We start from the raw sequence: 70,940 nt of genomic DNA on the forward strand, positions 1-70,940 counted from the left end.
CCTCTGTCACCCCAGCCAGCCGAAAGCATCAGCAGCTCTGCTCAGAGCAGCCCCAGGATGACGCCCTGTTGACCAAGAGCTACAATGAGACTGAGCGCATGCATGAGAATTACTGCACAACCCCCAGCTGCAATGCTAGTGAGATCTGAATGTGACACATTTTACCCTTAGAGCAAGGCTTGGCTTAAGAAGAGGTCCCCAGAGAACCAGGTTTGATTTGGGAGATGAGATTTTTGTAGATAAACAGGAAGCACCTCACCACCTTACCATCAAACGTGCTAGCATAGAAAAGCAAAGCACAGGAGCCTGTGGTAGGTTCTTTTTTTTTAAGCAAATACATCGAGAGTCTGTCTTTTGATGGAGGGAAGCAAGAGGTGCTGACTTAAACTATCTACCATTTAAGGTGCAAATAATTCATTCAGGTCAAATACAGAATCATTCAGTTTTCAGTCTTTTAAACGAAATTTAAAAATTGTTATTTCCACCCATGCAATTAAACTAGCCAGTAGATAAGGACTGTGTACCATTTCAGTCAAGAATTTTCATGTTCATCTTAATCACCTAGTGCACGTCTCAGTAACACGATGGTTACATTTGAGACATTACACCTAGCATCAGTTGTGTTAAGGCTCAGTGGATGGCCTTCGAATTTTCTGGAGTAGCATCCTACTGAAGGGGCAGGACACCAGTGGAAGTGGTGCAGTCTCACAACTTGTTGCATGTGCTCGGTGTGTGACTGAAAGGAGCCAATACCCATGTTAAATTATCCACATGATCACTATAACCCGTTGAAGAAAGCAAACAGGAATGGGATACATTCTGTGGGGGATGTACAGCACCTGTGCAGCCTCCCTAAGATGTAGTCCAAGGGCCTCCAGACTATACTACATAATTTTCTACTTCTTGACTTCCCTTTTCTATTTTTGCACCAAATACACGGTGCAGGTATAGTCACACAGGAAGCCCAAAGAACACAAAGCTGCGCTGCTCTGTTACACCCACACACAGGCATGGAAGGAAGATAGCGATGTCTGTGGAGCTGAAGGACTGTAAGTGCATGTTACTGCTCTTCATCATGATCCAGTGACCTTTTCCTGCAGGGGAGGAACATGCAGCTGCACTGCCTGGTTACTCCCTCCCGAGCAAGGCCACACAGCACGTAAGTCTCTTACAAGCTTAGATGGAACAAAGGGGTTCTTAGACTGTAAAACACACCAACCCTTCTATTTTCACTTTCTCCAGTTATTCCCTCAAAGAATCTTGCTTCGAAGAAAAAAAATATATATATATATAAAACAGTGTGAGGTTTATTCATTTGCCTACTCTTGGGCTCCAAAGATCTATCAGATGGGACTGCTTCTGGCAAACAACAAGCTTTGCCATACTGCTAGATCAAGCGACAGCTTACCAAGCCTTGCTTCTCCAATTACCTGTTTTGCAATATTTCTCCCCCACACCTCCACAATATTCTGCCCCCCATTTTGTATAATAAGGTGCACAAGCAGTGAGGAGTGTGCAGAAGGAAGTGCTACAGCTAAAACTACTTGAAAAATGAAGTTTGCATCTCTGTGTAAAAGGCATAATCTTGCATCTGGGATCTTCCCAAAATCCACCTCTACGTTCCCTAGGTCTCCCTGTAAACCATAGTTTCAGGGGAAACAGGGCACACAAGCGCAGGGCTGAGTCCTGGCACCAGGCCACACCACCAGGCTGGGTGCACAAGCAGGCTGACGGGAGAGGCAAGCATCCATTTCCACGCCTGGCCTGTTCCCCAGCCTGCTCCCTACAGTGGGTTCCCCATCCTGTGGCCTCCACAGATCTGTTTCCCTACCCTGTTTCAGATCAACAAACACCAGCCCAGGCAAATAGGAACCACAGACAGTGGCCAGGGATGAGAGACAGGAGCAGATCTCAGGGGAAAACAGAGCAGGAAAAGCGTATCTGAAGGGGTGCGCAGAAAAGGACCGCTAAGGAGGACCACCAGCACCTAGCGGACAGCAGAGTTTTCTGCAGAGCTTGAGATGTAAGCAACTGCATGTCCCTCAGTACAGGCAAAGATTTGTGGTGAAGAACCCTCATTTTTGAGTGAGTTTTAAGTGGTGACTAGTATTAAAAAAAAAAAACACAAAACAACAACAACAAAAAAAACTACACCAGAGGCAGGCCTGCTTATGTGCAGTTCCTGCTCACCTAATGAAAATGAAATGCCTAGGAACCAAGTAAGCCCAGAGGCTGGATGGTTTCCATCCACACAGGCCAGTGGTATGTCATCCGTGTGAATCAACTGCACTCGTACCCTTTCAGTTTCACACAAGTGATCTTACTGTGTCCTCTACACTCCTAACCACTGTAGTTTACTACCTAGCCTGAACCCCAGCTTCAAAGTCCTATTCCGCTTTCTCCCTTCCCAATGTACACACACATCTCCAGGGATCCACAAATAGAATACTGCTGCCATAGTTACTGTAACACAGATAAAGAAATGGAAAATCAATATTGGAAACATCATTAAGAGACTGACCTTTCAACTATTATGAATCTTGGCCCTGTGAGACAGAGGACTTCATGTTATAACGAACTTGTATAGTTATACATGTTTTGTGTCATTGATTTTAGTCTGTGTTGAGAGAAGACGCTTGGTCAACTGAAGTTTGGTGTATAGAATATGCTTGGCATGAGATGTCAGCCAGCTGAGAACCTGAGAGTAATCATTTTGCATCAACTCAAGAGTAACACTTCGCTGCCTTAAGCTAGAGCTTGGCAGCTAGGTTTTCATGCAAGTGACCTTTATTCACAGGTAAACAAACTCTCTTTTAAGATGAGATTTTCTAGATGAGCTAGTTCATATGCATTATTTACTACATGTCTCTGCGTGCAGTGTTTCTGGGACTCCACTCAACACAAGTGCTGTGCCATTTGCTGCAGCTCAGCCACCACAACCGCTGAGACAAAAACCTTCCCTCTGATAGTGAATCACATGCTCAGCTTTCACTCTGCACCTTTGGAAGGGGGAAGAGTAGTCAGAGGCAGGCACATTCAACAAATACATTACAAAAAGGAACTTTATGATACTGTAGTTTGAAACTGACAGTAACTAACAAATAAACTCTCCCATATATCCCAGCAAGAAATTGCGGTTGAGTGCACTGACGCCCAACACTTCCTAAAAATCAAGCTGCCTTGCCTAATAAAGCCCTCTTAAACAGCCATCTATCTATGTCTTTCCATCTGAAATTGTGGCTAATGATATTTTCTGTAGACTACTTAACCCCCCCCGCTGGGGCAGTATCAGTAGGAAGACACACCTACTGCGTACATAGCATTTCTACACATAGCCAGATGCACCAACATGTATCTGGTAACTGAGACCTGCAACCGTGACCACATTTCATCAGGTCTCAGCACTGTTCACAAAGAACCAGATCTCTACCTAACACAAAGGGACTCAGCATGACCAGAATCTATGGAGTTACTTCACCTGGCACTAGATGGTGAGTAGATGTATAAGTTTTACAGACAGCTATTCTTCAAACAGGGCCCAAGATAATTCATAAAGTCACTACTCAGATTTCTGGGTGCAGTCTCAGAGGTTTAATCTATTACGTTTGCTTTTTCTCAAGTAACCTATTCTAAAACAATTTCTACCTCGGTAAGAGAGATGTGTTTGTTGACTTTGTGTGTACTGAGAAATTCACCTACTTTCTACTATTTCTGGATTATGGGAAGGATGGTGAAGCAGAGGTGGCTTCTGCTATTTTTTTCCCCTTTTTCAAGCTGTTAATACTCAGAAATATACTACCTAAAGATCATATTAGGGGGGATTTAGCCTCACTTTGCTCACTTTGCTGTATTTTCACAAATTCTGCAGAGACACCCAGATTTTTTTGGAAATGTCGTCTCATTTAGATTTAATAAAATAAAAATAAAAATAAAAAATAAATAACTACTCCCTTTGTCCATGCCCTAGTCATTGACAACCGTGGTTTTCTGGAAGCAGTAACTTCAGTAGACCCCTATTTTCTCAAGAAATTTGCATTTAAAAGCTAACTACAGCGGCAGCCTCTGACACAGTAGGAGAGTAAGAGGCAAAAGCTCACCTTACGTAATTTGTGGTTACAGTATCACTATCAGCTCCCCAGCCGGGGACCTCACAGTTGCACACAGTGGTTGGTTATCTCACTCAGGGGCCGAAAAACCCAGTGATCTACCGGCTTCTTCTTCTCTGCCTGTCTGGCAACAGACTTTAAGTAGTCTCACATGTAAGCACGCGATGGGAAGCAACATGTGCTTTGATTTTAGACACCACTTTCCTCGATGAAACAAAGGTTGAGTAGAAACAGCTTTCAGTGCCCACGCAAGGTTCTCATCTTCCAGGGTAGTGTATCTTCTTTCTTGGAGGGGCTTCAGAGCTCTAAGCCTATGAAAGAGAAACAAAAGACAAGACAGAGACAAGACAAAACTGTGAAAGTACTCTGGCTGATCTCAAATTAAGGGAGAGGGTGCCAAGAAGCAAACTCAGAATGGAAGTGAACAAAAGCAGAGCAAAAACTCACCCCTGAAATCCTGAGGACATCACATTTCTTTGCAAAAATCTCCCAGTGGTGCAGCGCTTGCTGAAGTGCAGATTTCCACTGAGCTGTACAAGCTGATAAATTCACAGGGAAAGATTTTAACCATTTCAGGTGGCTTCATTTTTTCCTCTTCTGAAGAGTTTTGTAGCATTGGTCTGTTGGCAAGAGGACACCTGGTATCAGAATTAGCACTGCAGCATCTTTCACTAGCAGAGAAGACCCTGGGAACTTTTTTCCTAGTAAGAAAGAGAAGAAACATAGGTCAACCCTGAAGTAGCCTTTGGAACACATTTCTCAACATGCTGTACAAAAATGCACCCATTTCTTATAAAGGAAATGTGTTAACTGCTTGGAAATCAGACAATTTCTGGCTCAGTTCCAATAATGAAACAGAACTGCCTTCTTGAGAGCCATACACTCCCATGTTTGGCTCTAACACTAAATATGGTGAGTGTACTCTTGACAAAGCCACGCAGAGCTATACTTACGATCACAGATCTCACTTGGATAGGGCCCTCTGGCCATCCTATGGGTCCAGCCTGCACTTCATCTGGAGTGAACTTTACAAGTACACGCTGGGTGCTTTTCAGCCCTCTCCCTTTCCTGTCTATAAAATTAAAGAAATGACTTTTGCGGAGTAAAAGCGAAGAGAAAGATGGCTGGGAAGGACAACATGAGCCGAGACAAGATCACAATACTGAAAGCTGTTGTAAGCCGTTATCTGTGAGAAGAGGCCGACGCCCAGCTCCACACACCTTCCTTTCAGGTAGTTGCAGAGAGCGATGAGGTCTCCCCTGAGCCTCCTCTTTTCCAGACTAAACAACCCCAGTTCCCTCAGCCACTCCTCACAGGACTTGTGTGCCAGGCCCTTCACCAGCTTCATAGACCTTCTCTGGAAGGGCCTTGATCTCCAGCGCCTCGATGTCTATTCCAGCGTTTTATAATGACTACAAATAGAAGCTTTTCCTATCATTTAGCCTAAATATCCTTCCATGAACCTAGAACCATTACTTTCTATTCTATTTCAAGTGGAAATGGAGAACATTTTCTCCTATCCTCTTTACAGGTGTGCATTTGTATATTTGAAGACATCACACCTCACACTAGACTGAATGACCTCAAATCTTTCAACAGACCCACCAACAGTCTTGCTTTCATTCCCTCTACTCTCTCAAATTGGTCGATATCTTTCTTGAGGCACAATGCCTGAAAAAGCAGTCACTAACTTGTAAGATCCTATTTTTTCTGAATCAGCAACACAGTTCTCAAATTATTCCTTATTTGAGAAAATAATAATAATAACAACAACAACAAAGTTTTGCCCTGTGCTAGATAAAAGATTGTGAATTCATTGATTTGGAAACAGCATTCTTGCTCCAGAAAATAGACGGGTTAGCAAGATTTGACCGACCATAGCATTATAAAATCAGTTATAAGGTCATAATATTAAGGGAAGTATGGGCTCTTTACACATATAAAAAATAATTTTCAAATTATACACATTGATTTTGGCAGGAGTTGTGACAATCCTGAGCCTTGACATGCCTGCTAATACCTACTGCAGAGACTGGAAAAAGGAGCCAGCACCATACCTTCTTTCTTCCCCTGAAGAGGTGACGTTTTACCTTGAAAATCAGATAAACACATACTGATTAGGCCAAATATTTAACTGAGCTCTTTCAGTGGTGAGTCTGCACGCAAATATAGTAGTGATAGGAAAACGAGTAACAGTTTTAAACTAAAAAAGGGTAGATTTAGATTAGACATTAGGAAGAAATTCTTTACTCCAAGAGTGGTGAGGCACTGGAACAGGTTGTGTAATCCACATCCTCTCCATCTCCCTGGAGCGTGCACTAACCACCTCTGGCTTGAACACCTAGGTGCTGACCTCACTCAGCGGCTGACACCCTGTCCCCAGGAAGGCACCTGATGCCTGGGGCAGCCAGGACGTGTCCTACCACCCAGGGAGCCCCCTGCCCACTGCCCCTGAGGCAGGCAGGGAAAATCACCTGCCTTTCCACACCTCTGCTGCTAGGTATGTAGTGATTTTCCTGGGGTAGAGGGCAGGTGGAAGAGGATATAAATAATAAAGACACATCAATCTCCTGTTTTTACTTTATCTCATTACCACAAAGGGTAAGGTGGAAAGTCCCAGACTTTTAAAGCACACTATTGTCTTTCATTTTCTATATGGATGGAAATTTTGGATGAATGAGTCAAAGCACTCTACTTCCTCTAGGAACTGTTCTTACAGTGCAGTACTAAAAATCCTGATAATCTGGCAAGGCTTGCAATCTCTCCTGAAGATTGGAGCTGGTCAGGATCGCTTTCTGTATATAAAGTATCTGGTGAGTAGGCAGCACTCAGTGGCATAGTGCCACTGCCTGGGTAAAGTTCACCATCCTAACCTAATAGTTATTTCCAGACAGTTAAGTGAAGGTAAAGACTCACCAAATAAATAAATAAATAAATAAAATTGGAAGCTTAGTTGTTTAGCAAGTGCCAAAGGTGAGATGTTGAAGTGCTTTCCAGTCTAGACGAGGCTGGAATCAGCAAGAAAAACCTGTGCTACCCGGCCACGTTCTGGAAAAGAGAGGTCAGACCCGAGGATGCAGGAGCGTTGTGTCCACTTGGCTAAGAGAGGGCAGAGTGCGTGTCGCGCCTCGCTTGTCTTTCCCCCAGAGCATGCTGCATCCTGCCTCTCTTCTGATCTTTTCAATTTTTTTTTAATGTTAGCTGTTGGGCAGAAGACAAGTTTTGCTAACCACTAGATGGCAGAAAGCAGCAGGGATTGAGCACGGGCACAGCTGTGTCCAGCAGGACCCCCAGCTACCCGAGGCCACTGTGCCCCCGCTGCCAGCCAAAGCTGCACAGCAGTTCTCCTCTGTGCTCCTAAATTCAACAGGTGCTGCGCTACACCCAGCAAACCTCAAGGAGGAAATAATTTTTTTTTTTTGGGGGGGGGGGACAGATATTTTGCGGGTTCTTTGGTTTTGCTTTGTATTCTCACAGTGTTCAAAGATGTGCCACCTATTTTGAGATGGCACTGAAGTGTGGCATGGTGGCTGCGTGCGAGCAGTCTGATCTTTTTAGGGGAGAGCAGGTGCCTTTCTGCGGTTCTTTGGAAGACAGGACAGTGTGCCACCAGACAAAAGTGGCTTTCATTGACTAAGAACAAGACAAAACTTATGTTCCTTAAATTATATCCTCAATTGCTCACCCTTTTGTGCCTCATTCTCCTAAAATGCTATATGTCCAAAGAGAAAATCCCACAAAAATGTTAAAATTTCAGAGTTAGGCACGTTTACTCCACACAATTTTTAATAGTATTTGAATTTTGGCTGAGGAGAACACTAATTTTCTCAACCAAAGAACACCAAGTGCAGTGAGTGATGACAAATCCATTTTACAATATGGATTCACTTTCAAGTCTTTTCTCAAAGTTTATGCTTTTTAAAAACCCTGGTGTTAGTGAAAGACCTTGACATCTAAAAATTTATATTGCAAACAGAAAAAGAGCAAGACTCTTCTTATCAATACCCCCACCATCTCCTACCTCTCTTGACCCAGATGAGCCCCCTACAAAGATGAAAGTTGTCCCATCTCTGCCCTGAGCCCTGCCTGCGCCTGGCTACATGAAGCCAAGGCAAGGAGTTGCACATCTTTCATTTCGGTGACTCTCTGAATGCCAGATCTCCCAGTCCCTACCCTGTTAACAGGCTGCCTTAACTGCAGGGCTTGCTTCTACTTGGCTGTCCCAAATTAACTGCTAAAATAATGGACTTTCTGTGGATTTTCTTACAAGAATGTGTCAAGAATACTGACTGCACTTCTGTCCAGGGCATTCTCTGCTCCCTTCTAGCTTCATATCTGACAAACACAAGGTTTCAAAACATGTTCATTTTTCTTCCGTTTCTTTTTCCTTAAGAAAGTAACTAACTAAAACAAAATAAAACCTTATCTGCCACACAGGACATAATCAAACAACTCCAAACAGACCTTGTCATCTTCCCACTGGACCCAGACTCTGGTGTGTGATTCATCCCACCTGTTGCAGACACCTGAAGTAGAAAATTGCATCTGTGTTAACTATCAACAGGCCCCCTTAAGACTCATGGAAGGAAAATGAATCATATAACAATTCATGCATGTTACCGTTAGGTGGGCATTGAATCATACCATAAAAAGTCTGATTCACCCCCCAGCTGTGAAGAAAGCCTTCTCACCCACAGTGGGACCCAGCGACTTGGCTATGAGCTTCATCAAGGAGAACACAACCTCCTTCATCCTGCTGTTCTATGCTTATTTTCCATCATCCACAAGCCTCCTTTCTAACTGTAGTAAAGTGCTCCACCTGGATAAACTCAGGCAGGTTTAAAAAGGATATCTGCTCACCTGATCTATATGTTGGGTCTGAGCTTGATGCATTGAGTCTAGATCCAGAACTGAAGATCCTCAATTAACGTTAATTTGTGGACATCCTGTTACAACAATAGATAAAAAACTGAGCAGGAAACAAAGGTACCATGAGCTGCTGCATAAAGTACTTGTCTCAGCCTGTCAGAAACAAAGGAGTGAAAGAAACCGCTCTATAGCATTGTTCCAAAGAGTTCAGAGGCAGCAGTGAGCGTGACAGACAACACGAGGAAGGTGCCAATGTGAGAGCTGGAGCACATCCCTTGGTAACATAGAACAGTCACCTTCTTCACCCTGAACATGAATGTGGCAGCAAAGAGAAGTCAAAGATGTGTATGAGACAAAAGCTTCAGTCCAGCCCTTAGGCTTCTGTTTCTCTAATCCTGGTAGCATCTACCTCAAGATCACAGGCTTTTAGGAAAACAGGGAAAAGTAGGAAGTGTCTGATATAATAGTTTTCATACCAAGTAATAAAGACTACAAAGGTTAATGGTGGTGAGAGACTGGATCCCAGCTTTCTGTCACACAGAAAAATAGTTTGGTTACACCTGTTCCCCAGGATATTCTGGGATAAACAATTCCTGAGAAAAACTCATAGAAGAAGAACTCATGAAGATGAATAGGAAGGAAGAAAATTAATAATAAAAGAAAATAATATTTTTTTATAGTTTTGTTTTAGCTTAAACACAGAACATTCCGGGGTAGCCAGAGCTAGTGGAGCAGACATACCATATTAGCTGTTACAAACGCAGTTAACCCCTTCCCATCATGGAAAAGGACAATTCCTATATAATATGTGGAGGCAGGGAAAATTCCCTGGCATGATTTACTGCTAGAGCAGCTCTATTAAAATCACTGAAAGATAACCATTAAAAACACACAGCAAGTATCAATGTAGAGAGTAAAAGAAAACCATGGACTAAAATCCTGACCTATGACTTCTCCCCATCTTCCTTACCCATAAACAGAGCTCCTGGAAAAGCCATCAGAGCGATGTCCATGAAGTCAGGGGATCAATAGGCCAGTCACTTAACCCTCTTTTACAAATTACAGAAGTGGAGGTGAAAGATGCAAAAAAGGAGGCAAAAAGTAAAAGATTTACTCAAGGTCCACCAAGTAGATCAGCACGAGCACATGTAAGAGGAGCAGAGCCTATGGTTTGTAGTGGGCCCTTGGGATTAGCAGGAGGACTGCAAAGTGAGAGATGCCTCCCTGCAATTACTAGTCTGATCCTGTAAAATGCCTTACCCAAAGGACTGTCCCAGCAAGGCACGCAAAGTACATCTTTCTATAATCAGAAAACTCACTTATTGCATTTAACTATCACTTATCTCCCAAAGAATAGAAAAATAAACATACCCTATGAAAGGGCCCCAGCCAACTGTAATTTGCCCGTATACAAAGGAGTAAGATTATAAATTTAAGCCTGAAAATTTTAATATGTCTAAAATTAATCTCCCTAGCGTTCTCATAGTTCTTTTTCTGTAAATAAACATCCTTTAGATAGCTGGCTATTATTCCAGAATGAGAGCTGTATTACCAGTTTATATATCTTTCATTAATAGTTGCACAGGATTAGAGTATCTTTAAATTTCTGATCTTTCTTTCTCTGTTTTGTCATTCTGAAATGCTAGACATACTCTTTAGCAGGTTAGCCTGTAACTTCAATGCAGTTAAACTCTGTTGAAAAATTGTATGTTATGGCAGGCAATGTTTTGACAAAGCTCCTATTTTTGACGTAGGACACAAATTCTTACTGGTAATCCCACCACTACTTGCACACTGCTACTACAACAACACTCCCATTACAGGAACCATTTGATGCCTTAGAGCAAACTGCACATGCAGAGAGGACACCTTAACCCTTTTTCTTTCCTACAGAGCTTCAGCCACTGGTGAGGGCAACCGAGACGTCTGCATTCCTGAAGGAAAATGACAGTGGCCAGTGAGAAAACTTCATTTAGAGGCGAGTTTTGCAATGAGCCATGATAAGCATACTCAGCTCCCATCTACACATACAAGATTAGGACTCCAGAGGCTGAGGCCGGCTGCCCACCAGGCCAAGGCAGCAGGGCTCTGTGTGGCCTCCTCCAGCCAATGTGGCCAACAGTGGGCAGGACTCACAGGAAGACTCAAGACCTCTCATTAGGTTATCTGATCCAGCACACACCTCTGGTGCAACTTTAGATTTCCTCCAGGCTTACTCAGGAGCCACAAAACCTATGGCAACAGCTACAGCTGCCTAAATTAACAACGTAGAGTGGGCAGGGAGTCAGACCCATATCATGAGTCACAGGAGCACTACGCTCTCTGTAGGTCTTCCAAGACAAACAGATCTGAATAATGAAGTCCTGGTTTTCCTTCTAGGAGTGGTCACTGCACTGTGGCCCTTCTCAGAGAGGAAAAGTTAGGATAAGGAGAAATAAACATCATTATTTTTTTTTCTGGGACTGTCCAGAACTCGTAAAGGTCTTTGGGATAACAAGCAGACACTATGCAGACGTTCAGGTTCAAAAATAGAGGCTTTAATGTACCTCCTCTCAAAAACAAAATATTTTTCTCTTGTCAGCCCATCTTTGTTTTCCCTAAATTTCCCACAGATGTGTATTTACTCCCATGTGGCTGATAAAGAGCTATATTCAGGGCATCGCGCACACAGAGCAATGCCCTACAATTCTTACAGACGCAATGTGTCACCTCAAAGTAATTGCTTTACTACTTTGAAATGACAGGCTTGGACTCTGTCAACAGCCATAGGCAGAGGAGAGGGGTGCAGAAGGGCAGCTGGCACTGTCACCTGCATGGGACAACTCCTGAGTGCCACCGATATCTCCACGGCTGGGCCACAGCGAGGTGTCACCCTGTGCCTGTGATTGAATACTGGGGCTCAGTCTGATAACAGTCTGACAAAGCCAACCCAGCCTCTCGGGGCGGGGGAAGAGTTTGGAAAACCTCTAGGAGCATAAAAACTGCAGTTTTGTCTAAACAAACACAAAAAGCACCACATTGTCCCAAAGGCTGTGTGCTCTGCAGCAGCCCAGAGGAGAGAGGGTGCTCAGGAGCAGCAGCAGGGGATAGGAAGACACAGGCCTTTGAAGCACTCAAAGCACTGAAGATCACTGAAAATGACATCTCGAACAACCAAAAAGTATGAGTGATATCTATTTTTGTCACTGAACAAGGGAGAGTCCCATGGGTTAAAATGTAGACTAAGACTGCTCTCTCACACACCCAAGGAGGCCAGAGACGGATGATGTGGTACCGTCTGGTTCTAACATTTCTTAACTTCCATTCACATAATTGCATGACGCTGTTTTTCCTATTATTCATCCTGTTATCTGGCCAGCCTCCTTCTTTTGGGATCTCCTTTCCGCTTTTTAATTTCAAGGGCAAATAGTGCTCTCAATGGCGATCTCTCAGCTCTTTCCTTCCTCCATGCAATTATCTTCAAACCCTCAGTGCGCAGTGGGAATTCGCACACCCTTTTCCTATGCACTGCTCACTGCCCTTCCACCAGGGTGGTCCTTAGTGCCCATTCCTGTTAGTTTCCAAGGAGGTAACCACAGTTCTCTCTAATCTGTTCAGGAGAGACACCGTCTTCACAGGACAAACACCCTCTGTCATGCTGCCCACTGAGAAAAACTTCCCATCAGCACTCTGAGGGCAGCGCACCTTCCCTTCAGCTCCCCAAAATGTATTTTCAGTCTCAGTATTTTGTGGTGCCACCAGACAAATTCTGGTCTAAGCAAATCCCAGGAAACTCAACAAATTGCAGCCAAATGCAAATGCAGTTACTCAGTACCCAACACCTGGGTTTGGACTTTTTCAGCACAGCTTTCAGGAAGTCCCCCTTCCATTTAATATGTCAAAGTAAATCAAAACGAACAGTTTTTCCTGGACTAATAATTCATCAAAGAAAAGTTCATAGAGGCTTGCAGGACAGTTCAGAAAATGCTCATGCGTTGGTTTAATTTGGCTTTAATGAAGCTTTTCTATCTCAATGAGGAGAATTGCAGCTCAGTTCTCACACACAGTTGGTCATTGTTACCACGGACGTGACCTTTATGGGACAGATTGCCTCTTATCCTGTCAACATGGTGTTCTGTGCAGGGCAGCCCAAGTATGCATTCCCTTCCCAAAAAAAGGCATTCTTTGTTGTCCTTTAAGGCCGAGCATATTAACAGTTTTATCTGAGCATCCCATGAATAGTATTTTAACATCATAACACTTTAACACCAAGTATTTTTGCATAACTAAAAATTGGACTGAAGACATAACCAAGAATTGACACTCATCCTGTTTGAGCTTCCTACATTTGAACTTCAGCCTCTGGATGGAAGACTTTCTACTACAGTGTTTGCTGCAAGCAGATCCAGGATGTTTATTATCTATGTGTTCCTCCAAGGGGTTATAGCAAAAGTCATCCAAAACCATTTATCTCAGACAAATTCAAGAATCCAGTCTCATAGGATCAGTTCAGTACCTCTGAAGCCCAACCTAAAACATACTGCACGCCTATTCAGCAATACTACAATATAATATCAATCAATGCCTGCCACCCCTCTTTGTATGAGCTGAACAATAGAACCAGGTAACTGAAGACCACAACATGGAAAATATGTGACTGTTTTATGCCAGTAATTACTGTGTGCTTTACAGAGAAAAATTTTAATCTTGCCCCACCTTAAAAAAAAAAAAAAAAGAAAAAAAAGAAACAAAACTAAAGCAACAGAAATCTCATTGAAATGAAAGAAAAAAAATCAGTTTAATACCTTACAACCACAAGCTCTACGCAATATGAACCATCAGAAAGGCTAAAGAATGAATCCTCACATCCTCACTGCAGGCCTTTATCCCCTGAACTAAGATGATGCGTGTGATGTTCTCACTTGTACAGGAGCTCGAGATGCCTCTGCAGCTTGGATTACAGAGTAAGACAGCATCTTTCAGCAAAAGAAGAAACAGTCTGTGCTTCTTTCTTTGCGTTGTGGCTGATTAGAAAGGGAATATAGCAAATATGGAGCTAAACTGAGGACCCTGGAACTCTCTTCCCAGGCCAAAGATACTGGGGTTTGCTTTGCCACAGGTAGATCTCCCTCCAACAAATATTCTGCTTTACCTGCTCTCAGGCAGACCCTATGGAGGGTACCAGGTACTCCAAACATGGGCCAGTCCCACTGTTCAGTGGTCTCTACTCCTGGAAGCTGCTGGTTTGCCAGCTCAGTAAAAAGAAGTAAGGCTACTTCTTGTCTAAATAAATATCTGATGACAACGCACAGTAACAGTAAAAGAGCTACCACCTATAGCTACAGGGTTGTACCTGTCTCTAACTTTGGCAAAAGACTAGGATTCATGTATCTGTCATCTCCTTAGGATCTAGTTAAATGCAGGCTCTCTCTGGGGTTTCCTGTAATCCATCCGTTTGACAGACTTTCCTGGAATGTCAGTTTGATAGGCTGTTATTTTTACTGGAGGAGAACTGAATGCCACTGCCCAAATTAGATGCTGAGCTCCTTTGAGAATATGGATGTTGAATAACTTCCTGGACAAAATAATAATAATTATTTAAAAACGTGGTTTGGTTCGCAGGAGCATAAAACCCGGGAACTATTTCATCAACTATTGTGAAATAAGGACTTCCTACAGACTGGCAAGGAAGGACTCGAAGCTCACAATGTGACCTTGAAGAAGCCAGTAATAGTGTTTCATTTAAATAGTTAATAACAACACCCCATATTAGTTTTATGTTAACAGTTAATATTATTGTCAATTTTACTATTATTAGCTATTATTTTTACCCCATATTCTATACCAACACGTAAAGAACAGCATGCTTCATTCCATGCTAGCTCTCATCAAAAACATGCCAGGATGGCATCCACTGAGGTGGATGACCACCTAGCCTCCTTTGCCAGCAGAAGGTTGCCACCACATACCCAACCCTCCCTTTTTCGTCTCTCTCACTCCTCATGAGCCATAATGATGTCAAAAGACTTCTGGAAAGTCTAGTATATCAGCCTGCCTCTGTGCAGGAGCTTTGTGTGAGGACAGGTAAGGGAGTAATGATCATCAGGGCTCCCCAGCAACCCAGGGTGCATTTACAGTGGCAGAAGTTGCAGTGCACGCACTGCATCCCCGCTGCTCCAGGGCTTTGGCATAGCTGCACTTATGCAATCAAAATAAGAACGTCATACTATACTTGATCTCTGAAATCATTTCAGTCTTTCCAATAATCATTTGTTTTTCTATAATTACTTATTTTCCGGAATTAACCTCAGTGAGTACTGGCACAAAACGTTTCCTTATCTTCACAGCCTTTGAGTTACTCTCAGTTCAAAAATAAAATGACAAAACGTACATGCATATCAGACACACACAAAAACACTGGAAAAAAATAACATGGAAAGTTACAGCTTATCAAATTAATCATAGCTTCTCAGATCTGAAGGTGGAATACTTTAAGATATTGACAGTGGAAAGAATAAATGGTGGCATGTTTTTTTTCTGTCATGGGAGTGAGTCACTCAGATAAAACTCGCCTGTGAATTATCAGGATGTACAGACTGCAGTAGTTTCCTTTATAATTATCTTTTCATCAAGTTTACAGTAGCAGGTTCTAGAAAAATGGGACTCAGACTTTTGAGCCTTTTAATTGTAAAACTATTTTTGACCCAATCCCCTGCCTCCCTCCCAGTCCTCATCTGGGTGAGCTGATAACTTAACAAAATTGATGACGTTTATTGGACTAATCCCACACCCTCACAGCGTTTGTCCACTGACGAAAATAGACAGCATGAGGCCTTCCTCTGACCCACATCTCTACACCTTTCAAAGCACTTCAAAACATACCTTTCCATTCACAATCACAGCTGTATGAAATCTGCCCATAAAGATCCCTGAGCCTCCCAGCAGTACTGGCAAAATACTGCCAAAATGCATTTCACTGGGAGCCAGAAAGTGCTGGTGTTTCAACTGCACTATGTCTAATCTTTGAGTATGGCAGGGTACACGGGCGATGGCAAATTCACAGCCAAAAGGGCAAAAAAAATATGAGATGGAAAAGAAAAAGACACACATACAAAATGAAAAAGAATTAGCCTGTGGGTAGTGAGAAAAGTTATGACACAAGAACAGAGGAGGTACAAGATATGCAGGGGAAGACAGTGAAAACCTTTGACAATCTTTGAACCTGCACCATTAAAGTCACCACATATTCCCATCTACACCAACCGCTGTGGCTCTCCTTCCTTTTCTCTCCTAAATTTTTCTTGTGAGCTAAAACTCACAGCTGCACATTTTGTTCCTCCCTGGCAATTTTCAGACACTCAGGCAGTGGAGGTTACAATATTAAAAAAACAATTCAGTGACCAACTTGCCCCCACATATATCACCTCTCACCCTCCCTTCCGCAATGCCCTGCTTGTAGGAATTAAGTGGTAGCCACCAGAACCACTTAGGGAAAACAACGGATGGGAGTCAACCAGACAGTTTAGAAACAGTTTTGGTACAAGAATAAAACAGCTCATCCCTAATCCTTCCTTTCTAAGCCTGGTCATTATATCAACAGCATTGCTCAAAGGGAGCAAGGCAAGCTGTGGTCTGATTGGTCTCACCTCTTCCTGCTTGGGAAGGAAAAAAGACATGCTGTGAAGAAAGTAATCTGAACTTTCTCAGGATGTGGAGCTAAAAGCTCAAAGGTTGCTGGCAGCTTGCTGTCTGGATATTATGGAACGTAAAGAAAACATGTACTCAAAATTAGGATTCAGTGAGAAGTTTGAATTCCTACTCCCATAGGACAAACCAGATTTTTTTTTCCAGTTAGGGCTGGGAGACATCATTCTTAGCGCTTTTCCTCTTTTGCACTACACTGCTTCAGTCATATATAACACAAGATGAAAAAGAAGAGACAGCTCTCCACACTAATACCTAAAGATTTTTCCCAACCTAAACCCACCAGGTTTACACACCTGGGTCATGCCACCTCCTCTTCCTTTATAGGGAGACTAACAGTACTTTTGGTATTACATCTTTTACATTCAAATCCTCTCCTACCAGGGGAATTAGAGGACTGAGGATTTCCCTAATGGTGGTGCGGAAAAATGAAAATCTCTGGTAATTAGAAAAATCACATGTTCCTCCCAGAAGACAAGGTAGCCTGGACAATCTGGACATGCTGCACACAGAGACCTGCTGTACAGCACAGCAGTAGTTGCATCCCAGTAGCAGCTTATTGGGGGATCCCTTAATATGGTCCCTTGATAGATAGATGTCTTCCACTAGGTGTAAATATTTGGCTTCTTAGAGGAGAAGTGAAATTTCTCCTGATGTGACTTTTGGTGGTTCGGGTTTTCCATTTTTACAGTTTGAGCAGCCTGTGTCTTTAGAAAGGGGGTGGTTGGTTCAAGTTCGCAGTTGGGAAAGAGGAGAGAAATTTTCTTTTTCTTTAAAGTAACTAAATCTGTTCCAGAAATGAAAGCTCCAGCCTGGAAGCTATTATGTAGAAAGAGTCCCAGCCAAGAGCCTGAGACCTGCTACCCCAGAAGAAAGCACCAAGAGGAACTGAGAGCAGACGAGAAGCAGAAGGACAAACTCTCATGTGCTAGAGGGTACTGTGCCATCTTTGCTGAAATGTAGAAAAACACCAAGTTGTCTGAAATCAATCCTGGAAGCAAGGACCTACCTCCAAGGACTCTGCAAGGTGGCAGCAGATAACTCTGTCCTGTCATGTCAGTTTTCTCTGAAAGTCTATCAACAAAACATCAGCATTAAGTAGCATCATTAAATCATTTTGGTTGGAAAACACCTTCAAGATCACCATGTCCAACTATCAGCCTGATCTACTGAGTCCCATCACTAAACCACATCCCTTGCCACATCCACACGTCTCTTAAACACCTCCAGGGATGGGGACTCCACTGCTTCCCTGGGCAGCCTGTTCCAGTCCTTCACAAACCCCTCCATGAAGAAATTCCCCCTAATGTCCAATCTAGAGCCACACCTGACAACTTGAGACTGTTTCAGCTCTCCTGCAAATAGGTGAGTTCATACATGCAACAAAATCTGAAGAGGCCCTGTGCCTCTGTGGAGAGCGGCTCTCCTACAGCACCTGGAAGCACAGCAGGCCTCAGACCTGCACTCTCCTCAAATCCCCTCAAATCACACAAAGAAGCAGCCCTGTAGGCTTCTCTTCACAAAGCTAAACTCTTCCCTGTAATCCTCATAAATCCTGTAATCATGCCTGCTACTCCCCGTGGTTTCTCTTTGCCCAGTGCTTTCAGCACCCCAGTCATGCAAGTCAGGCTCAATACCTCTTCTCTGCTGAGGCGATTGGCTCCACCATTGCCTGTCTCTCAGTGCCTTGAAGAGGTTCTCAGCTCATCCTTTGAGACCGTACAACTTCCTATAAGCAAAGACAAACTGTGGCAACTCCATTTCCAAATAATTACGGGTCTCGAAATGCCACTGAAAAGAAAGATTCATTAAAAAATCCACCGCCTACCTGAAGTCTCAGCACAGTTTATTTGGTTTGTTGTATGTCCTAATCACTGTCATCATTTACCTCCAGCCAGAGCAGCAAATTAGAACTTGCAGATGGAGAATTTTACATTATTTAGTGTTGTTTGCAAGCTGTCTATTCCTTAACATGAAACATTTTCATAATAATTTATGTAAGTAGAATAAAACATTATGGAACACCTACCAAACCTTGAAATACCTCCCACAAAATACTCATTAATATCACTGGAGGCTCCCTCCATCATTTCAGTGGGAAAGGAAAAAAGACGATTGTTTATATTTACACTATTTTTGGAAGCAAAAACTTTTGGCAGCAAAGATGGTGAAACACTATTTTTTTGACTTATTATTTATACTACAACAAGATGAATATAAATTCTTTGTTTTGAAAATAAATACTTCAATACATACCACATATGTGCATGCCAGCAGGCCAAAATGATTTGTAACCACCTAAATCATACATCAACTTTAGACAGACAAAGATAGAGCTGTGTTTTGGGACACGGCTGTATCAACAACCCCACTTCTCCTGAAGGCCTGTTCGGGGGCATTTCCTCCGTGGGAAACAACCCCACACTAAATGTTTTCTCAGAAGGGCATAAATTCAGCTAAATTCTAAATACAGTCCAAAACTCTCTCCCAAAGGTTTCACCGGGAATGACTAACAACTGCATATTGGTACCACCAGGAGCACATACGAATAATAACTACACGAAAGCTGTATCTGCCAAAATCCATTCTGTACTGGAGTAGATTTTACATACCATTAAAACAGCCTTACCATACATAAGACAAACAAATGAAGCAAGGGCATTAAACTAAGTGTACTTTCACTGTCCCAAGAGTGGTGTAAATCCATTCAGCAGAGGATTTATAGTTTGTTGAATAATTTGTCATAACATCCGCATAATACAAGTTAGGACAATAGCAAATAATTTCATGCTTACTGTTTACCACTTATCTTTAAAAAAAAAAAAAAAAAGAGAGAGACAAAAGAAAAAAAATTTTAAAAAATGGTGCACTTTCTAGGAATATCTCCTTTCTTATACTAAAATACCAAGTTTTCAGCTAATATAGAAAAGACCGAGGAAGAGAGACCTTACAGCAGAAACTTCACTTTTTGAACACAACAGGAAAATATCCCAAGGAGAGTGCTTCCAGGACACCAGAAGTCTGCTCTAATCAGTGAGGTCAGCTGCCTGTGCCATTTGAGATTTCCATGTCTGATCTGCAGTGACCCTGCATTCAGCATGACAATTTTTCTGGATGCTGGGGTGTCCATGTTGCTTTCTATGGTTAGTTGTACCCCTCAACTCTTTACATTGAATAGATTAACATGGAACACTGTATCAGAAGGGAGAAAGAAAATATCTATTTTGGCTAGCCAAGGCACAGTTCCCATTCCTGTGGGAGCAGCGGGATTTTTCCATAGATGGGAAGGCTTTCTGCGCAGTGTTGTTTACATGCCAAAAATAAATGCTTAACAATGCTTTTATATCGACTTTTAGGCACCATGCTTAGCAAAGAGTTTTATCTTGCCCAAATTCAACATTAGATTCAAATTTTTTACCCAAATTTGGCCTGCACAGCACTAGCAGAAATGCGTCTGAAAACTCTGAGAGCCTAGACCTCACGTGAAGCAGAACAGCTAGGGCCAGTGGTGCACTCAAGAAAATAAACTCTTCACAGTTCGAAAAATGCTTCATAGTAAACAACACTGGGAGGCTACGGCAAAAAGCTTGCCCTAAGGTTTTCAACAAGGCTGTGCTGAGTAACTCCCAGGGTTTCATAATGCCTTTGCCCCCTGTCTGGTTTGAGGGGACAGGAAGAGAGGAGAGGGGATGCCCCTCAGCATCCCTCACTCTTGGTAGACCGCCAACCAGCTCCCACAAGCATTCAATGAAATCGGGTCACTACTCCTCCCAGTGCTGGGATTTCTGCCTGTCCAGTGAAAACGCTGTTGTTCAGGAGGAAGCCAGCCCACACAAGAACACTTCCCAGCTTCTTGCGAGCGATTTTCAATTTCTCCTCCTAAAAACTGCTAGGCAGCACAGCTACAACATGGCTGGTCAGCATGGGTAGCAGGGAAGCAGACAGGAATGGATCTCAGGGCATGGTTATTGGTGTAAGTTGCAACAAGATTTAACCCTGCCAGTGCCTGAATCAGTTTGAAAGGTCAGTTTTGTCAGCCACAAATTAGGAAAGTGCTTCACCAGGATGGGAGTGATGGGAGAAGGGAGGGACGGAGAAGCTCACTGTGGAAAAGCTCTGGCCAACAGCATGCATGCCCAATCTGTGATAACATTCCAGCAAATTCAGTCTCAGATCCCAATAAGTACTACACAGCTCAGGGAGAAAATATTTCTGAATAGTTCATCTGAAATCCTACCATCACTCCAGATCAAAGATGATGAATTTACCTTCACTTAGCTTTGAATTCAGTTCTGCCAGAAAATGCTTCACGTATCTCTCCTCACATCTCCCTGTACATAGAGAAACAATGGTTCAAGGAAGCATTAGGAACACATGTTCAGGGGCATATCAGAGACTCCAAGATTAATGCTCAAATACTCTTTGGAGAGCAAAGGGGATTTTTCTGTTAAATTTGGAGACTTAAATAAATGTTTACACAGAAAACTTTCAGAAAAGTAAGTTTCCCTTAACACTCACTTCCTTTATTTTGAAGTTTGGTGTGGGAGGAGTCAGGTTTTGCTACCTTAGCCCTGTGCTAAACTGAGTTTGTGTATATATAAACAGGAATCACTTTACCTCCTACTTAACTATAGTGAGCTAGAGCCATGGGCAAAGAGCAAGTAGGAGCAATGTTGCTAGGCAAGACTGACGTGTGTTTCCCACTGATATGGAGCAAATCACCACAGGAGAGTGTTGTGCTTGCCTGGAGGTGAAAGGGCAGCATCTGCTGCAGCAGACACACCTGTGCGTTTGCACCCAGAGAAGTCAGTGGGAAAATGGGAAAGCACAGCTGAGCGCATGCAAGCACCTCCTTGACTCCAGGCAGGCAATTTGGAGGCTAAACAGGACATGTGAGCTCCCTCTGATCTCTCCTAGTACAACCACTCTCACTTACATTCCTTTTGGGATGCTCATGGCTGCCAAGGAAACACGTCACATTTCTCTCACCTCCAGGCAATTCCCACGGCTACGCCCTCTGAGATGTCTGAGATATTCTCCATGTATCCATCAAAGCCTTGCACATTTTCCTAGTGCTGCTCGGGGTCACAAGTAGTGCTGGCTGGTGGGTCCATCAAGGAAATAAGCCGTACAAAAATGATTTTGTACTTACCTTTCATCTTCTTATCCCAGGTTGTTCTGCCAACAAGGAAGGCAGAACTGTGCCAGTGTCTGCCACCTCTATGTAAACAATCAGCAGAAATCCCCAGCTGCTTAATATAAATCAAGCTTAACACTAGCACAAGAGCAAAGAGTGCATGCTTCCCTTTTTCTCCACTGTGAAACACAGAGCACACTGCTCTGTAGGGCCCAGAGTTGCACATTTTCTCTTTCTATGTGTCCAAAAGCCCAAATTCAGGCAACTAAGGGGGAGAGGATATGTGAATGGGTGACCTAAGTGCTGGACAATGCATACCCAGCGTGCCAAGAAGGATCTGGTCTCTGTGGAGCTCTGGCTGCTGGCTGACAGACGGTCACCTCCATTTTCCCCAGTCTGTGTGACGGCATCCAGGCTGTTTTCCTCTCCTAAGAAGGCTGACTTCTTGTTTGGAAAGAAGGACAAGAATTGGCAGAGTTTTCACCACATGGCTACTGAGACCCCAGGAGAGGGCAACAGCTTCACACAGGGCTACTACAAATAGTCAGCTATCAGAGAGAGAATGGGACGAGTTGAATGGAGAGCAAGTCCAGATAAACAGAAGATAGCATTCATTGGGAAAAATCACTTACAAAGAACGAAAGAGAGATGAGTAAGGAACAGATTGGACCAGGACTGGGAGCAAGGAAGCCCGAACAAAGGGAAGCACACAAACAGAAGGAAAGGAAGTGAAATCAGAAACGCTTTAGGAGTGGGTGAAATCAAACAGTAATCCTTCACTCTCTCATGGCGTGTTTAGCTACTGAAATACTACACTAACTACTTTGCTAGCGGTTTGTTAACCTATCACTGCCAGAACAGGCAACCTGTCTGAGAAATGCCTCACCTACCAAGAAGTGACCTGCTTAACACCCCCTTCTAAGTCAGCTGTGGGAAACATCTCACTTCCTTCTTTTGTCAGCCTATGACACTCAGCTATATTGTTTTCTAGATATTAGTTACCAAGCTGAAATTAGTAAGGAAATCCAACTCCTTGGTTTCTTTAAGGAAACCCTGATTAGCAAAGCCACAGCTGTAACCCTATTCTTTATTGCCCCATTCTGTCCCTCCAGGGGACCATGTTTCCTCCCACACACAGGGCACGTTACAGGTCTCCAACCGGAGCACTGGGAGCCTGTTGTTCCCCTCTCTTTCCAGCCACCCCTACATTCACATGGCACAAGGAGCCTCATTTGTGGAGAAGATATTGATTGATTATGCACGTGGAAGCTGCAGATTGTCTCTCTTGCTTCAGCACAAGGACCTCAGTGGTTGGGGGGCTAAATGAAAACCTCACCACCTGCTTGTTTTCCTACTGAGGCACAACAGACAGCCTACGGCTCCGTCCAGTCTGATTTTGTGAAGACAAAGTTGCTGGATGTCAGGAGGGACGACCACCACAGAAGCACTAGTGCTGGCGAGCTTCCCAACGTGCTAAAAGACCAGTGAAGTGAGTTTCCTCTGGCACACCAGACAATCTGTGTGCCATTAGCTGGTTGCCTATACAGAAAGGCATTCTGTAGACTGTTGGTTTTCATCTGGATGTCATGAGATTAGGGCCCGGGAAGTAGAAATGCCCTATTCAGAATGAAAGACAGCACAAGGTACCTGAGAGAGGACAGCATGTGACACCCATGCGCAGAAAGTGAATGCTGCTCACTACACATGATCTCAGAAAAACATGTTTAAGTTCTTTCAGCTTAAAAGCTCTTTAAGCCCTTCTGAGTGATAAACATCAACATGCACATTCACGTCCAGTGTCAATTCTGCTGCTAACTTCAGCCCATCTTAAGAAAAAAAATCCAGACAAAAAAAAAAACAACAAAAACAATACATCCTTGTAGCTTCTATAATTATCCCACACTTCCTTCCCTGACATTGTCTTATGTAGCAGACTAAGAACAGTTTCTGCCCCACTCACAAAGGAAAGGGCATTTTAGTTACCACATAGGATGACAGAACAGGGAAAAAGTTACCTGGAAGCATCCAGAAAGTCTATTTTTCAGACTGGGAAACTGGAGCTATGTTGTGCAGAAGCAAAATTCCTGTATCAGTGAAAGATGACATAAGGATACAGGCAAAAGCCCAAGCATGTATTCACCAGTTCAGAAGCGGCTGGAGCAGCTGGCCTGATGTCAAACTGAATGGTCAGTGCAGCGAGACGAGGAGAAAACAGCTGAGGCAAGAATGAAAGACATCCTGATATTGCCATCAAAAGTGGTAATTCCATTTTGCAAACTCCATCTCTGCTAGAACTCTAGCCCTGCCTGCTGGGTTTTTGCTCTTTCCATCATTACAGCCACACACAGAAATTGTTATCTCTAGCAGAGAACTCACCTTCCTGCCCTGTCTGTCAGCACAATCCAAGACTTAGAATAATGGCATCCTTGAGCATGCCAGGGACAAAAGAACACAAAGAGAGGACACAGCTGTAGGAACTAAATTCATTATGACCTCAGAAGAAAAGCAAACATCTTGATAGGTTCTGAGGAGCAGGCAGCCAGACAAAAAAAGCAACTTGTCAGACAACCTTGTTTTTTCCCAAGGAAAGCTGTTACTCTGCATTTGTTAACCTTCTATAAAGTTACAGGTGACCAATCTAGTTTCCCTAAGGTGATTTAACCCTGCTAATGAATGTCAGCCCCCTCCTGAACTCCCCCAGCCCTGGCTTCTTGCTTCCTACCCCACTCTGCTAGCACAACGCACCTCAAGTGGTGGGGCCAAGCAACACCCGGCCAGCTCTGCCAGCAGCTCCCAGGCCATAACGAGCAGCCCTTCTGCTGTTCTGCATGGGAAAAACAGCTCTTCTCCCTGGGAAACACACAGCTTGCCCTGCACTGTGCTCCGGGAAGTGGTGCTGCCAGCTGTCTCCCTTCCCTTTGCTGTCCAGCCTCGGAGAAAGGAGGAGAAACTAACAACTCCCATCTCTCCAGATGAGATATGTCAGCAGTGAGACTTGTACTTCTGGCCAGCCTCTACTAGGAAGTTCTTTAGAACTCATCTGTAGCAAAAGAAAAATCTAAGTGGCAGTTTATGTTATGATCTCAAAATCTCTGGAAATCACCCATTCCACCATCTGGTGGAGCTCAGGCAGACTGTAAGTTGCTGCCTTTCACTGGTATTGCAAGACCCAGGACGTAGTCCCATGACTGAACTCCTTTAGGGAGATGGGAGTGTTGCCACACGCTTTTAACCATAACCAAGTTTCTCACTACATTTTTTTTTAAGCTAATGCCACGACAAACAAAAACTGTTGCTTCACAATTCACTCCCAAAAGGTCATGTCTTTAAGAACACAACAGGCCACCTCTGCCTTTTCCAGAGAAATTATTCACGTACTTAGAGCTCGTGCATGATGCTTCTCTCATTCTACTCTGCTTGATTTACAAAAGCCGACACATGCTGTGAATGCTACTTACAAATAAAAGGAATCATGTGGCCTTACTTTCAAAGTCACTTTATTTGGCTTCTTTTCAGCAAAGGCAAATACACAAAGCAGGACAGTCAATACATAAGTAATGGATACAACTTCACATAAAGAATAAATAAGCAACAAACATGAGACTCCGCTAAAAATATACATTTGATTAACCAAAGAAATTTTCAAATCTGAAGCAAACTGCAGGTGCTGTGGTTAAAAATACTTATGTAAATTCATCTCAAAACTTATTTCACTTGAAAAAAATTAAAAAAAAAAAAACCCTTAAAACTCCCCTGCTTTCTGTACAGAAAAGAAGGAAAGTGCAAATCGAGACTACAAAAAAGCCCAACTTAGAAGGAAGAGTTTCTGGTATCTCAAATCTACAAGCAGAAAAATACAGACCAGTTAGTGTTTGGAGTGGATCAGATATTTTTTGCTAGGAAAAAAATGAAATAAATAAATAACACATATTGCACCTGCACAGAAAATATCACCCCTCATGCTCTCAATAATACATGTGGACATGAGCACGCACAAAGTTTTGCCAGACCCTTGAGAGGCAGCCACTCTGGATGGCAGTACTCTGACCAGGCTAGTTCAGAACAAAAATTCTGTTCTGAATGAATTGGCCACAAGTCTCACAGCTGTCAAACCTTCTCTGTTGATTTTTTAAACAGGTGGTTTATACAGTTGGCTAAGACTAGCGCCAGGTGCTTCCAGAGCTTCCTTCCAGTCTCAGCTATTTCACACATCTGGGAGACAGCAGAAACCAAAACACCACATGCTTCATGAGACAGAGTACTTCAGGTGCACAAGCAAAGGGTTATCAAACCCAAAAGACTGGCAGTGATCCCAATACATTGGCAAATATTAAGATGGAACAAAGACTGAGCAACACCTTAAACATCAGCATTTGGAGTAGAACAGAACTTACTGGAGGAACCCTGCAGTCCTCCTGGCTGTTAGTAAAATGGGCCACAAAGTTGGCACGCCCAGAGGTAGGCTTGTTTTTAGCAAGGTTCATGCTGTGAAATAGGCACAGGGGTCCAGTGAGGACTCAGGAGGCAGTGGGCATGCTTAGGCATTGGCCTCCTACATGAACTGAAATGCAATGTCCGGGAGCCTGCTCTCACAACCATGTGCTGCAGCAGAGTGAACAGGTGGGACAGGCAACCAGAGAAGTAAGCCTGGAAATGATCATACCAGCAGACATGGGTAGGCATTTAGGGGGAAAAAAAGTCAAAAAAATAAATAATTAAAAAAAGGGAGAGAAGGGTTCCAGTCTTACCTGTGGCAGCTTGTATGAGTAACACGGAGTCTTTATTCGCTACTAAAAACATGGCGAAGTAGTAAATTCAGCTTCTGTAAAACTTCCCACTGATACCATTAAATCCTCAGTAGTGATGCAAGGTAGTTATCTCATGGCAAAACATCCCACATGACAAAGTCCAAGTATGGGAAAAATTATTTAGGCCAGCATAATAATTTGTTTGTGCTTAAATACAACAAGAAAAGATGAAGACGGGGAGACTATTCTAAGCAGTGTATAAGATGACCATGAGGACAACGGAGGAGGCTAGTCCATGCAATCTGAAAGCTAAGCAAGGAACAGGCTGGGTTAACAGCACTGTAGCAGAAAGACAGAGAGAGAATGACAGCAAAATAGAAAAGGTAAAGAGTATCTAATATTTCCACTACTGGATTTTGCTTCAGATCACTTATATATTAAATAATATATTTAAAAAAATTAACAAATGAAAAACACAGCAAAGAAGTGGGATTTAAAAGAAAAGTCAAATAAAATAAATTACTTAAAACACTTCTTTCTCAACTGTGGTTGCTACTGCTTCTAATCTGTCACCTGCCATGGACCCTATTGACCTTTTACCAACAATTTTTGGCAGATTTGGTCCCTAGAGACAACTCAGAAATACAGTTGTTGCACACTCACTGAGGAAAGGGAGTTGCATCAGCTGGATAAGAAAGAAGAAAAGGTGATATCAGGAAGGAGATGAATGAGGAGTTACACCAAGTGAAACTGCAGACAGCAATTAGCAAAAATACCCCCCACCCCACCCCCATCTCTCTACTGAGATCAATTAAGTACTGGAAGAGGATCCCCAGAGAGCTCACAGAGCCTCCATCCCTGGACATCTTCAAACTTCCATGGGAAGAAGGCAAATACATTTGGAGACTGGAGGTACCAAGATTGGTACAAGCATAGCAGATGTTGCCTGGCTGCAGAAGGTGGACTACGCGTTCCCTCTAGTCCTGCTTCTTGTGATTAACGGAGAGCAAGCATTGTGCTAGTCTTTCAGTGATGAACATGCCATCTAGACAGTGCAGTGCTCTGGTCCTGATGCATTTTCCTTCTATCACTGCTACTTTCTAGCCATGGAAGTCACTGCTTTTAATATTGACTTCAGGCTGCCAGGCCACAATGATCAGGTAAGATGAATGGCAATCCTCTAGTATCCTAGAAAACAAAGGAAAAAAGATGAATTGTGGCCATCGTGTTACTGCCCCAGGTCTTGCTGAGCAGTGTGGCTGCTGATGGAGCACACTCTGGGGGAAAAGGCAGGGAGGAACAGTCACAGAACTGCCGTCGGACCTTCGTGAGTTACCTATCTTCTTAAAACATCATGAAAAAGGCTTCAATCTCTGCTCCCCCTCACTTCTTCTGTTTTCTACAGGTGATACTTTACCTCAAAGAGGAGGGTCACATGCCTAACACACACAGGGTTGTTACATCAAGCAATCCATGACCAACTTTCTTAAGGAAGAAATTCTTCACTCAGAGGGTGGTGAGGCCCTGACACAGACTGCCCAGAGAAGCTGTAGATGCCCCCTCCATGTGGATGCTGGTGCAACCCCAGGTGCAGCCAGAGCCATCACTGGCACGGCTCTTTGCCAGCTTGCCCTGCACTAACAGCATCTGTGCCCCTGTCCTCCCCAGCGTGCCCCAGATGGGTGCTCTCAGGCACCTTAGGCCCCCTCCTTATTTTGTTATGCTCCAGGGAGGAATACTCTAAAAATTCACAACCAGCTTCACCTGGGGAACAGTCAGTGACCCCACCTCAGCAGCAGCTGCCAAGAGACTTTACTGGCACAGAGTGAAGCTCAGCAGTGGAAAAGGGGTTTATAGACCAGTCTAGATTATTTACATTACACAAGGTATCAATGTGCAGTTCCATTTAAGTTAATGACTGATGGAGGAAAACATGCAGTTACTATAGTCCAACGATGACAGGAATCTTTTCTTTTTTAAAAAAGTAATGAAAAAGAGAGGAGTAGAAAACATAATGCCAGTGGGAAATTTGCATCAAAGCCTGGTGATTTTGATCACCAAAGTTTTAAAATCAGTCACAGAACCATAGAACAATTTGGGTCAAGAGGGACCTTAAGGATCATCTCAAAATCATCAGCCTAGCTTAGAGTACTCTATTATTCTTATTCTGAAGCAGAATAAACAGAAGGCTTCAGAACAAGTATTCCTTGACGTTCAGCTGCTTGCATCATCTGGAAATTTAATAACATACCTTGAAACTAAGAGGACAACCGTCATGTCCCTTTTTGAATGGACAAAATTGGCAGCTGAGTGCAAAGCCTTATTGCATGTTTAAACAGAAGAACAAAAATAAGAAGGTATTTCCAAACAAGTCATGGGGAATACAGAATGAAAAATTTCCAGGATTAGTGTTAATCTATTCGCATATAATAGGAATAATTTACTGAAAATAAGAAAAAAGAAAAAAAAAGCAAAACGTCCTCCATTTCCTACAAATAAAATGCCAAAGAAATAGGCAAAGTTATTAACACTGTTCTTTGTTTTCATTAAACCATGACTACCGACACCCATGGTATTCAAATGGTATTTCAAATTTTGCAAACTGTTGATCCGAAGACAAGATTATGTGAATTTTAAACAAACTACATGTCTACTTAACCACAGAATTTTAATTATGGCAAATACACAATGCAAATTTCAGAATATTGCAGTGTGATTGGGAACATATCAAACCCTAGCTTTGTTTATAAACGGTGAAAAGCAAGCCAACTTTCCTAGTTTTGGTAATACACAAATAGGGATGTTTGTTGAATATATAGTTTGGTATTTCAGAATTTAATGGTGATGTTTGAGATCCAATTTATAATGCTATTTTGTGTGTCTTTGAAAAAAATCCTTCTTGCATAGCATGACCAGGAATTAGGAGACAACTATTAAATATATGCAATATGACAAATGCTTGGAAAAAAATCACAATGGAAGAGACTTCCGAAATTACTTAGTGTATCTTGTACTGGATTTATGTCTGCCCTACCCACCATTTGCACTCATTTCAGTGACAAGTAATTTATCCAGAAGGGGTCCATATACAGGACAACATAGCAACCTGCTTAAAATTTGACAGCTAACAAGTTTAGTGCAAGTATGAAAAATAAAACCCCTGGCATCCTTGCTCTTTGTGTAGGAGAGTAAGAAAAGCTTCCATCTCCTGGTCTAAAGAACACTGTCTACAGCTAAGGTATTTTTTTTTTAAAGGAAAAACATTTCATAACTGAGCAGATAAATAATACCTACCAAGGAATGAACGAGAAATAGAAGCAGCCAGACAACTTCATATACACCATAGGAATGCAATTTATCATCCTTTTCAGCTACTGGTCTTTTTTCTGCTTATATACAAAGTTCAAATAAAAGAGGGCAGACTGGGAAAGTATTTTATTTAGTGCAGAAATAAAAGCCACTATGATGCAAACTGTGTTAGTCACACATAGTAAAGGCCTCCCTGTCTGCTGACGAAGGGCTTTGTTTTTAGCAGCACATACTTAAGCTGCTAAACAGAACAACACCTGAGAGGTTTCCTATGCCAGCACCTTCATCTTGTCGGTGGTGAGCAGGATTAGTTTCATCCTTCTGGCCAAAAAAATCCACACTGCGGCGCAAACACCCCTAAAGAGGCAGGGCCACCTCGCATGGCGGTGCAGGACCTCAAACCCAAAGTGCTGCCAGGAGGGTCCGAGCAAAGCAATGCAACCCCAGCTGCTCACGCAGGAGCCACGGAAGGCCCAGCTGGCACATCTGCAACTGCATCAGGGGCTGCTCTGCCCGTCATGCCAATGCTTCGCAAGGGTGTTTGCACCTTCCTGACACAGAGAGCTACCCCTGTGCCGGCCCCAGCCAGCACTGCCTTCTCCCTGCCGGTTTATCTCCAAAACGGAAAGCAGGGTGGTGAGTGTGCCTCTCCAGCAAAGGGGACACGCCGTGGGAAACGGTGATGGGGAAGCGCACAGAGCACAAGCTCTGCCCACCCTTAGCCACGGAAACAGGTAATATTAATACATGGAAAGCTCTCAAAGAGTGCCCATACCCTACTCTGCGTGTGATGCAGACTGGAAGGTACTGCTGCCAGGCATGGCTTTGTAAACAGAGCAAATTTAAGCGACTTACTAAGGAACAGAAGTTGTCTGCAAGCAGAAGCAGTCTGCAAGCATGTCATGAAACCCAGAAAGTATCTTTTGCTTCCCTTGTGTTGTGAAATATTTGTGTCTGTGGTATGCCAGATGGGCAGTCAAACCCTGATGGCATCAAAATTACCCCACTGCTAAAGTGCTCGTATGGGTCCTTCTTGTTTTTCTCTTTACACTGTTCAGGTCTTCTGGGCTACAATATTTTTTTTTTGGGGGGGGGAGGGGGGGGAGGGGAGGAGTTGTTTGTTTGTTTTAGTGTTAAGTAGGGTAAAGGAATGAGGTTATTGTAAGCAAAACAACTTTCAATTACACCATGGCATGTTTTTGCTATTTTGGGTGATTTCAAAATAGGACAACTAGAATCTCTCGCTCACAATAAAGCCACATTGCAGAGGGAACCAAGGCGGTTCTAGGAGGAGCCTCCCCCACAGGAACACTGTGCCTGCCAGAGACCCATTCCCCTGGGGAGCAGCACGATGTGCCCCGCTGGCTCCGGACACAGGAGGCCTCTGAAAGGCTGACATTTAGCTGTCACTTCAGGAAATCTATTTTGAAAAGTCTCATAATACCGACCCATTACGGTGTTGTTCTCAACTATTCTCACACTATTAAGAAAAACAGATCCTGCTGTGTGTCAAAGCACGCCCACTGAAGAAACAAGCACTTATACAGACCAAATAAGAACTTTTGTAATTTATAAGTCAAAACTGATAAACACAGCCTTCCTCAAAATGAATAACCACTGGAGGATCCTCCCAAAATAGTCCTTACCTTCACTGTAAACAAGAACAAGGCAATGGAAAGCTTGTTCAGGTGTTTGTTCCTGTAAAGTTTCCTGACTAACTGGAATCTACCACATGTGACTTCCATATTTTCTAGCCTTTCAGGACATCTTGGGTCCCCAAAATTTAATTTTTTATTTCCTACATATTCCAGCCGATCAGCAAAAGTGTTATCTGCAGCTTAACAGAGCTGGATCTGTATTATTTGCAGCAACTTCGGGAATTCAAAAAAATAATAATCAAGGAGCCTTAAATTCCTATTCAGAGTAGTAAGTGATGTCTAGCTGGTAATGCAGAGATTTTTATTGTTTTATAGCACTCTTGTAACATTCCAGGTATACCGAGGTTCAGCATCTCTTCAAAGCTCATTGTCTGTATTCTGACAAGCATTTTGAAACAAGGATTTTAATGCTTATTAAAATAAGTAATTTCATGGAAAATTTCCACATGAAGGAAATCTTGAATGTTTCAATTTCCAAACTGGACAAACCACATTGCCATGTTGGAGTTTTCTAGAGAACAGATTTTTTGATCAGTCTTTTCTCCTCTGACTCCTCAAGATTTCGTATTCCAGATTCACCTAATCTGATCATCCTCCTTAGGTCACATCATACCTATTCAATAACAAGCTCCAAGAAATTGTCATGGGAATCATAGGATCATTTAGGTTGGAAAAGACCTCTAAGATCATCAAGTCCAACCATTTTTTTGTCATGTTATTGTAACTTTGAAATACAAATATACTATTTGACAATTTCTAAAGCTTTGCACATAGCAAAACATGCATAAGCCACCCCCAAGGTAGATCATTTTTTTTCTTACTTGGATACCAATGGTAAATATATATATATATATACATATATATATATATATATCCGTTTGTGAAATAGACTTTCCTTCCAGAAAACCACAAGCCTCCAGAGAACACTTTGCATGGAATTTAATCCTGCTGTAGGCTGCTAGCTCCTGAGAGCTTACTGTAAAGATCTTCAAATGGCCAGACTGAAACATGAGCATCTTTCAGGTCTTAGAAAAATGAGCGGATGCTGAGGAAAGCATATAGGTTGAGACATGTATGTGGTAGGTGAGCCACAGGAATCTGTCGAGACTAAGAGCCTTTATTTTGCTTTGGTACAAGCAGCTGGCTTGTTAACTGGACTGCTTGAGGTTGGCATGCTCTACAATGAAGCACTATTAGCTGAAGCAGTTAGGAAAAGGTGCAACTTTTTACCAGAACGTATCACTGACAAACTCCTAGCATGGGTGAGGTTACATCTGCAGAAAGGTGACTCACCACAGCCTGCTCATCGCTCTTAATCAAGTGACAACACGGCCAGGTTTGCCTCTGTGCTTGGCAGAGGGTGAAGATTCAAGCTTTCCAATGATTTTGCATCCCCTCTTGCTCCCAAATAAATGACTTTTTGCCAAACTTGAAAGGCTTTGTGAAGAGTTGTGAAGGCTTCACTTGGGTTGTTTTTGCAGAGAACCAAAACACGTATGTGCTCTGTAACTGGTACTTATGGCAAATGCCCAAGGGAAGGAACATCAGCTTTGAGCCTCAGCTCTTCATCCTATTCTCAAGTGTCTGCCACAGGGAGAAGGGAGAAAACAAAAACGAAAGCAAAGCAGAAAACAACAACCCTATTCTCAGCAGCAAAAGAGGAGAAAATTTGACAGAGAAGGCTCCTCAGCCATACAGATAAAAAAAAAAACAGTATTTTAATCAAAAAAAAAAGGCATCTTGACAAAACCGGAAAGGCTTTGCTTTCTGTCTAGTGCAGAATCAAAAGAACTATTGAAACCCCCAGGCAATAGCCTCAGACAGACATTGGCATCCTCCAGTCAGTGCTATCAGCTCTCTGCTAGGTTGTTTTTAAAAGTGCGTGCAGAAGTATGTGTATGTAGGCACTGCTTCTTGTTTTAACAGAATCTGAGCACAGCAGAGGGTAAAACCTTTCTGCAAGACGTTACTCTCTTTTGGGGGAATCTTTACACTTTAAAGAACTTAACAGATTTCACGGATGATAAGGGAAAAAAAACAAGTCACTGCAAAAACAGACTAGGATCAAAAGTTTACTGTTGATAGGGGAGTTAAGGATATGGAAGGGACTTCCTCATTACTGTGTGGCAGCTGGGAGTGGTAACACCCTAAATACAGTGTAGTACGTTAAAAGAACAGACACCCAAAGACTACCAAGGTTACTGTAGAAGTCACATCCCACCACTACCAGAACCCACGGTAAATGGGAAGGAACACTAACAAATGAAGTTCCTAAAATCTTGCTGTTGTTCATAAACACCAGTACAACAAACTTACATCCATTGCTAAGTTCTGTTCACCTAACTTTCCCCCTCTGCCCCAGGTATTAACAATCTCATTAATGATGACTTGTTGGCTATAGGGGCTGTAGGCTGAGAGAATCCACTTTTCTAATGGCTCAGAGCTTGGAGCCAGCAGTTAAGGAAGGAGGTTTCATTTTACACATACTATGCTTTTCTATGCCTTGTGCTTTACTTACAAGGGGTGGAGGGGGTTCTGTTCAAAGTTTCCAAAATAACGTGTAGGCTTAGTTGTTGCACATCACAACTGGTGTCTCTACAGCCAGAGGTTTTGTCCTGCACAAGCGGGGATGTGGTGCAAGGATGCATGAGGTGGCATGAGGGTTCAAAGTCTGACAGACAGTGGATGGTGCAGAGGACAGGAAACCTGCCATGAAGCTAGCCATCCTGACTGCTGGGATGGTCTCGCAACATGTCATCACTGGAAACATAGGCAGGCACTGCCTGGAGAACTGTTAATAGCCAAGGACCAAAACCATGCCAGGAGGAATATTAACACCCTCAGCCTGGTCTGAACACAAACGACCTGTCTAGCCTAGCCATGTTTCACTGACAGACCTTGCTCCTCCTTGGGCCACCAGTGTGGCCACAGAACCTGAGCGTGCTTCTCCTCATCTGGCGTGCAACAAAGGGGATAACATATTCTGCAAGGCAGCACCCGCACTGCATAGCGGTCTCCGTGTCTGGTCACTCTCTGATCCACTCCAGAGGGTGATCATGGACCTCTGCTAGGCCACCCCTGCCTCAGGGTCTCTCCTGCTTTGTATAAGCTCAATGGTGTTTGGAAGGGGGTTTCCTAAGAACAGAACCAAAACACAGAACCAACTCCTTGTCCTTTAACTTCCAGTTTGGTCTGAAAATTCAAAAGGAATTTCCTCTTCTAAATGCTTTATAGGACTGACGCAGAGCTCAAACACATTCTGCTATTAAGTAGTAATATTTGGTTATATTTGGGGTCTAAAAAGCATTCATTTCTCCTTCTTCTCAATGAAGAGTTTTGTGGCCCTGGCAGCAGCAGCTGTACTGGGTTACCCCGTCTTAACAGTAAGTGCCATAGGTCTAGACACGTCTGATGTTCTGGAAATACCTCTTTAAATTATCACATCATCATGAAGTGTCTGAAGATTCAGAAATGAACTGAGTCAATGTGGCCTGGCCTCTGAGAGTGTTTCTAAACACAGGGATAGAATTTAAAGCCAGGCACATCGTTCTTATCCTGTCATACAAAAACGAAATTAGCAATGACCATCAAATCTCAAGATTTCTGAAACTTAAGCCTTCTCCTCCGCTCTATTACTTTTCCCATTCCGTTCTGTTCATAGCAGCGAAGACTAGAGAGCTGAGCTGGGCCCCTCACTACGAGAAGGACATGGAGGTGCTCAAGAGAGTCCAGAGAAGGGCAACGAAGCTGGTGAGGGGTCTGGAGAGCAAGTCTTACGAGGAGCGGCTGAGGGAGCTGGGATTGTTCAGCCTGGAGAAGAGGGGGCTCAGGGGAGACCTTATCGCTCTCTACAGGCACCTTAAAGGAGGCTGTAGTGAGGTGGGGGTTGGTCTATTCTCCCACGTGCCTGGTGACAGGACGAGGGGGAATGGGCTAAAGTTGCGCCAGGGGAGGTTTAGGTTGGATATTAGGAAAAACTCCTTTACCGAAAGGGTTGTTAGGCATTGGAATGGGCTGCCCAGGGAAGTGGTTGAATCACCATCCCTGGAGGTCTTTAAAAGACGTTTAGATGTTGAGCTTAGTGATATGGTTTAGTGAAGGACTTGTTAGTGTTAGGTCAGAGGTTGGACTAGGTGATCTTGGAGGTCTCTTCCAACCTAGACAATTCTGTGATTCTGTGATTATCGGGTCACCACACATACAAGGACATTGCACTGACTGCAGTTTCTTCTTCATTCAGCATTAGGAACCAGGTTCACATGACAAGCTTGAGCTAACTTCTCTATCACATCACACTGTGTCTTAAACTGCGTAAGCATGCTGTGACCAGAAGAAAGCCCTTCCTCGAATTTTCTCACCAATGTACCAGTTCTCATACGAAAAACTCTACGAGCAGACCTACACTTAATTCTTTGTTGTCCTTCCATGAAAATAAGGAAGACCACCAAATTACTTACTTCTGCTGAGACTTCCACAAGACAGCAAAACAAGGTAGTGTATCCTGCTCTGCTTGTATCCTGCTCTCCTGACTTGTAGTCTTGCATTGTCCTTTAGCAGTAGCAGTGGGAAAACAGCTCTTGAAATTGCGTGCAACTGAGGCAACCTCTAATAACCATGAACACATTATGAATTTTGCAATATGACAGTCCACACACCTTAATGATATCTCAGCAGTCTCAATCTTCTCTGCTGACAACAAGACCTTATTATGGTTCTATGGCTCAAAACATTGGTTTCCACACCACGACTCACCGCCATAGGTCCTCTTGCATATCCTCTTCCTCCACCTCAGAGTGATCAGAATCAGGACCAAGATGACAAGTAAAATACCCAGAGCAATCATCAGACCCAGGAATGAGAATCCCTCTTCTATGAAGAACAAAAAAAAAAAAAAAAAATAAATTTATCTATGAAAAATAGCAAAGAGAGCCAAGAGAAGTATCTGTTTAATGATAACTGTTCCTAATCAAGAGTTTGTGAAAGTTATTGCTAAGCTACATAAAAGCAGCAATTGCTTAGGACAGAGTGTATGTATCTTCAAAGACAAACATACTTGCCCACTGCTTTCCAGAAAATGCTTTGTAAAGAAAAGATGTTCGTCCCCAGCACATAAAATTGTCATTCCCACCCTTATATAATAATTGTGATACATACACAAGCAGAATTTTATGCGCCCTAACACTTTCTGAAGAGCTTTTTGTTTACCCTGAATCTGCGTTTTAGTTTGTAAAATAAAAGCTATTCCTATTATTGTTACGCACATAAAACTGTTGCAAAGACTAAATGAACTTTCAGAAAAGAAGATAGCGTGTTTTGATTCGTGCAAGTAGCTATAAACAACATTTGAGTGTAAATGTCCTTCTCTAGTTGGGCATTAGCCGCTTGATATGACTGCCATTAATCAAAATAATAACATGAACGCTCAGTTCAATGCTCACTGATATTAGTGAGAAAGCTTACCGAACGGAAATTTAATCGAATCGAGCCAAAGCTATTATGTCTTTTAACACAGCTAGGCTGAACTAGAAATGCAATTAATTTGAATTTCTCCTTCTCTAAAATATAAAAAGATTGCTAAAAGAACAAGCTATTCCTGGACTCTTCATTCTCCTAGTAAAGAATAACAGGAATCTCAATTTCCTGCTTTTAGAGATACACACCTTTTTAAAAGGCCAAAACAAAACAATATTGCATTTGAGACAGGATGGAAAGATTTATTACGATTCTGCAATTAGCGTCTCTCAGAAGTAAGGACTAATTTGCTGTTGAAGTTCGAGAGAGACTTTAAAAGTCAGATTTTATTCTTTTTCATATAACAATAATTTCTCAAGCACGTAATATGGGAAATAACCCTTAAACCCAATCTGCTTTTCTTGTTTTCCTGATTTCTGAAGTAGCAAAGTGATCTTCCTTTTAAGGTTCTGGATTTGGGTAAGTGGATTTTAAACCACCTATGGCAACACTCCTGTGTGAACTGAGGTTGGTACTTCAGTTTTTCATGTTTCTATTTCTCATCCATAGGACTGGGGCCGAAAGCTTTCCAGCAGAAGAGAACATTGGAATAAGAAATAAAGTAGCGCTACCAGATATTCACTAGTTAACTACCCTGTATTTAAGATTTCCCCATAACACCAATTTAAGTATCTTCAGCTGATCACCTTCCTATCTGCCCTAAAATACCGTTCCTCCCCTACCATTAGTGCAATACACGTCTCTTGGCTAAAATGTCAGAGAAACTAAAGCATATTGCACAGGTTAACTGAATACAATACCAAAGCATGAAATAAGTTTATCTGAAACATTTGCTTAACTGTTGTTAATAGAGAGTTTGTTATTAATTTCAAAACTTCCACTTCAGTAATTATTAAGCCACCCACAGCATTTTTACTTCATAAAAAGTACCTGATACATACATCTATACCTATCTAGATATTTTTGGACTGTCAAAGAAACCAGGAAGGCTTGCCCAAAAAGTGACATTCAGCTTGCTACAGAGTGCATGGTGCCTGTACCTCCCTGGCTGACTAGTGTTTTTTGGTGTTTTTTTTTTTTTTTCCCCTGTTGGAAGCGACAGTATATCCTCATCTCAAAGACAACAAATGCAGAGTAGGGTTTCTTTCCTCCTTACTTGGCACACACACATTTCACTCCCTCTCTTTCCCAGCAGATTCCTATCCAAACATGCTATTGTAAAACACAGAGGCCAAGGGAATGCTACCAAGGACTTGATATCATTCACCTACCGTTTTTGATTTTTATGGGCAATTCCATTTCTTCATTCTTGTTGCTTACTCTGCAGGTCAAGTCCTGCTTACTGATGCTCTGAGAGTCAGAGATCTCCAGTTTACTGGTGATGGACACTACCCCGTTGGTGTGCCTGACCCTCTCCTGTGTAGGGGTGTAATTGAACAGGTTGTTCCAGCTGATGGTGGGCTCTGGGAGGCCAACAGCATTACAGATGGCTATCAAATGACCTTCGGAAATGTTATAGTGGACAGATGCACTGAGACCTTCCAAGACACAAAAGAGACAATCCATCACCACAAAGAGCATTGGTCAGAAGCAGTAACGGCAGGTTAAACGTTATCAGTCAGAAAGAAGCTCACTGGATTCTCACACAGACCCATAGCACAGGAATGCAGAGAAACCTCATTGGGCCAAGTCCTCCCTGAGATTTAATGTTCCTTCCCTTATACTGAAGTGATATAACCCAAAGGTTTCCCTTTATCCAAAATCCCAGGTTTTACAGTGGTTTGCTAAATTAAAACCATTATTTTGTCCATTCTTTTCTCCTATCTGCTAATCCCTGGTCAATGCTAGGGATCAGCAGGGCAGCTCACAGTGCTGGGGTTGTACCTGGCACCAAAGGGAAACTGCAGTAGGCAACATTGGCCCCCACATGTTCCAGCTGGGACTTGGCTTCCAGTTTGGCTTACAAAGATCTCACTCCTTGCTTTTTAGCTGCTACTAACAAACATGGATATCCCAGAGCCAAAGGTACCACAACAGGCTTGAATATCACCCCAGAAAGTCTTGCTCACTGCAATAAACCTCTATTTCTACACCATGTCCTACTGAGGGTTGCTCCTACCACTGCAGTTTGAGTCCACTTGAGGAAACCCCTCCCTTTCCACTAGAGACATATCCCTGCAGAGAACCTCACCAAAGACACTCAGGCAGGTCCGTCCCGACAAGGAGCCACGAGGGAAGACGTTGAAGAGGCACGTGTAACACCCTGTATCATCCAGTCTCGCAGCCCAGAAAGTGATGCTTGTGTCATTGAGTACCAGACTTGTGAAATTCATCCGGTCTTGGTAGGGCTCATGGATCTTTAATCCTTTCAGGGTGCTGTACGTAGCTATATTATTGTGTGTTTTTTCAGAGTCCTTCTGCCAGGTCACTTGCAGAACATCCTCGGGCTCTGTCAGGGTACAACTGAGAGTCGCAATGTCGCCCTCATTCACCTTCATGTGTTCAGTTTGAGTAATCACTGCAGCAACATGAAACAGTTAGCAAAATGGGCAAATATCACGCTTATTCAGAAGCCTGACACTATTCTGAGCCCTGGCATACCCACAGACTTAACAATTCAACCAACTAAGCACTATTTCTATGTTCTTCCCCCACCAAGGATTCTCCTGAATCCTCCTAGAAATCAATGACGTTATACTGATTCATATTGGCTGAGAATCTGGCTTCTTCTAAACTATTTACAAGAAAAAGACATCCTATTTCTGTACCCAGCCCTGCAGACTTCCACCTCAGTTTTATTATATCAGCTCATGGTTTACCATTCTCAGCAGAGATGTGGACAATTTTGCTTCCTAAAACTAGAGGAAGACTGAACACAGGGGAAGTGCATGCAAATCCATTCTTAGAGTACTGAAGGGCAAAATAGGCTAAAGAAAATGTCTGGACTTTATAGCTTCAGAGTTTGTGGTGCATTTGAGAGGGATGGAGAGAAAAAGAGAGATTTGTTCCAGAGAAGATGATCCAGGAAGTTGTGAACTCCAGCAAACACAAGTGTCCAGTCATAGATACGGGATGTTGCATGTCCTCCCCATCTCCAAATGCTGCTCCAGGAGATCTGGTGTCACATCTGCCAGCCCCAGCTATCTAATGTATGTCAAATGGCACCAGCAATCTGGATTTTACCTATTTTTGCCCCTTAGTCTGATTGGTGAAGGCTTGGGAATCAGAAATCAGCTCACCAGCCATTTCTAAACAGATTTAAGGAAATTGAACTTACCATTTGCCTTTCCGAGCACAACACAAAATAAACTCAAAAACAGGGCTTGGAAAGTCATTTTGGAAGGGAGCATCTGCTTCACCTGAAGAAAGATCAGAAGAGATGCATGGTTTAATAACAGATCATCTTCTGGTTATATCATGACTCCAAGATGTGAATGCTAATGATTGCTTTGTCATTTAAGTAAAACAAACTTATCTGGGTAGATGACAAGTACTATAATTAGACAATAGAGATACAGCTGAGGTCAAGGTGTGAACGTTGCATGATGGAAGCTAGAAAGGCATTAACTTTCTGGATTGTTCTTCAAACATTTACGTACAGAATTGCAAACTGCAGTTTATTCTTTCATAGAGCTCATGAATATGGGTTTGCTGAATGGATGAACTGGTGCACATGAAACAAAGGGTTATTACACTCTTTGTTAGACATGCTTTTGAAAGCCTGGCGCTTTCAGCTCAGACATGAGCAGATATGAGCTTTTACTCAATTGCACTGTGATAACAGAAAGATCTACACAAACACTAGTGGAAGAAGGTGAACAGAAAAAAAGAGCCAGCATCAGCCTTCAGACATTCCTGGCAATGATTTTCCTCCACATTCACACACACAGCCTGCATTGCGTGTCCAGTGGCTTCCACCAGGAGCGTAACATTGGTGTACAGCACAGCTCACGAGATTGAGGGATAAATTGAAAACATCTCGACACAAAACAGCATGAATTGGGGAACCTTTGGGGCACATGGCACCTGCTACATACAAACATTTCCAGGGAGGCAAAGGCGGCAAAACTGAGATTGTATTGCTGCTTTCAACTTACTTCATCACTTAATATTACCACAATGCCACCAAATTGTTGACCTGCCTGGAATTGTACCTGCTGTCGTATTTAAGTGGAAACATTATTTTGCCAAATAATAATAATAACAATATTTGTAACACATATCATGTACACCTTCTTGTCTATGACTATAAACTAGCTGATGCTTTCTGGGAGTGTCTTCTACCAAGAACACAAGCAGACCCCTACTTCTGTAAGAATTTCACAACATGGAAAAAGCCAGAAAACGGAAACTGTAAAGCATTTTCTATGTTATCATCTGCCTTAAAAAAAATAAAAAAATAAAAAAATAAAGGATAGCTAATGAATAAATAAGTAAATGAAGAGAGAAAAATTCTGTTTAAAAAACAACTTCCCAACAAACTCGCACATACAACACGTACACACTCTGCCACTAGCCTGCCTTTACATTTCAGGCTCGCTGTGCTAAAACAACTCCCGGGACAACTCCACAGATGCCAAGTGTGAATACAGAACAAAATCTTGTGTGTAAAATCAAGACCTCAGCAACAAGCTTAATGCATCAGCAATAAGCTCAATGAATAACAAATTGATCAAGTAATAAAGCACAGGCAGTTGAGCATGGCTCTGCCATGTTCAGACAGCATTCCTAAAAACACACAAAAATCAGGAGCAAGCACAGCAAGCCAGAGGGAAGTTTGACGTTACAAAAGTGCATATAGACCACAGAAAGAAGCGCCACGCATGCTGGAAAGCACACCTTTCATAGCAATTACGGCTCGTTGCTTTTATTTCCCATGGTAAGACCATAACCTGGTAGGACAGTTACACACCATTGCTCCCATCCTGCGTAGCTACAAGATCTCCTTTCCACGAGCAAACAGCGGGTCGTGGAGCTACTCTGGTCACCCAAAAAAAGTCCTGTGGGATCCCAGGCCCACCCTAGTCTCCTGGTGGGAAGGGTGTAAGACAATAGGGCAGCCCTTTGCCGCATACCGCTCTCCACCACCGCACCCCAGAGGTCTCTCGAGCCCCAGCGCCGCGCTGCCCCCCGCCCTCCTGCCTCCAGCCCCGGCGGAGGCTGAGCCCCCAGCCCTCAGCCAGCAGGACCCGGCCAGGACCCGACCCCCCCAAACGAAAGCCCCAGGTACTCACGCTCCGCGCCCTCGGGCGCCGACAGTGTCCGCGACACTGGCAGAGCACCGCTGCAGAACGGGGCGGAGCAGGGCGGGGCGGCCCCCACCCCAAAAGTCCCGTAACGGGGGCGGGCAGCGCCCTCCGGACCCACCGGACCCCCCGGGGGCTCGCCCCCTGCTTCCCCCTCCTCTAGGGCCGCTGCTGGCTGCGACGGGAGCAAGCTGGACGAGCAGCAGAACAGCGCCGAACAACGAGCATTAGGTAATAACATCCGTTAACATTAATAAAATTATTTATTAATTTAATATTTATTGTTATTATGTTTGCATTAAAGGCTTTCATTTTGCAACAAAATGCTAAAAGTAGAATCCAACAGCAGGGGCACACGGATCAATAATAATTTATAAGAATGGCCAAGAGCAGTGACACTCTCCATCCAGACATTAGGAAATAAGCATTAAAAAAATAAAAAAAAAGTGAAAAAAATCTTATGGAAAAGTCATTTTATGATATAAAATCTCTAGGCAAGTCGATTTTATACCCAGGATCTTCTACAGCATCTTCCACTGCCAATGCTGCTTCTGCTGATACCAGAGCTCTGCCCCAGGCTTGACAGAAACAGCCCACTTGTCAATAACTACAAACGACATTTTTTATCACCTTTACAGGACAGCCAGCCTGTGTCTGCTGTTTGCTATTTCTTGCTGCTTTCACACCTACTCTCACACTTGTGTTCACAGGTCATTCATACCAGTTTCAATACTTCTGTTACATAGATAGAATGCTCCCTGTTTTAAAACATCATGGCTCATGGGGAAAAACACCGAACTTGACACAGTTTCCACACACACACACACACCCGCCCCCCCCCCCCCCCCCCCCCCAAATATCTTGACAGAGATGCCCATGTAGTGGTCAAGAGCCCACATAAAATGGAAACCACTTCTTTAACACAGATATGTGTGGTCAGGCAGTGGCTCTTCCAGCTGGATACAACCATTCTTGGAGACAACAGCTCCACCACCATGCTTGATCTAGAGGAGCCCTTCATCTGACAACTAACAAACCGAAGCCCAAACTCTGCCACTGCCTTTTTTGAATATTTTCTTCCATCTCCTAAGACCAATGAGTAGGTCTTGAGTTCCTCAGATTTCCCTCCACCAGTCTTCCCTTTTTTGATTTGGGTGGAGAATGGGAGCCCTCCAAAGCAGGTCTGGTCTCCAGCAGCTATTCTACTGTCCTACTGCTTGTTGCTTGAGACTGATGTACCTATACTCCTCAGACATTTTTTTTTCTTTTTATGAGAGGAAAAAAAAAATCTCCTGTACTTACCTGCCTTCATAAATGTTGAGGGGATTTCTGAGGGAACTTTAGAGACCTGCAGACTATACAGCTTAAAATAAGTTTATCCAGAAGTGCTCTGTGCCATCAAAGCAACAAAAGCAGGGAATTCCCAGGGACGTCTTCCTGCACTTAGTTCTTGATAATAAAGGGGACATTCAAGGGACTTGAATGATTTATTTATTTATTTTATTAGCTTACCCAGTAACCCATGTCTTCTGAGGTGGAAAGGTTCTATATTTATCTAAATTCTCCTGTTCAGTAGGCTTCCCCTCAATAGGCTGGGGGAACTGAGAGAAGAAAAAAGAAAATGATGAAAGGGTCTTCTTTGGAAAAGAGGGAGGAAGCCAGAGCTGAGCAAAGACAGGATAGTTCTGAAGCAATAAGTGAAGACTGGAGGTAACCTCAGGACACAGGCAAACAGAAAGTACTCCAGGCAGACCAGCAATTTCAGAAAACAAAAACTTTTTATATTCGTTATAGAAGAAAAAGGCACAAAAGTCCCTTTCAGCCCCATTCTCCACTCTCATTTCAATTGCTTCTTTTAGCAAGCTCTTAGCTCAGCTCAGCAATTTCTGCCCAGTTCCACAGAGTTCTTTGTACATGACCTGCCCTCGAGCTGGTGGTGGCTGGGCTGACACTGACTCTCTGGTATGACAAAGCCTTTGAAGTCAGTGAGAACAAAAGTGAGTAGAAAGCTCTTGTCCTACGTTCTGGAGAGTCCTTTGTGCCCCTCCTTTTATTTTTTTCACCTGCAATGCTAGGTGTGTGCTAGTGAAAAAGGAAATCTGAAACCCCTTCTGTCACAAATGAGTTCTATTCTTTAGTCTTCCCTTTGCCTTCTGGGCAGACGCTCTCCGCTGTGGATGCATTTCATGGTTCTTCTTGTGATTTCTGGACTAATGATCTCTTCTAAGCAGAACCATTTGAGCCAGTAACCAGTGAAACTTTTACAGGCTGGAAGAAATGGATGGCGTACAGCTGATGCGCATTGCTGGTATTTAACAGGAGGAGAAAATAGCGAGTTAGAGTAAGACTAGAGGCAGTGCCAAAGACGTCAGTAATGACAAGAGCACTAAATTTTGCAGGACATAGCTGCTGGGGACCTGCATCAAGACCGTGAGACCCTGCTGACTGAATGCCCCTCTCGGTCTGCTCACATCAATTAATATAACCCCCTTCATCATCAGATCCAAATAACACTATTAAAAGTCACAAATGCTCAGACACTTACACATGGAGGTCCTGCCTGGTTTGAAGCACCTGCTGCCTACCATTATGTCCCCAATTGCCACATCTCCCACAAGACCCTCTCTGTTCTCCAGCAACAGATCTAGGAGGGCACCTTTCCTAGGTGGCTCCCTTAGCACCTGCACCAAGAAGTTATTATCGAGGTGCTTTAGGAACCTCATGGACCTGCTTGTGTCGGCCGTGTGGTAATCCCAGTTGATGTCTAGCAAATTGAAGTCCCCCATAAGGACAAGGGCAGTTGATCTCGAGGTATTTCTTAGTTCCTCAAAAAATAAGTGTGTCATCGGTGTCATCATCCTGGCCAGGTGGTCTGTAATAGACTCCCATGACAACATCCCCTTTATTTGTTTGTCCCTTAATCCTTACTCAGAGGCTCTCAACTTTGCCATCACCAGCTGCAAGCTCCACACAGTCCAGCCCCTCCTTTATGCACAGCGCCACCCCACCACCTCACCTGCCCTGCCTGTCCCTCCTGAGGAGCCTGTAACCATCTATTGTGACACACCAGTAACAGGACTCATCCCACCAAGTTTAGCTCACGCCAATGATGTCGTAGCTGTGGGACTGGGCCAAGACTTCTAGCTCATCCATTTTATTCCTCATACTGCGTGTGCTTGTGTAGAAGCGCTTCAAATGCACCTCATTGTATGCAGCACCTTGTGGAGCAGACTGAAGGATCTCACTAGCACACAGTCCCTCTGATTCTAGCATGCCATCCCCTAGCTTATCACTGGCAGGCCTGGTTTTATCCCTTTCCTCCTTCGACTCTAGTTTAAAGCCCTATCTATCAGCCCTACTAACTCATGGGCAAAAATCCTTTTCCCCCTCTGAGAGAGGTATGTCCCATCTGGTGCCAGCAGGCCTGATGTCGCGTAGACCTTCCTGTGATCAAGAAACCCAAAGTTCTGCTGGTGGCACCAGTCTCGAAGCCACGTATTGATGAGCCAAGTCTGCCTGTCAACATTGATCCCTCCTATCAGAAGGACAGAGGCAAACACGACCTGTGCCCCTGATCCTTTAACCAGTCACCCCAAAGCCCTAAAGTCCCTTTTGATTGCTCTCAGACTTCTCCTTGCTACTTTGTCATTACCAGCCTGAAAAAAACAGTAGCGGGTAGTAGTCAGACGCTATACTAGGAGACTGACTTTCCTGGCAATGTCTCTTACCCAAGTCGAAGGAAGGCAGCAGACTTCCCTGTGGGTTGGGTCCAGACAGCATATCTGGCCCTCTGTCTCTTTCAGAAGGGAGTCTCCCATGACAATAATCCTTCTTTCTTTCTTGGTAGAAGATGTAGTGATGCGGGGGGTAAGTTGCCTTGCCTTAGACCCCCGTCCAGCCAGGATGGGCTTTCATCTACATCGTTGTTCTGACTGTCATGTTCTAGAGCCTCATACCTGTTATATAAGGGTAGATGGGAAGGTGAGGTGGGCAGGGAGAGGGCTCGCCTACCACCCCGAGCAGAAACCTGTTTCCATTCCCCCCTTGGCCTAGGTCCCCTCCTACTGCCTGGTGGGATGGAGGAACCTTTGTCTTTTGTGCAGTGGCTGTCGGATGGGATAGGGGAACCTTTGTTTTTTGGGTGGTGGCTGGCTCGTGAGTCTGTCTCAGGGCGGGCAGAGTACGCTTCCACCAGTCAATTTCCCTCTCTGACTCCCCAGTGCTCCTCAGCCTACTCACCTCCTCCCGAAGGTCCGCCACCAGGCTGAGCACAACCTGTGCACACCTCCCACAGGCATACCCGCCGCTGCTGCTGTCGGATACCGACAGGAGACTCGGGCACACCCTGCAGCCCAAGGCCTGGACAGCCGCATGTTTCCCTGAGACCTCTGTCTGGGTAGACACACCACTAGCTGTGGCTGGAGAGGCTGCAAGAGATGCAGAGGCCGTGGCTTTCTGCTGGGTGGATACAATGGCTGGGCTCTTCACAAGCAGGTTACAAGCACCGTTGGGAAAGACCACTGGAAAGGAACAGTGAGGCGCCCTCCCTGCTCGCCCTGACTGACGCACCGTGCCCTGTTTGCCCCTCCGGGTCGCTCGCGCTTCTTAGGGGAGGACTAGTGACTTCTTAAAATTTTTAAAGAGGATTTAATGTCAGAGTACTCTCCTTCAGGAAAAGCCAAGCTGAAGCCTCCCATTGTAACCTATGTGCATGTGACACAACAGATTCCAAGGCAAGCTGAAGCAGCACGTGTCTTTTACCACACAGGGAATTTTCTGCCCTTTAAACACCGAGCTACACTTGGCTAAAACGTCACTCAAGATTCTGCTAAAGCTCCCCTGACCAAGAAGGCTGCAGAAAATCCAGCTCCCTCATGAGACAGTCGATGCCTGACAACCTCTTGGCAGAATTTGGCAGAGGGATTTTGGCACCCTAGATGCCTTTACAGTTCCTACCAAAATGCCTGCTGTTACCACTTCTGCTTGTGGTTCCATGCTTGCCCTAGCTAAAATTCTTTTAGCCATCTGTCCTGGTTTCAGTTAGGACAGAGTTAATTTCCCTCCTAGTAGCTGGCAGGGTGCTATGTTTTGGATTAGGATGAGAAGAGCGCTGATAACATGCTGATGTTTTAATTGTTGTAGAGCAGTGCTTACACCAAGCCAAGGACTTTTCAGCTTCTCGCTCTGTCCTGCTAGCGAGCAGGCTGGGGGTGCAGCAGGAGCTGGGAGGGGACAGACCCAGGACAGCTGACCCAAACTGGCCAAAGGGGTATTCCATACCATCTGACGTCATGCTGAACAATATATAGGGGTGGCTAGCCGGGGTGGGGGCGCGGCTGCTCGGGGATAGGCTGGGCATCAGTCAGCGGGTGGTGAGCAATTGCATTGTGCATCACTTATTTCGTACACATTATTATTAATACTATTATTATTATTATTATTGTTATTATTATTTTCCTGTCTTAATACACTGTCTTTATCTCAACTCACAGGCTTCACTTTCCCGTTTCTCTCCCCCATCCCAGAGAGGGAGGGGGGAGGGTGAGCGAACGGCTGTGTGGTGTTTGGCTGCCAGCCGGGCTAAACCACAACACCATCACAGCCCAACCTGATGGTGGTGGGACCATTTCCCCATTCCTTCCCTGGGTAAACACTCGTCTTGCCTGGTCCTTTGCAAGATCTCCAGGAGCACAAGGCAGGACTGAAAACAAGTTCCCGCTCTGTCGCCTTCCATACCTCGCCTTCCAGTGACCACGGTCAGAGTGTCCTCTGCAGGACAATCCACGTAAAGCCATTTTGTGGTGCGATTCCTGCATCTCTTTGGAAACAGTGGCTGCACTTGCTTAATAGCACACCTCCTTAATATCTGCGATTTTGATGGATAACAAGAAGGCTATTTGACATTCCAAACAGAAAAGAAAATCAGCACTCGCAAGTTACTGTTTGAATGGCAAAGCCACAGGAGGCCTTTTCACGTCCTTTCCAGGTCTCTCCCACTAGAGGGTACTCTGTCATTACAGAAGAACCCGCTCTGCTTTGAGGCTGTACAAGCTGTTGGAAGAGTCTTTGCAAATCCATGGGGGAGTCGCTTGTAACACCCCGCATGACGATACAGAGAGCTATGGGGGAAGCTTTCCTGTTCGAGTCCTTAACCACACTACTTTTTCCCAAATACCTACTATCTTGGTATGCTCCCACAGGTCTTGCTGTACCCGCAGCACAGATTCTCCTGCCTGATCACTCGTGGAACAGCAGAGGCGAAGATGCAGCAACGTGTTGCTCAGGATGGTAACTTCACAGGCTTCCACACCCGTACCTTCTACACCCGTAACTTCTCCTTTCACTTAAAAAGTGAGAACAAAGCAAAGAGTTCAGATACAGAGAAAAAAAAAAAACAGTGTCAGGAGGGGCATCACAGGGTAGCTCAGACTGGAGGGGACCCGAGAGGTCACCTCCTGCAAGACCCTGCACAAAACAGAGCCAGGTAGATCAGCCTGCTCCAGGCCTTGTCTGGGTGAGTTTGGGCTGTCTCCAGGGGTGGGGCCTCCTGGGCACCCACTCCAGCATCTGTCCTTCTGCTTGGTAAGGAAAAAGACATTTATTATACCGAGCTGGAACTTCTTGTACCTGCTGGTTCCAGCCTGCCACCAAGCACTTCTGAGAGGAGGTCAGTGCCATCTTCTCCACAGCCCCTGGGTTCAGCCAGCACACCCCTGGCTTGCAGACCATGCCTCTACTCACCAGCCCTTCCAGCTCCATGCTTTCTGGCACTCACCTACTTGTACACCTGTACTCGCTCCAGGTGCTTCACCATGGACACACGGGTGCTGACCCTGCTCCCTGCTGGTGGCTGGTGTTGCCACTCTTGCATCTCTCCAGTCGCTGGCACCATGGTCCCAGCCTAGCTGCTGGCACCAGACCCCCATGCACACAAGCACACCAAATAACGAGCTCCTTACCCAGGACAAGAACTAGAAAAGCATTTAATAAGAAAACAGGACAGACAGTGCTGATCAGGCACAGAACGTGGCCAGACAAGTGTCCTGATCAGCTGCCTGTTTACACGTTTTACTTCCATTTTCCCATGCTTTTTCCTCCCCAAATCCCCCAATCCCTCCCTTTCCGACCCTCAGTTCCTCCCACCTAAATATCCCATATACAACCTGTACAGACCCGAAATGCTTTTCCCCTGCACCCCATTGCATGTCCCATACCCCTGCAAGGCAGTGACCCCTCGGTCCCAAAGGTGCTCCAGTGGTGGCTCATCTTGATGATTTTCACTCCTGGACTCTGGGACTGAGGGTCCCCTGGGGGACAGACCTGGGAGGGCCCATGCAGATTGTCCTTTCCCCTGCATCCTCAGCTTGGGTTCCACACCTGCTCGTAGGCCTCATTGCTCCTCTGGGCTTGTGGGGACAGGTCTTTGGTGGGCTGGTGGCTCTCCGGTGTTGGGCTGGGGAGCAGCGGTGTCAGGGCCTGATTCAGGCTCCCCACCTGCTGTTGCCTCTCTGTGCTCCACCATGGGCATGCAGCCCAACTCCTCATCGCACACCTCAGCAAGTTCCCTCTGAAGCACGTCTGAGCTCTCTGCTTCCTCTGGAAATGAGAGGCTGTACCTCGGGGTCTCTTCCAAGTTTCTCTTTTTATGTGGTAGCCTTTTGCGAAGCCAAGATCCTGGTGTCTCTTCCTGTAAAACAGCCACCACATGGTTATGGTAAACAAGGCCATGGTCTAGCAGACCAGAAAACAGGAGGGCTCCTGTTCACAGTACAGGACTAGCAAGAGCTTGGACGGAGGACACCTGTAGGAGGTCAAAGGAGAGTGACTGGTGGGGGTGACTAGCAGCCATGGTAAGCTGCTGGTTTGTGTCTGTGTATGCCACCAGCCCTCCAGCACACCTTCATGCCTGTGCAACCAGCAGGGCAGGACAAACATTTCTGGGAAAAAGTCTACGTGAGGCTGTCAGCTACAGAGCCCAAACTCTGGAGTGCTGTGTCACCTTTCTCCAGAAGGGACATCCCACCCACCCACCCTCCCTCCTGGGCATTTCCAGTACTTCTCCTCTGCCTTTCCACGTAACTGTAGCTTAACTTTCCTCCTTCAAGCTCCAGGCATTCCCCAGCATTGCTAGGGCTTAGCTGGAGGCACATGTGCTGTCACCTACCCAGTGCAAGTGTTTTGGCACATTCCTGGTAAGCATTGTCCAAGATTTCAGGAGGATTTGAGGGATTACTGGAAGTCTTGGGCTTTGGCATTACCTCATTTTGGTAAGCAGTGCGCTGGTCCTTTGGTGTGCACAGGTTTGCGGCTTGCTCACTTACATCCTGCTCTAAACCTTTCTCCCTTGCAGGTGTGCTGGGTGCTCTGGGTCTCTGCAGACTGGAAAAACAAACAAACAACATTAACTCATCATATAATGCTCAGAAACCTCCTAGTATTTAGAGTGAATCTTGCTATTTTAAAACTAGTGCTACTGTCTTGATGAGTTTCCATAGCAGGCATATGAAAACACCAACAGGAAACAGAAAGGCAAATTGCAATGTGAACACAGGCAAGCCATGTCATTTACAAGAAAGGAAAAATCACTCTTACTTTTTCCTCTTTCTGTAGATTAGCCTGATGATGAAAAATATTAATACTGTGGAGATCACACCTATGAAGGTCACCACAATGGCTATGCTCTTCCGTTTACCTACAAAGAGAGACAGAGCATGGAAGGGTATCAATATATTCCTCAGGTCCTCTTCCAGAGGTTGGGACTGAACTGAAACATTAACCGTTTTATTTTTAAATAAATACCAGAAATATCTCATTTCCCTGGTAGCAGGGGAACCAAACCCCAGCATTCCTACTCCTGACTTGTTTGTGTTTCTGCTTCCGTGCAAAGAAGTCTTATCATGAGGGAAGTCTCTCACCTTTCCTGAGAGATGTAAGACCTTTTATCTAAGAGATTGCTCCCCAACATTCGACAGCCAGAGGCCAGCTCTGCTAGTACTCTCCAGCTATGGATGCTGCTGCAGAGCATCAGCTCTGAATTGGTGTTTACGTACAAATAGAAATATTCAGAGATATATGTATATACATGCAACATACCTACATAAACATTATGTATATACACATGTACACACACACACCACACAGCCACTTAAGTATTGCAGGAAGAAGTCTTCTGGATGTTTTCAAATCAAGAAATCTTCATCCCACATAAGTCTGCACTCCCAGGAAAGATCTCTACTGAGACCTACTTAAGACAAGCTGCACTCCCACAATTGCACATACCAATGACTGTCTGGATGCCAGCCAATTTGCAATTGCACAGACCACGATTGTGCTTTCTTTGCCATGAGGCTGGCTACTGATACTGCTTTCCAAAGTACCCCCTACTACAAGCTGCACTTCTCCATGCAAACACAGACTACTTTTACCTCTTTTTCCTGGAAATGTCTTCACTTTCCTTCCCTGTGGGTGGTCAAGGAGGCAAGCCAAATTGTGGAGGTGGCTAGCAGAGAAGGTGCATCTGTTTGCCACTGTTACTGTTCCATTTGGATTTTGGATGTAGTGTACCTTGGGGGGTTCATACAGGTCTTCATCTATCAGCCAGGTGATATTGGGAGCAGGCTTTCCTGTTGCTGAGCAGACTGCAGTGAGAAGATCCTTGGTGGCCAGGTGGGACTCAAATTCCACTGTTAGCTCAGAAATTGCTGAGAGCAAAGAGAGGAGATACTTACTACACTCTGTGGTGAGTTAGTGGTCAAAGCTGGGTAGGTCAGCCCTCTGACCTTGGGTTCTCATCCAAATGCATCCCTTGGCTTATTTACCTTCACTACCTCTAAGGAAAGGCATGGTGATTCTGGAGAATATCCACTGAGCAGATGCTGCTGCATGGAAAGTCTCCATATGATGGAAGGGATAACACTTCACCTGCCTCCTGACTCCATCAGACCTGTGCTGCAGGCCTGAAAGTGAAAATAATTGGAAAACTTACTCTGAATGTTGAGGCATATATCTTTACTGTAAGAGCCATCAGGGAACGCATTGAAGATGCATCTGTAGCAGGACTCATCCTCAAAAGTGAGATTTTGGATTGTGATAGCTGAGGCTTTCAGGGCTGCTCTAGTGAAACACGCCTTCTTCTGAAATGACCCTATCAGCCGCAGCCCATAGGTTTTACTGTAGGTGGCTATGTTCTGGAAGGAAGACCCGTTTCTCTTCTGCCAGGTGACTTGCAAGACATCCAGGGAGAGCGAGAAGTTGCAATAGATGTTAGCCTCTCCACCAAGGGCTGCTGCAATAAAGCTTTCAGACTTCACTGCTTCCTTCACACCTAGGAACAAAGCAGACCTCAAGATCAGAGGAAGAGAGGAAAAAAACAATTCACTTGGGAAAGTAGTCCCCTGAAGTCCCCATCCAGTCACAGCCTTCCCATCTCACAGAGCACTGGAACAGGAAACTACACCCTGAATCCACGGGGGATGTTTGGCTAGCCGTGGACTCCCTGATTTTGCATGTGGCCGTCACTTCATTAGCCTGCATGATGCATTTCCCAGACACGAGGCAGTGCTGCGGTGGGGAGAAAGGAGGCAAAGGATCATACTGATGGTGCGATACACCAGGGAAGGACTGCAGCATGGGTCCTGCCATGCATTTGGATTTCCCCATTCATGCAGAGGCAAGGTGTCTTAGCACAGCAAATGAAGACGTGGGTCATTTGCCTGCTTCCCACACGTGGCCCTGGAAATGCAGTGCTACCATGCTGACTGAGGTTGGGAGCTGGGACAGGGGCAGAGGGGCTCTCCAGCAGTCCCATGGGTGCCTTTCTGCCCCACTGATGGGCTAAGTGCCTCCTCCGTTAGCCACCTGCCTGCCCACACCCCACCTCTGCAAAAATGATCCCTCTTTGACCTGGGTAGCACTGGGCTGTCCTGTAAAGTCCCAGCAAAATGGCTCCTGCTCTGGCGAGCATCCCCCTGCCCCTCACACTGGCATCTACGGAGACATGGGGGGCAGCCCAGGGCTCTCCACCACCAGAAGATCTGCCTCTACAACAGAAGAGTTGTTCTGCCTGTCCCAACAGAAACATGAGAGACACAGAGACACGATGGGAAATGCAAGCCTCCTCCTGCTAAGGAGCTCAGCCTAAACAGCCTCTGAGCCTCTCCGTGTGCCCAGAGAGGCTGGTCAAGTTCCAGAAAACCTCCATGGGGAAAGAGCATTCCTACTCACCACTGGCAGCCTCCTCCAGCCAGCAGCCCCTGCAGAGCAGCAGCAGGCAGATCCCAGCCCAGTAGACCCAGGGCAAAAGCATGGTGGGGCTGCGCGTGGGCCGAAAATTCGCCACTTCTCCCACCTCCGTCAGCAAGAGGCTGGCACACACACAGGGGAAAGTGGAAGATTTCGCGCTTTTTTTCAAAGCTCTGCTGGGGGAACCAATCCACAAACACTGCAGCAAACATCTTCCCTCATTTCCTCCTGCTGTTGCTGGTCAATCATTAATGTCTGTGAACAATGTTCACAACGCCTTGGCATCGTGACACAGCTGCCCAGCTTCATTCCCCAGACTGCAAGGGTTATCAGGCTTGGAAATAATCAACACCCCCTAAAAAAAAAAAGAGAGCAGTCTTCCTCAAAGACCCGTTAAAGCCACCCTGGTGAGCTCAGTTATGGGTGCCACCATAGGACTTGCAGCTTGCCAGGTGTAACTGCAAGCTGTTCCCAATACATGCAGGTGGCTGATGGCCAGCGGGAAGAGTAGCTCTGGGTGCCAGTCCCAGGCAAACCAGGGCACATCACCCTGCTCCCCCTCACCCAGTGCCAGGGACTCACCAGCAAGCACGAGAGATGCTCCTCCACTGAGAGGAGCATGGAGACACCCACAGGCCCCATTGCTTCACTCCAGCCTGCAACAAACCAAGACCACAAGCTGGATCATGAAAGGAGTCTGCAGGGGGCAGGTATGTCTGAAGGCCCCCCTCCCTAAGCGTGTCTGTATCTAAAGCAGCTCCAGAAACCAAAGGCCAGCAGTGTGACAGGGATCCTGCACTGAGGGGTCTGGTGCCCAGGGGTTACACTGCGAAACCACACAGCACAGCTCTTACCTATGTGGTAATCCAGTGGTGAGATTAAGTACCGTGTGATGTTTCTGGTTGTATCTACAGAAGGAAAACCTCTGCACTCTATACAACTCTTCTGGGGGGTTTCTGTGTAAAAAGGAGAAGGCTATCTCACAAGAAAGGATGTTTATATTTTGTACAGGTCTTAGACTGAGGTTTCCCTCAAGCTTCACAGAAATTTCAGGTGTTTCCTCCCTCAAAGCTGAGCAGATTACAACAGCATCTGTCTGCAAACAGCTTGGACAAGAGTTCAGTGCTTCTTTCACACACAGCTTTATATAAGCAAAGAAGAAAGCTGTGAAGACATGAGAAAGCATTTTGTATGGCTTCCAAAGTATGCGTGATTTCTGGTATACTAAGAGTGGAAACAAAAATATGCCTGACTTATCTGTCTGGTTTGATAGTCTCATTATGAAAGAGAAAACGTACTCAATTACTGCAACTCTCTAATTTCAGCTAACTTGCAATGGTCAGTGCCGAAAACTGAGCAAAACACAATAGGCTATATTTTCTCCCAAGTATGAGTTCATCACAAAACTGACTGATGTGGCATTTAGTAGATGAATCATTCCTCAGCACCATGCAATAGAGAAATGATGAATGATGCTTTCAATCTTCTATTGCCATAACAAAGTTCATTTTCACTGCATGGATTTAGTCCCGTGCATCTGCCAGTAGTGGTTTTTGAAAAAAGTATATTCTTCCAATTTCAGCTGTGTCTTGCCAAATGTCTAAGGGCAGCACTTCAGCGACAGGAAGCCACATCCTCAGCCAGAGCTGCTGGGGCAAATCCTTCACATGTTACTGCTCTGGTGAACCAGGAACCTGGCACCCAGAGAGAGAGAAGTAACAGCACGGGGAGTCCCTGAAGCAGCCTGGCATGCCAAAACACGAGTCTAGACATGTTGCACAGCCTTAGAATAATGCTTCAATGTATTCTGATATGAATAAATTCAAAAAACACTGTCTGGCCTCTGATTCATTTACCGTATCTAAATATAAACAAATATTATACTATGGAGATATGCAGAGTGGAATATTCCATGCTCTTTCTCCTAATGCTTTGCACTATGTGGTTCATTTGCCTTGATTTAGAGCTTTTTAAAATGAAAGATGATACAATTCAAGAAAGTTGTCTCCTGCGTTCACCCTTAACGCAGGGGCAGGGCTGTTTCCTCCCACAGCTCTTGCTCCTATTGCTCTAGACAGGTGCAAGAAAATCCCGAAAACAAAAGAGAACCCTGACTGAATTTAAAAGGACACTTTCTCAATATCCTATAACCAGACGGCTACTGACAAGATCAAAGGATCAAAGCCAAGAGGTGCAGACTACATGAAGCCTCCTCCTCAGGAGACGTGGCCTCAGCCACCTCGCTGCAAAGGTGCCAGCACACACCATGAACAGCCTTGAGCATATCCCTGGCCAGAGGTCTGGCCACATACAAGATCATCAACCTCTTGTCAGGGCTCTTGTAGCTACTGCTCAACTTTTAAACTATTTTTCTTTTTTCTTTTTTCATTCCCAATTTTTTGCATTCCAATGAACTGCCACCACTATGCCACAGAGTTTTCCTTTTCCTCAGTTAGACCTGACTTAGATTTTCCAGGTGAAGAAAGACAACCCATCACGCACCTCCTGGAAAATCAAAGTCCTAGAGAAAAAAGTCAACCCCATTCCCATGGCTTGATAAAGCAAACAAGAAAAAGAAAACAAACAAACAAAAAACACTTAGCAGGGGGAGAAATGCAAGAAAGTGCAACAGGGAGCACCCACTTCAGGCTCAGTTACCAGCCTACACTGCCAGCAAAACTCCCTGTTAGAGTTGTCCTTAGCTTTCTTTCCCCACTCAGTCATTTCCTCTGTACCTAGGCTTCACACAAGGCTGCTGGGAGCCTTGGGTTGTAGCACGTCGCCTCCATTGCCTACTATTACCTAGGCTTTTGGTGATTTTTTTTTGGTGATGGCAACACTAGCTCAGAACATTCCCGCAGTGTAAACTTTGAAGATACGCTCCTCTTCCACTTACTTACAAAGTTAACCTGCTTCGCACCACTGCATTGACAGAAGGAAAATACAGCCGTCCATTGTGCTTCAAGTTCTTCTTTTTTGTTGTTTTGTTTTGTTTTTCCAGACCTATGCAAAACTGGCAACATTTTATAACCTTTGATACAATTTGTTAAATACTAAACATATGAATAAGCCCATGTGAAATATAATCCTTAAAGAGTTACTGTCAAACTGTTCACAGAGATAAGCTGACAGACAAGCACAAGATAATAATAAAGAAACCTCAGAACAACAGTTAGGTTGTTATTCACCCACAGTAAAAACTTCTGATCCCCTTAGTCACATGCTTGTTTGTTCTTTGAAACATGGTCTGTACCTGTTTTGTACTCTTCTCCCCTAGCTAACAGACCTTTGCTATGTGAAGCCAAACAACAACAGTAGCATGTAGCATTTTATGGCACTGTATTTCACTGGCTGGTTTTGTGCATTATGAAGACAAATACACATATCAGTTTTACATGTTCTGCTTTTGGATGTCATTTGCTGTTCTCATACTATACTGAGAAAGACAAATAGATCAATAATATGCTCCTTACTGTACAACATTTTGCTTGTATGCTGCCACATCCCCCCTTTCATTTGCTCTCTAGTTCTGTTTTGCTGGTAAGCAGAAACCTATAAAAGCCTTTCACAATTCAACATTCAACTAAAAAGTAAAAGGAGTTACAAAAACACACATAAGTAGGTATTTTATTGACTCCAAACCCAGCTTCCACTCCAGATGAACAACTTGTAAAAAAATAAAAACACATCATCTCTACAATCTTCCTATGCTTAATAAGGGTTTCTTGCCAGCTTTGTGCCTTTTTATCTCCCCTCTGAAAATCCTTTTCATTCCCATGTCAAGTCTACTGCAGAAACACTCATCTTTAAAAAACAATAGCAACAACAACAACAAAAAGCATTAATCTAAACATTAGAAGCAAACATTTTTAAAAACTCTCCAAAAACAAACAAAACAAACAAAACCTCAAACCAAAAAAACCTGAAGAGCAAGCGTGAACCCCACTGAGTAAAGTCTGATGTACCACTGCCTGGATCAGTGGTCACTTTGCCTGCATTCCATGGGGCACAAAATACCCCTGGGGAAGGTCTGCCTCCCTCCATGGCCCTTTCCCATGCAGGCAAAGAGGAAACCTAAATTGCAGTTCTGGGGAAGTCTGGGAAAAAAAAAAAAAAAAGAGGTTTCTTCCTTTGACAATAAAGGAGAAAAATTCCCCAATTGTGAGGGCTTCTGGGCTGCAGCAGTTCCCCTTTCCCTGCACTCACCAGATCAGCTATTACTAAAAATTATGAGGTTTAAAAAAGCTTTTTTTCTATGACAAGAATTGGGTTTATTCATTCTCAGCTCACCCACTCTCTTTCATTTCAGATGACTCGGCTTGTTGGCCACGGGGAGGAGAAAGGAAGGAAGGGAAGACATGAAGCCCTTTGCTTTTACATCCCTTTCTAGGAAAGGCCGGTGGAGTTGAGAGCTGGCAATTTCCTGGTGCCTGATGGCTCAGAACTTACAGCCCCTGGCACTAGGGTTACAAATTTGGACCGGCTGCAGATGTGCTCTCCTGAGCCCTTTGGGAGAAGGTTCAGATCCCAAAAAATCACAACAGCAGCAGCCTTGCCCCACGTGCCTGCTGCCTCCCTCCACCCACAGGCAGCATCCCCCAAGTCAGCGGCCCCACAAAACACCATGCCGCCTCAGGCAGCCCCCACCCAGCTTTGAACCTCTGGTATTAACGTATGAGAAAGGAGTAAACGCAGTATAGAAAATGCAAACCACAAGGTTTCATTATGCAGTTCCACATAGCCAAGAGTCTTAGCTTCTCAAATAAATATTTCACAGCTTTTTTTTCTAAAAAACGGAATATGGTTGTATAACAAAATAAATAAATATATATTATAAAAAGTCTTTTTTTTTTCTGTATTTCCTTGGTTGTGATCTCACAGCAGGTTAACTTGACAGTCCAAGGTGTCCATGTGTCGGGGTGTCGGGTGTGCAGGATCTCAGTTGTTGGGTGGCGCAGTGGCACCCTACTTGCCAACAAGCATGGACTGTCCACATGCCTTGTCCTTGACACATACAGGAAGGACCTAGCAGAAGAGATTTTTTATCTTACTTTTTGAAAAATATATGGATGTCTTAAGTTCAGGGGAGCAGATTTGGTCTGCCTGCATTAGCAAATGGGGTTTTGCACCTGTCGGTGCTAGAGCATGGTAGCTTAAGTTTTGCTTCTCACAACCCCCTCAGCAGACTTCAGCTTGGATTTAGGGATAGCATGTGTGGAAGAAATGCACTGTAGTTCTTGCCACTGCCTTTTTTCTTTTTTTTTTTTTCTCTCCCCAAAACACGCATTAAAAGCAAGGGTGCACACCTCATATGCATCCTGCAAGGAGGCTGAGATGCCTTCAGCACAAAACAGGACTGGGACTTGGTCAAGCTGCAGCATCCCGCTGGGTTCACTCCTGCCTTGAACTTGCATCCTTCACAGCACCCCACAGGCTCACGTGTGGCCGTGTTTCCCATCCTGAGCACCACACGGTGGCACGCTCTTCCTCAAGAGCCCCTGTTCTGTTCAAGATGCTTCCTTGAAGGCATGGCTTGGCCATGCCATACATAATAGATGGGTTGTTTTAAGAGATGCAGAAGAGCGGTGTAAGGGTATGGTTGCCATCTGAACTTTGCTGTTCCTTGGCAAGGGAACAAAGACCTACCCAGCCAGGCCGGGCCAGGTTTCTCTCTGGGTCACGTAGGTGCCTCAGGCAGCAGCGAAGGAAGCAGGCGAGGAGAAGGAGGGAAATCAGAGGGACCATCACTCCCACAACGGTGGCCACAGACAGTGCCATGGCACTGTCCTGACCTGTGGAGAAAGCAGCGGATGCTCAGGCATGCTTGTCCATGAAGAAAACCAAACCAAACTAACCCATTTTGGACATCCCTTAGCTGATCCCCAGGCTCAGAAGGAACTAATGAGGCACCATGAGCACGTGCAAGGACACATACAAGCAGTACCACCTGTGTTTGGCACACACCACAGCACCCCTAATGGGCACCAAGTGCTGCATAATCTGCCTGTCCCCCCCCCATCCCAGCTGCTCTTCAGGGGCCTTCCCCACCTGCCCCCCAGCCCTCCGAGGAGCTTCTGATCTACCCCAGGAGATGTTTCTGTGTTTCCTGCTCCAGAGCAGGAGCAGGGCTGTGTACTGACCCTGTGCCAGGCTGTCCATGGGCAGGGCCAGGGTCACGTTCAGAGATGGGTGCTGGATCACGCAGGCGATGGGGTACTCCTGGAGGATTTTGGAGAGGGTGTGGGTGAAGTTGCTGATGACAGTGACGGTCTGGTTGCCGAGCCTGACATGGTATTCCCTTGGTTTCTGCAGCAGGATGCTGGGAAGGCTCCAGGAGATTTTTGGAGCTGGCTTCCCTGTTGCTGAGCAGCTCATCCCCACCACTTTCTCGGAATCTTCAGATATGTCTGGACTGGGTATAAACTTGGCTTCCACTTTGGGATCTGAGATGGCTGTAAAACACAAAGCAGCAAGATCCGTTAATTTCTGCTTACATTTAAGCCAAGAGCACTTGTATTTACTGTTATTTTAGAATCACTGAAAATCCTGAGCTGCAAAGAACCCACAAAGATCACCGAGCCCAACTCCTGGCTCCACACACACCACCCAAAAATCAGACCCTATGTCTGAGAGCGTTGTCTTGGAGGGCAACCTTGATACTTGACCTTTCGTCCCACTCACCAAAGCCCTGACAGAGACAAATGAACATGACAGTGATCAGAAAACAATCCTGAAAATGAAGAACTTGGCAAAAACAGAGGGCTAGAGGGTAGAACCATACAAGTTTCAAATCCCCTATTAAGAGCAGCACAGCAGCATCCCAGCCAAGGAACAGTGATGAAAACAACAGGTAGTGAAACCACACATCCTCCTCTCTTTGAAAGGTTTGAACAGCTTCAGTGAGTCAAGGTGCTTGTTCCTATCCCTTGAACTCATCTGTAAGATTAGATTTACTGCTCTTTAAGATGTGCAGGCTTGAGCACCAAAGGACTAAATGCATCTTCTAATGCAAGACAGTAACAGTGAATTTGTGTCTGGTGACACCGCAGGATTTCAGCTGTGGAGGTTTTATACATCTTTTCTTCCGTCTGGGTTGTCATGGTATCCCTCAAAACTTTTGTTAAAGATAACTTTTCCAAGCTCCTTGTCACCTAGAAGATTTGCAGATGCTGTCATATTTAGTCAGCAGATGGGATGTACCATGGGCAACATTCATACCTACTTACTTGCTTGAAGCCAGCTTTTGGGTTCCTATTTGTGTGAACTGTTTTTGCAGGGAATAAAGAAGGGGGAAGAGCATAGACAGCTGTCTTCAGCCTGGGTAGAACGCCAGGGAAGTTCTGAACACCTGAGGACACATCTGTCCCCAGATCAGGGCAATCTGTTCCCAAGAAAGCAGAAAGAAATGCAGGGAGGCTGAGCTCTTCCACCGTGGAAAGTAGTGAAAACAAGGTGTTTAGTGTTGGAGTAAAATCTTTGGGAGTCTGATAGTACAAACTCCTTAGTAGGCAACAGGACAATGGAAAAGGTGCCCAAACCTTACTTTTTTTTTTCTTTTTCTTTTTTTGAAATATCAAAGTAAAATTTGTGTGTTGAACTTTAAGCAAAATCAACTGTTTATTCCTTAGCCATAAAGTCATAGAATAACTGAGGTTGGAAAGGACATCTGGAGGCCGCCTAGTCCAAACTCCTGCTCAAAGCCAGTCTAGTTAGCTCAGACTGCTCACACCAAGACTCATAAAGGCACATAACTCCATTTGGGAGTGCTGTCTCCCAAGTACAAGGGTTCCAGGTGGCAGTTCACCAGCCTGCCCTCTACTTCAGTGCACAAGCTGATGGCATAGAGGTCCAAATCATAGTCTACTTCTGCCTGCCTGTTTCTGATAACACTACTTTTTAAAATCATTTAAGTGCAGTGGTATCTTTAGTTTCATTCAAGTTTGAGTTAATATGGATGCGCTGTGATTTAACAATTGTCTATTAGTATATTTAGTAGTACCATATGCATATATTATTTACATAGCAAAAATAACAAGTCAGCAAAATATTTATGCTGAAATTGACTTTTGTCACAACACTAGAAAACATATCACTATTATTCAGCAATTCTGACTTCAAACAAAAGATTATGTTTACTGTTACAATGAAAAATGTTTTTTTTTTTTTTCCCCCCATTTGAGCACTAAATGAAGGTTTGCATATGAATAAGATCAAATGATCCTGTTAAAGGGGGAAAAGGCACATGGTAGCTGCATAATGGCACCCATAGTCCCCTGGTAAAATCTCATATGCACCTCATGAGGCTGTCTGGATCGTCCAAGTCATAACTGCCAGCAAGACATTTTACACCATCGGCTTTGCCTTTTTTTTTTTTTTTTTTTTGTGGCTATGCCTCATTATTTACTATGTCTGTGACTGCTTAGAGTAATGAGGTGGATATTTCTTTTTTTTTTTTTTTTTGTATCACCCACATACAGAAACTCAAACCCTACTGAACTGTTGAAACCCCACTTGCAGTGCTCTGAGAGAAACAAGCATAGCATTTTAGGGGGATTTCAGCTGGAACTTCTCAAAATCTCCTGTGTTTGAAACGACACAAATAGTCACAAACAGTTTATGTTTTGATTAATAAATGATCTCTGAACTTCTTCTTTCACTCACGGGATCCATAAAAATAACATATCCACCCACAGAGTTAACTTTAAATATTAGGTTGCGACATCCAAAAGCAGTAAAGGAAAATTGTCACAGATATTTCCCTTGAGAGGGTTTTACTGGGTCACGGGTGTTAAAAATCAGGGAAAGCAGACTGGCACCACTGCTGCCATCTGGCAACATTAAATCTTAACTGAGTCCAAAAGATTAAGGTGAACCTTGGCTTATAAAGGCACACAGAGAGGGTGAGAAAAATTGCTCAGCATCATATCTTGGCAGGCACACATGTATCCCAAATCCATTCTTCTCACTAGGCAGTCCTCTGCCTTTCCCATGGTGGACCCTAGGGAATGTTTATTATGTGGGAAAATCTCACACGGTTGCTCTTCCCCTTATGGTGTCTGTAACATATGCACAATCAAAACCTATAATGACCTGCTTTTGCAGTAAAGTCCTGCTATGCTGTTTGTTAGCGTGTGCACACTGCTGAGGCTTGATGAACATGCTTAAATTAACTTCTGCTTTTCTCTTTCAACAAAATATTTGTTTCCAGTGAAAAACTACCCACAGGACACGTTGTGTTCAGGTACAACATGATGGACATTTTTAGGAATTAGAGTATGCCTCGTGAGTACATTAAGACTTTATGGGTGCTCATCAGCAACTCTGGGCCTCAGTTTCCCTGTCTAAGAAACGGCAATGGCACCTCTCCACTGTGCTGGAGCCCTCCAGGTGGATGGGGCTATCTACTGGCAGGCAGAAGGTGTCTGACCCAGCCAGCCTTGCCCAGCCTCAAGTGACACATCACCTCTCTCCATACCTGGTAACTAGTCCCTTTCTGGGTTTAGATCCTTTATGGCAACAAAGATCAGCAAAGTGTTTCTAATGCAAAACACGGAGGGAAGAGAAGCCAGCAGTTCGAAAGAAACCCACCAAGCACACTTGAAAATACTCTGTGCCAAAATGGCTTTTGGTACAGGATAGAAAACTGCTGCTGGTTCTTCACCTTGCCACTTTCAGCCAGGCAGGTCTGGGATTCCTGCTGCCTGTACCTGTGTTGCTTTTCCCAGCACCGTTTCTGGTTCTGACTGTGGTTTCACTTCCCTGCGCTACGCCACGCGGGTCCTGGAAGAACCCTCTGGTGACGGCTGTTGTAATCAGGCAATAACCAGCCTGTAAACTCCCTGGCCATCCCCGCTGGATGGCAGACACACACCAGTGGCTCATCTGTGGCTGACGGCATTGTCAGCTGGCTTGCTCACCTTGCCCAGCATCCCTGCGCCCCAGCACATCCCTGCCAGCGTGCTCAGCGAAGTTAATCCCCTTGCCATCAGCTGGGGAACAGGGGAATATACCTGCAGCTTTTAAACAGCATGGTCTAAATTAGCTTTAATGAGAGCTTTTGCTTACATACTCACAGCTCTGTGAAGGGGTGAATCATAGCCACAGGGCTGGTGATTTGGGGAAAATTTCCCACGCTTGGATCAAAAACAGAGAAGATAAACCAAAGCCAATCTAACCCCGTGTTTAGATTCACATGGTAAACAGAAAGGGATTTCTCTGCTAGTCACTTGTGTATTTTCCTGTAATGCCTAACTCAGCATTTACTGTCCAAATGACTCACGGTCGGGCAACTTCACCTTCCCCCTCATATCTGAAACATCGAGAAGATTTCTCCCACTAATTTCTCCTTTCCGCTCTAGGATCTTTCCCAGGAGAGAGGAAAAAGGACTTCTACGTCAGGCCTGGTTTTCCCCCGTTTCCTCCTCTCTTTCCCCTTTTGCTTAAGTCATTATTCCCCTATAAGCCAGGGTCGCCTTTTTTCCCAGGACTCCTGGCATGAGATTTAACTCTCTCCTTGAAGCAAGCTGATGCCGATTTGCACAAGAAACAGAAGGGGAAGAGCCCCCTGACAGAGCAGTGGGGCCAGGGGCTGGTGGTCACCTGGAGCTGGTGGCTGTGGTGGGGCCAGCTGCCAGCCTGGCACTGAGCCCGGGGAACTCTGAGGAAGCCGTAGGGCACACACCAGCTGCTTTGTTGGCTTAAAGGGGAAGAAAATAGAAGAAGCGTTCGATGGCATCTTCCCATCAGAAGTAAAACCATCAAGGGATGCAGAGCCAGGGAGGAAAACAAGCCACCTTTCCCTCATAGTTTTAGCAACCAACAGTGACCAGGGAAGGCTCTTCCCTGGGGGGAACAGCCTGGTCCTCAAAGAGACAACAGCCCACCCGCGATTATGGTGCCTTACCGTAAACCTTGAGGCATGTCCTGCCTGTGATGGCCCCCGAGGGAAAGGTGTTGAAGATGCACTTGTAGCACCCTTCATCTTGCAGGGTGACCTTGTGAAGGGAGATGGCCGAAGTCTGCAGCCCGCTGTCTGCGAAGCTCACGTGGCTGTCATAGTCCTTTGCTATCTTTTGGCCATTGATGGTACTGTAAGTTGCTATGTTGCCTTCGTCCCCATCCATCTCCTTCTGCCAGGTCACTTGTATCACATCCTCGTTTGTGGCCAGCTGGCACGAGAAAGTAACGTTCCCGCCTGCCTGGACTGACTGCACCTTCATGTGCGTCACCTGCACGGAGCCTGGGGAGAAGCAGGACTGCGCTCAGCACCTCTCACCACCCCAGCAGGTGCCCCGTGCCCCAGCCCTCACGCCGCTGCCAAGAGATAGCCAGGAACACGATTCAGAGTTGCCCTGGGAGTCTGGCTGGAGGTGACACCTTCACACCACCTCCTACAGCCTGTGGTTAGAGATCTCCAGGGAGAAGGAAAAACTAATCACTCTCCTCTTCCAGTTCACCGACACAGGTAGGAAAACTATTAAGGGACCGGCAAGTGAAGCGGGTGCTCCCAGGTTTGATAGCTCAACCCCACAGTGCTCTGGCTCTTAAGATAATAGCTTTTAGAGTTTACCTGGATACATCCGTGTGTGCTGCACGTGAAGGGAGATAGCAGCAGGGACAGTTACAGCACTGAAAACATATCATTCAGTTCATGAGAAAGCAAATTATTGTTTTTAAAGAGAAGTGAGGTTGTCTGCAGTGCCCAGAGGTGCACTTGTCCACCCAGGACATGTCTAAACTGCCTGGCATGGCTTGCCCAGGCAGAGCTGTGCAGGACACCCAGAAGCCAGCCAGGCATTTTGCTATTCAGACCTCAGGAGCACCACAGGCAGAATTCAAGCTATTGCCATGGAAGCTATTTTGGAACAAACTCAGGCTTTTCTACATGATTATTAATTATGAAAACAAATGTAACATGCTCACGCTTCCAGTGGTCTGAACCTTGAAGCACCCTGCCCAACATTACAAATAACTCCATCATAGCTACAGAAAATCAGTGCCATGCTCTGGCACAAATCTCAGCCAAATCAGGAGATGAAATCCAATTTCAGTCCTGTGAGTCACGACGGTTTACGATGTGGAGAATGTAAATATAGCCACACATTTGTCTGCAGCTTACAAATTCACCAACATTAAATTAAGGAGCAGATGCTTTGTCCCCTGAGGTATGCCAACCCATCACAGCGCTGAAGGAGAAGGAAATAGAGACCAGGAGATTACCTGAGGCAAGGCTCCAGAGGCTGCAGAGAAGCAGGCAGATGACCATCGTTTCAACTGTGTGTCCCCGAGACCAGCGAGCGACCAACTGATCCATCACGATGCGGCTTCCTCTTTTTTATATGCCTCACACTTGCTATACGGACATTCCCTATATGCACATACGGTAAGAGGTGCCTCATAAACTCCTGCCTCACGTGCACCCAGCTGAACAACAAAAATTTGGGGGGACAAAATGACAAGTGTCAGAAACTGAACATTTCCCAGTTGCGCCACTGGGTGGGTGGGCTTTACAAGGCTGGGTTTTTCAGAAGCACTTTTCTTGTGAGGTGTTTGCAGTAAAACATCTGAAAGAAAAGCGCCTGGGTAAGGGCTGGGTGGTGCCAGGGCTGAGTGCAGGGCAGGAGGATCGGGGCTGCAGGTGCTGCTGAGGGCCAGGAGATGCCGCTGCCACCAGCTCAGCACCTCTGCCAGGCAGGGAGCACAGAGGCAGCCAGGCCCAGATCCCCTGAGTCACCGTGTTTGTGCCTTTTTTTGCTTCATCATCTCTGCCTCTGCATTTCTCTTTTTCTGCCAGCTGCCAAAACCAACACAAATCTCGGTCCCTGGGTTGCTCACATACCCTTCAGTGGGGCAAGCAGCCAGCGGGACCTCATTTGCTAATCAAACTTTTACTGGCACGCTGAGCCTCCTGTTTCTGTTTTCTAGCTGGGTGGCTTGTGTTTTTGTAAATGATGATGACACCGAACAACTGAGAGTGCATTAGAAGTGTTTTCATTTATTTGAATCGCTGCATGGGCTAGCCTTGGATCGTCTAAGTGCTTGGGGGAAGCCAATGGGCTCAAGCCATAACGTGACAAAAAATCATCAGGCATGCTCACACACAGTTCCTACTATCAGCTTTCAAGTGGTAATTAATTACCTGGAAAATAAATAAATAGAGAAACACGCCAAAAGCAAGGATGTAAAATCTACACAAAATACTTCCAGTGAGCTTTTCCAGACCATTTTGCAGCTATTATACAACCAAGAGCTCTACCAGGTAAGGCAGAGGAGAAAACTGCCAGCCTTGAAATGGAGACCTCAGATTCACAAGCAAACATTTAACTTCTGGTCCCTACCCTCAGAACTGAAAAGCTCTGAGGATCTGCTGGAACTATGTCCAAAGCCTCCTGTCAGGGCAAGAGTGATCTGAGCAGTGCAGTGAAGATCCCCTCCAGGCTTTGGTGGCACACTCAAGTTAGCTCTATTACGATTTTGAAACAAAGCATGGATGGAACTTCCAGAAGCCTGCAGACACTTCTGGTGCCTTCCCAGCTGAAGCTCACCACTTAGCGATCACAAAAGGAACTGCACTTTGCATAAAAGAAATACGAGCCCAGTTTAAACATCTTTCTATTCATAGGAATAGAACCTGCCTCAGAACTTTAAACACACAGCAACAGGAACGTCAGGTCCCGCTCATTAACCCCACCACCGATATCAGTTTATATTTTTAAGTGCACTTATTCAGACATTTCCCAAATTTAGCTGTTTGCCAGTAAAATCCCATGCTCTCCTGCTTCAGCTGCACAGCAGCTTCATTTCTCAGAACAGCACCCAATGCCTGGGCTTAAAGTGTTCTCCAAAACGCAGTGAGAATTTGGAAATGATCAGGCAGAAGATGGTTCTGCAATCATGTCTTGAAAAACACTGATTCATGTTCTTCCCTTCCTTCCTGCTGCACTGGGATGGTTTCTCCAGTTCCAAGTAAATGAAAAAAGGGTATACAGGAATTAATTGCACAGTCACTAAGTGACAGCATTTCCACACATCCCCAGTGACTAATGGCATTGATAAATCACAAGTCTGAACTTCTGGAAAACGCTGCTGACCGGAGCCACTCACACATAATTGTAGATTCAGCTCTCACAGCCAGACCAAAACATGGATGTTTTAGTTATAAACCAGGAAAAAACAGGTCACCTACCTTGTCAGCAGGTTCAGTGCCACTTCTCAAGATGCTGCCTGTAAATGGAGCAAAACAGAGGGAGATAGCTTCACCCAACACTGAATTTTAGTGATTTTGGAGGTCAGTACACCACAGGTAGCACAACTGTATGAGCAGCAGCACCTGCTGCTACTAATGGGAAACAGCTTGCCAAAGGCAATTGAATGTGCCTGGTGCTTCTTACCACCACCATAAGTAATGCAGATGTGAGACAGTGTGTGGGACTGTGCAGCACAGAAACACCAGAGAGGGGCTGCTTAGCTGAGACCTGACCCATGGCAGAGCATACCTCTCTGCAAAACGGCACGTTACCAGAGGACAGCACACATGAAAATGTCTGGTTAACCACCCACCGCTATGTACCTCTGTGCTTTGGGCAGCATTGCTGCAGACACCTGATGCCTTTTTAGAGATACTTTTTTTTTTCTTTTTTTTTTTTTTTTTTGGGGGGGGGGGGGGAGGGGCAGTCAAGTGTTGTGAATTATAAGATTACTGAATCAGCCCTCCAAACTCTGTTTTTGGTTCTGTAATTTTTCTTCTCCTTATAGCTCTTTTAAAAAAATAAAAAAAAAAAGAGAGAGAGAGAGGAGAAGAAAAAAAAAGCTAGCTTACATTAGAAAAATCTAGCAGCAAATATTATGGTTTTGGGGGGTCCGAAGGGCTTGTTTTTTACCTTTTGTTTCATTGTGATTTTTCTCAGTGGCCAGTCACTCTGATTTCTTCTTGAGAGCACTCCACATCCCCACATTGCTGTTTCAGTCCAGGGATCCTAGAGGGAGTCCACGCTGCAGCCCGTCAACCTCCTCGTGGGGGCCACCAGCAGCAGCATGCTCTAGCTCGCCTTGGCTTCTCAGGAAACCACGTCAATCATTCATCCTCCCCTTCTCCTTTCCCCACCTCCACGCGTCAAGTGGTTGTCTGCGGTGGAGGCTTTTTTTTGTTTTGTTTTGTGTCTTTTTTTGGTGTACAGTATCTGGGTGGGAGAGATAAGGAGCCTGTACAGCCATTGAGCCTCCTTTGGTAACATATCCAGTACAGAAAATTCAGACAGCAGGGAAACCACACCAAAAGCTGGTTACCAAGGGTGCAGAGATCCAGTGGGAGGATGGGAAACTGCCAGCCAAAAACAAGGTAGGTTCAATGCCATTTTGTGTTTAATTGCTAAAGAATAGGGCTAAGAGAGCGATTTCAAAATGGGAGAAAGTAGGAGACACCTGTGATGAAACAACCTTAAGGGACCAGGTAAAGTACCACAAGGAGTCCCTTGATTAAACAAAAGTAATTTAGCAAGCAAGTTAAGATGAATGATGTAGTTCTTAGTATGTCAAAGAGCATTGCCTTGGGCTCTTCTTTACGGAGCTGACCTCATCCATAGGTCTCAGCACTGAGTGCAATGAGGCAGGGAAGGACATTACAGGCGGGGAGCACAAGGAGCAGAGTCCTTGTCATCTGCTCTGGCCTTCCTGGCTGGAAAATCCTATTTAGAAATTCACCTTAGTTTCATCCACTGCACTGTATCTCATAAAGACAGCCTTTTACATACACTGCATATAAATAAATTATTTTTATAATGTACATAAATACACGGTATTTATGTACAGCAGTGGGTATAACTAGATTGTCTCCTAATGAGCTGTGAAGACAGAGGAGGACCCACCCCAGTAAAACCAGCTGCCTCAAACCCCCCAGGAAGCAGCTGATAGCCTTTGTCAGGCTAACACAAGCAGCAGGTTTGGTCTGGGAAAGCGGTGGCTCATGTGCTGTCTTAGAGCAACGTGGGATTTCCAAGAATGCCCATCCCCACATGCATAGGCAAAGATGCCTGAAAAGGCAACCCTGCTTGGAGGACTCTTCAACCCAGATGTCCAGCCCCTCTCGCCATTGCCTTGCCGGGTATTCGTGTGGCAGGCTTGCTGCTGCTAAAAACTCCCTCAGTTCTCAGCCTGTGCCTTTGCACTTCCAAGGAACAGTCACCAGGGCTCTCTGGTAACATGTCTCCCAGGAAGCACAACCGAAAAACCACTGCGTGGACAGATGATTTCCTTGAAGGCTCATGGAGAGCAAAATCCCCTCTCAGTCCCGCTGTGGTCTCAGTGGATGAAAGAAAAAATCATGCAGCCTCTAAGGACTGTACCCTGACAGCTTACTCAGTCTTAAGAGGGTTGAAACTAGATGATCTTTAAGGTCCTTCTCAACCCAGGCCATTCTATGATTCTTAAGGGGCTCAGATGAGGCACTCAGGTTGCCACAATTAAACTTTCTGCTCATTTCCAAAGCGAGGGCATCCCTCACTTCCCTGCGGCCAGAGGCCAAGGAATGAATGCTTTAACTGGCCTCGAGGGGAAACAAAGTACCCGAGCCTTGAAGTCCTGCCCTCAGCAGCAGTTTGAGTCAAGAATGACAAAGCTCACGTGAAGCTGGTGGGTCCTAACCTGTGCCTGCAGGGTCTCAGCCCCGCGCTCCTGGCTCCCAAACTTGCTGAATCCCCGTGTTTTAAGTGCCTGTATCACTTAGGTGGATAGGACTCCTGCTGCTTTTGAAAACGTTCCCGACTCCTTTTCAGAAGCAGGAACCAGGACACGTTGAAAAAGGTGTCCCTAAGGCAGATCTTTCCTGCTAGGTGGCGGTGGGGCCCCAAAGCCCATTTCCCCCACCGAAGGGGAGAAGAGGACAGTCCCCTCAGCAAAGGGTGGCATCTCACCTTCAGAAACTCCTCTGCAGCAAACTGCTGCCAGAAGAGGTAGGTGGCAAAGTGTTAACGGGCTGCCCTCCTGGGACAGGGAGCATCAGGTGGGGTTGGTTAGCAGCACCCGCTTGCCCTCAACTTCTCCTAGCAGGTCACTCCTCAGTCACAGCCGCCTGGTTGCCGATAAATCCGTCTCTTTCTGAAAAATCACAGAAGTTCAGAGGGGTGGTTATTTTTTTGTGTTGGTCAGAAAACTCTCCTTCCCGTGCAGTGACTCAGCATCCTGGTACAGCTCTGCTGCACTGTGCAGGTCCAGCCTGGCTGCGCCCTGTCCCCGACCCCATCAGAGCTGGTGCACGTCTCCTGGAAGTCTGCCCATCCACGCCACCCCGATCCTGCCTCCCTGGCAGCGTGTGCCACTGCTGAAGGGCTGAACCTGCAGCACAGCACTAAGGTCTCCCCGAGGTCTCTCCTGTGGTAGGAGCTAGGCCTCCAAAAATCCTCCTCTTAGCCTTTAGTTCTGCATTCACAGCTTATATTGTTACGAACCCAAATTCCTTAGGAGCCAGGAGCATGCAG

The 70,940-nt window shown here is 44.9% G+C and overlaps 3 protein-coding genes and 1 long non-coding RNA gene across 5 annotated transcripts; all 4 read right to left on the reverse strand.

Moving 5' to 3' along the window:
- Positions 1-6,116: 6,116 nt before the first annotated feature.
- Positions 6,117-9,038, reverse strand: LOC118244939 (uncharacterized). The gene is made up of 3 exons (XR_004777699.1): positions 8,967-9,038; positions 8,571-8,632; positions 6,117-6,196 (listed from the first exon to the last, which is right to left on the reverse strand). It is a non-coding gene; the product is annotated as an uncharacterized LOC118244939 (long non-coding RNA).
- Positions 9,039-25,275: 16,237 nt separating this feature from the next.
- On the reverse strand, positions 25,276-42,330 carry LOC118244938 (OX-2 membrane glycoprotein-like). Of its 2 annotated transcripts, none has more exons than XM_035540418.2 (6): positions 42,217-42,330; positions 40,260-40,341; positions 39,174-39,500; positions 38,254-38,520; positions 36,263-36,379; positions 25,276-27,731 (listed from the first exon to the last, which is right to left on the reverse strand). In XM_035540418.2, the coding sequence occupies exons 2-6, from the start codon at positions 40,330-40,332 to the stop codon at positions 27,724-27,726; spliced, it is 792 nt and encodes a 263-aa protein (XP_035396311.1). In that variant the 5' UTR covers positions 40,333-40,341; positions 42,217-42,330; the 3' UTR covers positions 25,276-27,723. The 2 variants fall into 2 exon arrangements, with proteins under 2 accessions (XP_035396311.1, XP_035396310.1); XM_035540417.1 differs by lacking the exon at positions 42,217-42,330 and adding an exon at positions 41,895-42,078.
- A 6,017-nt stretch (positions 42,331-48,347) lies between these two features.
- On the reverse strand, positions 48,348-53,533 carry LOC118245041 (uncharacterized). The gene is made up of 7 exons (XM_035540591.2): positions 53,452-53,533; positions 52,210-52,552; positions 51,046-51,102; positions 50,821-50,922; positions 50,487-50,607; positions 49,723-49,915; positions 48,348-48,571 (listed from the first exon to the last, which is right to left on the reverse strand). The coding sequence occupies exons 1-7, from the start codon at positions 53,531-53,533 to the stop codon at positions 48,348-48,350; spliced, it is 1,122 nt and encodes a 373-aa protein (XP_035396484.2).
- A 3,508-nt stretch (positions 53,534-57,041) lies between these two features.
- LOC118245040 (OX-2 membrane glycoprotein-like) lies at positions 57,042-65,782 on the reverse strand. Its single transcript, XM_035540590.1, has 4 exons — positions 65,689-65,782; positions 64,373-64,708; positions 59,610-59,921; positions 57,042-57,052 (listed from the first exon to the last, which is right to left on the reverse strand). The coding sequence occupies exons 1-4, from the start codon at positions 65,780-65,782 to the stop codon at positions 57,042-57,044; spliced, it is 753 nt and encodes a 250-aa protein (XP_035396483.1).
- Between the last annotated feature and the right edge of the window lie 5,158 nt (positions 65,783-70,940).

The sequence above is a fragment of the Cygnus atratus genome, chromosome 1 (assembly GCF_013377495.2).
Source record: "Cygnus atratus isolate AKBS03 ecotype Queensland, Australia chromosome 1, CAtr_DNAZoo_HiC_assembly, whole genome shotgun sequence".
NCBI lineage: Eukaryota > Metazoa > Chordata > Aves > Anseriformes > Anatidae > Cygnus > Cygnus atratus.

What these genes read in the sequence shown, in the direction of transcription:
- LOC118245040 (XM_035540590.1), bottom strand. Translation starts at nt 65,782, where the DNA reads ATGGATCAGTTGGTCGCTCGCTGGTCTCGGGGACACACAGTTGAAACG. An exon ending in CCTCTGGAGCCTTGCCTCAG is followed by an intron (nt 64,709 to 65,688) that starts GTAATCTCCTGG and finishes GCTTCTCCCCAG; the next exon opens with GCTCCGTGCAGGTGACGCAC. An exon ending in GACATGCCTCAAGGTTTACG is followed by an intron (nt 59,922 to 64,372) that starts GTAAGGCACCAT and finishes TGTGTTTTACAG; the next exon opens with CCATCTCAGATCCCAAAGTG.
- LOC118245041 (XM_035540591.2), bottom strand. Translation starts at nt 53,533, where the DNA reads ATGCTTTTGCCCTGGGTCTACTGGGCTGGGATCTGCCTGCTGCTGCTC. An exon ending in GCACTGCTTACCAAAATGAG is followed by an intron (nt 49,916 to 50,486) that starts GTAATGCCAAAG and finishes GCTGTTTTACAG; the next exon opens with GAAGAGACACCAGGATCTTG. An exon ending in GCACAGAGAGGCAACAGCAG is followed by an intron (nt 48,572 to 49,722) that starts GTGGGGAGCCTG and finishes TCACTTTTTAAG; the next exon opens with TGAAAGGAGAAGTTACGGGT.
- LOC118244938 (XM_035540417.1), bottom strand. An exon ending in TGTGCTCGGAAAGGCAAATG is followed by an intron (nt 39,501 to 40,259) that starts GTAAGTTCAATT and finishes ATGTTGCTGCAG; the next exon opens with TGATTACTCAAACTGAACAC. An exon ending in GCCCATAAAAATCAAAAACG is followed by an intron (nt 36,380 to 38,253) that starts GTAGGTGAATGA and finishes TGTTCTTCATAG; the next exon opens with AAGAGGGATTCTCATTCCTG.